This window comes from Taudactylus pleione, unplaced genomic scaffold, assembly GCF_031769625.1.
Source record: "Taudactylus pleione unplaced genomic scaffold, aTauple2 ptg000121l, whole genome shotgun sequence".
Taxonomy (NCBI): domain Eukaryota; kingdom Metazoa; phylum Chordata; class Amphibia; order Anura; family Myobatrachidae; genus Taudactylus; species Taudactylus pleione.
The window spans coordinates 446,995-519,083 of NW_028284523.1; the positions used below are offsets into that span (position 1 = coordinate 446,995).

A 72,089-nucleotide genomic window follows, 5' to 3' on the forward strand; every position below is an offset into this window, starting at 1 on the left:
GACTCTATCTATCTATATATATATATATTTTTTTTTTATTTTTTTTTTACATAGCAGGGGCTCCATGCTTGCCTTTACCCCAGGGCACAGGAGAGATGCATGGGAGAGTCTGACATGCATAAGGAATGTGTAGATTATGAACGTGTTCTGTGATAACCCATACTTACCTTTAATATAAAAAGGAACAAAAAAAAAAAATGTAAAAGTAACTCCTTTTTATCATGCTTTATGACTGTCACCTCTTCTGCACATGTAATACTCCTGTATATAAAGCAGCTATGGAATGAAGGTAAGAGCATGGATAACACCTTTCATTGATCAGGGATATTCACCCAGCGCTACATGTGGCTTCCGCAAGGTGTTGTATAGGGTTGGGTACAGGATGCTGGAGCTCAGAGTCCTGACAGGGTTAGGATACAGACACTTGTTGGTCAGTATTCCTTTACCTTCCCTCTCCCTACCCCTAACCCCTGTACTTGCAGTTGGGATGCTGGCGCCAGGATTCTGACAAGCGCCGGCATCCCGACTGTCTCGCTTTTGACAGAATCCCGTTGTATATGCTTTTTTTGTATCATGTATATAATCAGTGTGTGTTTATAGCAGGGTGTGGTGATATCAAAACAGACATAAAAATCCATGAAAAGGTATAGTTGGAACATGACTGACAGAATAAGGGTTTTTAGTCACCTTTTAACTAGCACCAAGGGTTAAGAGCGGAGTTGTGCTAGCAAGAACCACTAAGGTGCAAAAGGACTAACCCAAAGTGTAATTCCTTCCTTGGCCTCCTGCTTTGCCCAGTCTGAAAACACAGCAGCTAAGTGAAAGACTGCATTACACAGTGCCGGATCAGAATATGTATGGCCTGTGCCTGTGGAGGTTAATGCTGAGCTATAGTCTCTCCTCAAAGCCAGGAGCTGCCAGTGCACTCATTAACATGACAGGACAAAATATACAGCATGTGATTTATAATCTGTAGCACTCAAGGTCATGCCTTCCTTGGAACAAGCAGAGTAAAATGGCAAACAGGACTACACACACTTGCATTGATGAGGCGGCGTTTCTCATGACAAATGAGTTGGTCCTGTACTAATGGGTACACTAAGCAGAACCATTCCCACACTCATACCTGGCCTCTGACCCAGCCGCTAGTCACCTGAAAGGAATGCCAAGCATTGCATTAGTCACTGAGGGTGCACATTAACACAAATAGTGCAACATTAAAATTTTAGATAGCATAAATGACAAAACACCCAACTCATTTGATCTGTTTTTAAACCCTTCTCCCAATATTTATCCTATCACCAACACTCACAAGTTATACTTTTATTTCACATTTTTTTTTTGTACTATTTGTATATTGAAATTTGTATTTCATAGGTTTTGTAAGCAAATGTCAAATGAAGTGGCACAATGACTAGATTGCTTCCTCACAGCACTGAGGTCTTGGGTTCACTTCCCACCAAGCCTGTATATGTGTGGAGTTTGCATGTTCTCATTGTACTTGTGTGGGTTTTCTCCGCGTTTTCTGTTTTCCTCTCACAATTCAAGGAGATACTGGTAGCTTAACTGGCTTCTGACAAAAATGAACCTAGTGTTTGTGTGAGTGTACACATGTGGTAGGGAATAACAGTGGAAAATGCAGGATTTCTCAGTGGGGGTTTCCAAATGCTTGACTTTATGAGTGTGGCCAGTCCACGAAGAGGGCATAATTAACACTTACCCTGCTTTAATGTGCATCATACAAAGTGTTTTGAACTTTTGAGTGTCATAATTCCAGCATATACAGGTTCAGTGATCACACTAAGCCATTAAACGCGGCAGTAGGGCCATCCTGCCAGAGCTGAATGTTTTTGTTCCAGGTGTGGGCACCATTCCAGAGTATGGGAGGAAATCCGGGAGTCTGGGGGAGCAGCAGAAGATCCTAGCACTGCCCTGGACATTTATGTACATATTGGTCTCGTTATGCACTGGATAGTGTATTATATTTTATTGATAATTAACCCTATAAATGGTCTATAGCAGTGCACCCCTAACAGTGCATGTTCTCTAGATCTCCTAGTTGATGTACATTAGCACCACCTGTCGATCTTTAACATGTGTCTAATTGTTTCATTTGTGCTACTCAGAACAACATGCATCATTAGTAATATTCTATTATATTACTACAGGTTGAGTCTCCCATATCCAAAAACCAAAATATTCAAAAAACCGGAATATTTAGGTGCATATGTGACGTCACCTGATGTCATGACGTCACTAGTATCAGCGGCCAATGACTAGCGGTGTGGGCGTGGTCCACACGCCAGGCCACCCCCCGCATCACCCGCCGGACCCCTCGTTGCAGCTGCAGCACCCGCCGGAACCCTCGTGACAGCCGGAGCACCCGCCAGACCCTTCCGCCTCGGTCGCCGGACCCCTCACGACATCCGCCGGATCCCTGTAGCACCTGCCGGACCACCGCAAAAACCCAGCTGGACCCCTGTATCACCCGCCAGACCACTGCAACACATTCCGGACTCACACGCAACACACGCCGGGGCCTCCCGTGACACCTGCCAGCCCCCCCCAGGTATTCCGAAAACCGGAATAATCCAAAATGCTCGTGGTCCCGATATGGGACACTCAACCTGTATTTCTATTGTGGTCATGGTGTGGGGGCTGGGGAGGGGGGGGGGGGGGTTTCCAGGCAGCCGGAAAAACCCCCTGCGTTTGCTTATGAATAAAGTTTGCAAGCTTCATTAGGTCAGTTATAGATGTTAATGACTAAATATTCAATGTACAGCACTGCAACATGTTTACGCTATATACATTTTTTTGTATTTCTCCAATGAAAGTAAAAACACATTCTGTAATTGTGCAAACATTCTTTGGGTCAGTTTCCTAAACTAACAAACAAAACACAAAAAGGTATAAGGCCCCAAAATGTTTAACTGTTACAGTTTTACTCTGAAATACATATTCATGGTTAGCCGAGGGCAAGCACAAAATGGCTTTCCTATAAATATTTTCATGCTTGCCAAAAGCGTCCACCATTTTGTAACTCATCGTTAAACCTTAGAACTCATTCAATTCTTGACCGCTCTCACATCTAAACCTCCATAAACAAAGTCAGGTGCATCAGAATGTATCAGTTTATTTCTCCATTTGTAAAAATATAAGACAGACAAACATAACTGCAGAAGCTATGATTTGATTGTTTAAAAATTAACTTCATTTAGTTATACAAATGTATATATTACATTATCGTATTAAAAATACTGATATTTAAAACATTCTTTTAAAACAGATCACATTTTCTATAGCCATGGAGCATTTTTCACATGTAAGGAGTAAAATGAGCAGTTCCTATATCTATTTGCATGGTAGATAAGATTGCAGATGATGCTCCTACTAGATCATAAAATGACACTGTCCGCTTACAATATATACTTCTGCAAAGTATACCCCCTCTCTGAGACACATTTAAACATAATCTGCTACACATTGCAAGACAATGTATTCATATCTGGCAGCCAGTGAACCATTAATAAATAATCAAATTAATCTAGATCCTTCAAATTTGGTACAAGACAGGAAAGTACCCAATCAGCAATGTTTATGAATGACTGACTTACAAACGAGGAGGCTAACAGATTGAAAACAAGCAGTTGTTGTTGTTTGTACTCTTTCATCCATTGGGTTGTCTGTACATGCACCACTTACACCAATTCAGGAACCAGATCAGATTAAATGTTTAATGCAAAATTAACAAAAAAAAAAAAAAAGTTTGGTGCTCTAGTTTTTTTTTTGTTTAGTTTTTTTGGAGGGGGGGGGGGGGTGTATTTAAATATAGGTTATATACCTGTAATCATATTAAATAAATAAAATGTCAGGTTAATGATTGTCACCCTCTCTTATGGTTAATATACACTTTTTTTTTTTTTAAACACCCACATACAGTAGTGCATTCTGACCCAAGGTAAGTTCGGCTTAGGCGTACTTAAAAATAGGGGTCATTGGCACTAAAACGCAGGCATTTTATTTTTTGCAAGACCAAGGAGGCCATTAAAATCAATTTTAAACGCAAAGACAAATAACTACATCCTTCCTAAATTTTTTGTCATAGAGTCCCTTCAGATATTCATTCACATGGGTTGAATTTGTCAAACCAGCAAAGAAAAAATATTTATGCATGTATAGATATACACCATACGAAAGATAACATTTTAGCTGCTGAATTTGCAAATCATAAATCATTTAATAAATAAATTGGCTGATGAGAAAATGCACAATGTATTACAGTTAGTTACCTAAAATAAGTTTTTTCTCATAATATATCCAGTCTCTAGAAGACTACATTTCAAATATTATCACACTCAATAGTTCAGTTACTGGCAAGAATTAAACGGTGTCTTGGTACTATAGATGGTAATAGAGAAGGTACACAAGTTTGTTAGATTTGTATCTAGCATAGTGCTGTGATCATATAGATGGGGATACGGTTATAATACAGACCGCAGGGATTCAGATGTTCAGAATGCCGGCGCCGGATCCTGAACACCTGTCATAATCCCAGCGCAGAAATCCCGTAGGCAAGTAGTGGGGTTAGCTTTAGGGGGCGGGGAGGGGGAGGATAGGTTTAGGTAGTAGTAGGGAAGGGTTAGGATACCGACCGACAGCTGTCTGTATCCTAACCTTATCAGAATGCAGTCGTCAGGGTTGTTTACGGGATGCCGGCGGTCAGAAACTCATAGATGTGTTAATGAAGTAGAGAAGGGTCAGGGAACTTTACCTTTTACCCCCAAAATATATTTAGATACACCGACGTTACCCCCTTGATTTGAAAGGAAGGAAGTCATATAATGCCCCTGTAGTAGTGCCCCCATATAATACCCCTGTAGTAGTGGCCCCGTAGTTATGCCCCTGTAGTAGTGCCCCTTGTACAAAAAATAAAACACTTACCTTAATCCCCGCTCCCGCCGCCGTCCTGTGCACCCGGCTGCTCCTCGGAACTATGGGGAGAGATGTCATGAAGAGAGCCGGAAGCTGGAGTTCAGAAGAGAATTCCAGCCTCCGGCTAACGCGGCACTGCAGGGAAGGAGCCGTGCGCCCGCTGGCGATATCTCAACGGGCTGGAGGTCACCGACGCCGGGTGCACCACCGCCAGCGACCTCCATTCCTGGGGGTAATGGACGGACAGCCGGGCATGAAATGATTCCTATGCATGCCCGGCTGTCTGTCCATTACCTCCAGGAATTTAATTTTTACCCCATGTGGGGTAATTTACCCCTGTTCCCCGACCACTGAAGTAGAGAGTGTACCAGTATTCAACTCAGACTAATGGGAAAACATGAATTACCCTGCAAATTTAAATTAAATGAAAGCTCAGTTGAGGTCAAGTGTCAAGAATTTACCACAATCACACATTGCTTTCTGTTTTGTTCCTCTATCTTCCTCCTTGATAAAATTATTTTGCCAGAGTTCCTATATCCATTTATATATAAAGCAGAGTGTATGCTTCAAGAAATATTTATATACACAGTAATGTATTAAAAATATATATATCTGTCATTGCAAATGCTCTATGGATTACAACACACATACACTAAAACAAATGCCAGTGTTTATTAAGACAATGCCATTGTTAGTGACCCTGTCATGCTCATTTTATTAGTTTTGCATGACAAATACTTTCTTTGGGAAAGTGGTTCCCTGTACTTGTTTTAAAACACATGTAGAAGAGGAACTGTATCAACTACTGTACCTGGGACAAGCCCACTGACGTAAAGAGTTAATCTAGCATGTGGAATTTCCCAGCATTCTCTCCTCCTGAGAGGAGACAAACCATCACATGGCTGCAGAAATACCTCAATTCACAACACTACACAGAAGCAAGAGAACAAGGCTGACCAGAATTTCTAAAATATAATGATCACAGCTCCAGTGTTTAAGAAAAAAGTAAAAAAAAAGTTTTAAAAGAGGTAATGTGTGTGATGATATAAATATATATATATATATATAATTTTTATTATTACAGCAATTAAGACATGTATAGTCAATAAAAGAGGATTTCAAGCAAAAGGCAAGAAAATGCTATTCATGTTACCCATGATCTTGGTGTTAGGTGCTGCAAAGCCCTTATCAGAACATCATTTGCCTTTCCTGCCAGAAATCTTTGGAACATAGGCTTTTTCTCAGTCAGTGACCCCTTACATAGCGTGTTGGTAACTGAACAACACCAACAGCATACAGAGAATGATAAAGTGGTGACTTACAACTTTCATAACAGCTTTGTTCATAACACAAGTTTTAGCAGCATCAGATTTAAACATATGTACATTTTTAGAATAGTGTTGATTAGACTATTCACAAGTGCCATGCTCATAGTATAGTATAAAATGGACATGTTATACAAAAGATTTACACGTTCTCTCAGAGGAATGAATAAAGGTCTATAGGGGTCTATCCATTAGCAGATAAATTTGAACGATGAACGATTTATCTTATCGTTCAGTCGGTCAATTTATCTGCTAATGGATAGGCTCTGAACCAGAAAAATGCGCAATCCCGTGGCCGACAAATTGGGTCTTTTGTCTCTCCAACATGTTGGTCAATTATCGTTTATTGCTGACAGATATTAGAAATATCTGTCGCGACAAACGATTTTTTTTTTATGAAAATGAATAGAAACAAATAAAAAATACACTCCCAGAATGATGTCATGCAATATCGTTCTTCATTAGTAAAAATCTGTCATGTACATGACAGATATCGGTCACAGCAGCCCCAGGAATTTTCAAAAGATAAATCTTTTGTCTTTCAGAAAGATCTGCTAATGGATAGGCCCCAGATCACAGAACTTTTATGCAAATTAAAAATACTAAACTAAGGGCCCTATGCCTGTTATTTTATTTCAGGTGTTATCCGGTGGGGGGGGGGGGGGGGTAATTTCCAGGTTTTAGTGTATGCGACACAAAAAATTCCCTAAAACACTACCTTATTAGAAAAAGAGATAAAAAGGGGAAAAATAAATACACATAGAAGCCAAGGAAAAAATAGAAATATATATGAAGGCATACACAAATGATTAGAGCATAAAATACATAAATGCAAAAACACATTGCATTACATATATTACTTGATGTATGCATTTACATTGACGCTTTTCATGTAGTCCAAATTACTACTTTCAGGCAATATTGAGACATAGCAGAACAGACCGCTAAATAAAATCCTTCCATATAAAAAGAAACAGTCAAGCCAGTTGCCCATATGTGCAAAACAAATCCAGGTATCTATATACATTAAAATACAGAGGCATACGTAATCAGTGACACCAAAGGGGTGCCGAGGTTTGCCCTTCTCCACATTAGTTATGTGTGCCATTCTTAATATTTTGTGTGCTCATTAAAATCATAAGAGATTGGGAATCATACACGCAAAAAACCATGTGCTTACACAGCAGTAATAGTGTTACAATTATTGTGCAATCTGCAATGCATTTGCCTCAGTCAGTGGCCATTCAACAGCAAGGCAGCAAAGCCTGCTTCAGTCAAAAATAGAATTTAATATTAAACATTTTAAAGAAATAAAATATAAAGGGGCACATTCTAAACACACATAATGGACAACATGTCAGATTAAACATCATGCTAACAACCCACCAATGCAAGTGGAGCTTTTGTTCACCTATGGAATGTAAAACTTAAAACTTTAAAAAAAAACATTTGATTATTTTTTTTTTTTTCCTTCATTTCACAAAAATACAATAGTAAGCTCTGAGGGAAATAAGATTACAGTGGACAAAATAGACTTTACAACAGATTTGCTTTAAAAAAAAAAAAAAAAAAAAAATCATGATATTTGCACACAATTTCACATAGATCAAATGCTAAAAATGTGCAATGAGGCAGACACCAGAATCGGCATTCACAGTGTAATCATGGTACCATCTTCTTCCAAAATGTTTGGTTCATGGCTATTTCCAATTTGGTCCAGACTGCCCCGGCTGGTAGATACGTGCATTCTATAAATGTTTGACTGTATAAAACCATTCTGCGTTGAATCAGGATAGGACTCAAGCTGTGTTAGGGACTCCAGACTCTCAGAGGATGGCACAGCTCTGGGAATCTGCTGTGGCTCCCCTTCCTCCTCTATGATAATGTCCTCCTCATCGCTCTCCGCTTCCTCAGGGTGGTAGTTCTGGAGTATGTGCTGGGTTGGGATATTGCCATACATGCTTGTGCTACTGTCAGTTGACTGCCCTGAGCTGCCCGAGTTTCTACTGTTTCGAACAACATTATTCCGCTGGTTCGCTGGTCTGACAGTTATGATGAGGTTGTGACTATTAGCAATCATCATATCTGTAACCTGGTCGAGGCTCTTACCGGAAACTTCTATACCATTGACTTCAAGAACCTCATCGTTGACTGCTAATAATCCAGTGCTCTGAGCCAGTCCACCAGGAACAAGTCTGGATATGAAAATGCCAGGCACTTTCTCTAAGCCGTGTGGCGTTACACGAACACTGGAGCCATCTCGGATGTAGAAACCAAGAGGTTTTTCCATTCCATGTTTATAGAGACGAACTCGGCGGTGGGTTTCAGGAAGAATATCAACATCAATGATCGATGAAACTGGCCTGAAATCACTAGGCATACCAATAACTAAATGGGGCTTCTTGCGGTTGGTATCTGGGCGCAACACTGTCGAAAGTACAGTCTTCTTTTTGGTTAAAGTGTCTGTGCCAAAGGCACTGTAATCTGCTTCTTCTGTAAAATAAAAAAAAAATAAAAAAAAATTAGAATTCTTCCATAGAGTTAAACAAACACTAGACAACAGAATTAAACAGGGACTATGTTTCTAGGTAAAGAGTCACCAACAAAAATGTTCTCTCAAAACAGTACAAGACATCATTAAGTATAAAATAATCCCCATGTATGGTTGAAGCAGGAATACACCTACCTACACCTTCTCTTTCATGTGAGGTAAAAGCCACCTGAATCAGCTACAACATTTTGCATCAGCAATAGCCGTCAGATGCTTTACGTCACCACAGTATTTTTAATATGACTTATATATGAACTGGAGGATTGTTACCATTATGGATATTAACGTTAAAGTAAATTAAGTTTAAAACAAGTTACCCAATAAAAACAAATATCTGTTTAGCAGCTATACAGGCCCGGCTAACCTATGGTTCTCCAGTTGTTGTGAAATTACACATTCCAGCATGCCCTGCCACAAATTCACTATTAGGAAATGCTGAAACTATTTTCATTGGGGTAATCGCCCGGGTAAATTATTAGCGCATTTGGTGAAATCTGCAACTGCACCTAAGCATATTTCATCCATTCAATTGGATTCGAGTTCAATGGGTTCCACACCAAACCAGATTAGTGAGGCTTTCCTTAGGTACTTTGAATCTTTCTATTTGGAATCTCCTGACCACCCACACAAGGTATGGAATTTCTATATAAGGCCGATCTTCCAACCCTTACGGAGGAAGACAAACATTTTAACAGCCTCATTTGCTGATTTAGAACTTATATCACTTATAAAAGGTTTGCCTACAGGTAAAACACCGGGTCCAGATGGTTGTCAGTGGCTTATTATAAATTACTATTCCCACATCTTGTTCCTAATCTCTAATCTATTTAATTCTACTTTACAAGGTAAACCAGCCCCAAAAGATTTTAATATCGTCGGGTCATCCTATTACCAAAACCAGACAAGGACCCTACGCTAGTTACCTCGTACAGGCAGATTTCTCTTTTGAACCAGGATATTAAACTTTTTACAAAACTATTATCATTAAGACTACAATTGATATTACGTAAAATTCTTCACCCCGCTCAAGCCGGTTTTCTTAAAAATCGTTATTCAATACATAATATAAGAACACTCCTTGCAGTCATGATTAAAACTCACCAGATTCGGGGAAAAGATAGTATAGTTGTCAGCTGTGACGCAGATAAAGATTTTGATCGAGTATCATGGGCACACTTTAATAGAATTTTTTCTCACCAGGGATTTGGGTCGGAGTTTACCCATATCTTTAATGCTTTATATCACATGCCAACAGCTTTTCTGACCATAAATTCACTAAATACAAGATCATTTAATCTTTTTCGTGGAACAAGACAGGGTTGCCCGCTGTCCCAGCTCTTATTTAACTTGGCTCTGGATCCCCTTATCAGGCTTTTTTTTAAAGAAACTAGATGGCGAGGCATTATGGTGGCGCAAACCGAAATAAAATGTTCTGCATTTGCAGAGGATTTATTATATTTTGCTGACCCAAAATTAGCAATGCCTTACATACTAGAATTGTTTGACGCTTTTGAATTAATATCGGGATTCAAAATTAACTACACCAAAACTGTGGTCTTAACCTTTTTTCCTGAGGCCAAATTGGGTTGGCGGGATTCATTCAGTTTAGATGGGCTAACGAGGTTGGCATTACTTATCTGGGTATTAAAATTCCGTCTCATCCGGCTAATCTATGTGATATTAACTATTTCCCTCTCCTGTCAAAGACCATTTCAGATTTTAATAAATGGTCTCATCTTCCCCTATCTTATCTGGGTAGATGTCACCTATATAAGATATGTTTCCCCAGATTCCTTTATATTGCGCAGATGCTTCCAATAATTCCGCCTAAAAGATTTCTGGCAAATTTGACCAAAGCACTGACAAAATTTATATGGCTGGGTAAACGTCTGAGAATATCCCTATTTAAATTGCAGCAAAAAAAGGAGTTAGGAGGTGTTAATTTACCTAGTCTTCGTAATTATACCCTGGCTGCAAATTACAGAGTGGCGCTGGATTGGATCAGGGGATCTAATGTTTATACTAGGGATGTGCAGGCTCGGATAGGTTCGAGTTTGCACGTGGAGTTCGGATTTTTCCCTCCAAAAAAACGGAACTCAGAAAGAGGCAAAATGTCATCTTACATGGACGAACATCATCATTCCTGGACTTTTGTCCAGGAATGATGATGTTCTTCCTGGACTTTTGTCCAGGAATGATGATGTTCGTCCATGTAAGATGACGTTTTGCCTGTTTCTGAGTTCCGTTTTTTTGGAGGGAAAAATCCGAACTCCACGTGCAAACTCGAACCTATCCGAGCCTGCACATCCCTAGTTTATACGCAACGACATATCGAACAATCCTTTACTCCGGACTGGAGTCTGGTTTCCCTATTACACACTCCTCAAACATCTCACCCTGCTTCATTTAAAGACAATATCCTGCTATATTACACATGTATGGCGTGGAGACTGATTAGATCTAGTCTAAAAGTGCTCAAAAATAAATCTTTTGCCATTATGGGGGAACCCATGTTTTCCACCTGGCCAGAATTCGTCTATTTTTAAAACATGGCATGATGCGGGATTATGTTATATTTATCAATTCTTGAATATGGAAGATTTAACTCCAAATACTAGATCGCAATTACAAGACAAATTTCCCTCCCTTTCTATTCCATTATTTCCGTATTTATAAGCTGTCAGCTATGCACAAACCTCCTTAAGGAGTCATAATTACAAGTTGGATCAGCTATGTTCTCTTGATAGGATATTATAAGCCTAAAAGACCCCCTCACCACTTCCACCATATATACACATTCCCGTCCTGAACTTAATTTGGAAACTGGTTCGGTAGGCTTGTTGAAATGGAAGGAGATATTCCCTGATCTAACCATGGCAAACATGCTGGAAGCCTATATGAGACTTAACATTTAGCATCAGCATCATATATGGAAATGCATATAAAAATACTGCATAGGGCTTATTTCACCCCCAAATTAAAATTTGTTATAGGAGAAGCACAAGACTCAAACTGTTACAAATGTGGAACCCCCGATGCAGATATTTTGCACTGTTTGTGGTTTTGTTCTCAAATCCAGTCATTTTGGAAATTTCTCCAAACGTATATTAATAATATCTTGAAAATAGAGTTTACCAATACTAAAGAATGGGTTCTTTGGGGTATATATCCAACCGTTTTGGAAGGTGGATTGACAAAGGGGAATCACGCTATACTGATTAAATTGACAGCTGCTGCCAAAAAAACTATTATCACACTGGATCTAGTCAGAACCTATCCCATACATTTCACACTAAATTCTCCTTTTTATTTTTTATGGACTGGACCGAGACTTCTTTACACAGAGAAAATGACAAAGGTTTTTTGATGTTTGGCTCCATTATGTCCTCACACTTTCTGATGTTATAAAGGATAAATTACGAAAATGTTTTGGCTTAACAACATGGTACAAGTTTTGTCCACAGGTGTGCCATTCTAAAAGAGTTGGATGGTTATTATATGTTTTGCTCTGTATTTGATGGGGTATAATATGGATATATTTTTGTCAATGTCTTATGGTTCTAAAATAAGTATCTTCTAATCTATTCACCATGTTTATTTTACCAGATAGTGTAATATTTATGTATTTTGTCATTTTTGCCAATCTGTCAATAAAAATTTGTTGAAAAAAAAAAAAAAGGAAATGCTGAAACGGTGGCAGGGCATGCTGGGATCTGTAATTTCTTTAGAGCTACGGGTTGGCCAGGCCTGTACTGTACTGTACTGTACTGTACTTCTATCCCTGCACATTGGGGTCCCCTGTATTGCTAATGTGCCAAATTGCTTAGGTCTCACTATAGCTGTAACTGTAGGTGTCCAGCCCCACAGTTGCAGGTAGGCAATCATGGGGCACCAGCACTTCATGTCAGCGAACCTATTACTACAGCACAGGAACTTTAATTGTAAGTTATGGCATTACTGAAAAGAGGTTTATCCTTTCCTGCTGTGAATTCTATTTAAATAGGCAAAAAGATGAAGGTGTTACGTAACAATTATCTGAAAAAATTACTAATTGATGAAGAGGTTATGACCTAGGGATCATAGTAACAATGTTCTATCAAATGTTGGTAGTCTATTGATATAGCTTGTGGATAAAAGTGCTATGTCCAATCTTAAGTCAGTTTTTAGTGGATCATTTATTCATTTTTATTATAAAGGCACCGCTGTATGACTAAAATCTCCCAAAGTGGTCCAAAAAGTTAGTGCATTCCTGTCTCCCAGCAACCTTGAAGAGCAGTGAATGTTACCTGCTAATCTCTCTTTTTTCATTCACTTATTTATCTTGGCTCAGACTACCTACACTATAGACAGGCAGATGTTTTCACGAGACATCTATTGTTTTATATGGGACAAGTGAAAGACAATTGAGACACAAGGAGAAAGACTAAGGAAAGCACTTACAGTGCACCCTGTACCAATCTGTGAACTTTTGTAACTTATGCACCTGCATCAACAGTTCCAACAGCCTTGATAGAACACCCTTTTTACATCATTATAAAGTCTAATTCTACCATTATGGATAGATTACAAAGGGGGGTACCCACAATGTAGGGACCAGGTGCTCAAGGAGTGTACCCAGCCTTTGAACAGTCTTCCACCCTCAGAGTGGCATATACTGTATGTAAAGAACTTCCCTGTAGACAGAACTTAGAGTAAACTTTACAAATACGTTGCCAAAAAATGGCGAGAGGGTACAGCAGTTCGTACAAAAGGAGCCAAAGCACCTATTAAAAAAAAAATATATCTATCTATATATATATATATATATATCTATATATATATATATATATATATATATATATATATATATATATCTCTCTCTCTCTCTCTCTGCTGGCACACAAAGGGAGAGTCTATTCTATTCAGGAGGGATGCACAGCTTTGCTGGCTCGCATTGTACAGAAACACCTTGTCCACACTCTATAGTCACTTGTTCGGGCAGCATTTAGGACGTAAAGCATGTGCAAAAAAATAACCACAGAAATTAACAGTAATGAAGAATCTTGGACTAAAAAACAAATGTGTAGAGTCTCGTATCTAATAATGTCGTATAATCGAATTGCTAGGCATATAGTGCGAACAATAAACAAGGTTCTCCTCGTAATGCCCTAAATTGCCCAGGAATATCTCAGTTATAGGACAATGGGAAATAAAAGTTTGCAGATTGTGGTGTACATAACGATTGATCAGTGGAAGCAGAGGATAAATACACTCTAGCAGTCAAGTTGCGTAAACACCTGCTATTTATTAGACACACCTTTAGCATCAGAAGTGTGCTATTTGTAGAAAATCATATCTTGGTCATGCTTACACAGGGTTTAGTTATATAAATAGCTGGTGAGTCTAGATTTAATCACCACTCACCTTTACCCTACATGACACCAACAAAATGGGAACAGAATAAGAGACATAAAAGGTAATTTCTTGTATTTATTGTAAATGCAAATCACAAATCACCCAGAAGCCAGGGAGGAAAAATGCAGAAAGGGTAGATTACGCTAAAGTAATACTATTGTCTACACAAAGAGAAGACAGAATTTGTGGGCTGAACCTATAGGCAGGAGGATGAAAACAATTAAATCGAAAACTGACATAACCGGTAAATTTTACTAATATTTATGTGTACTGTGCAAGCCAGGTGCAATAAATATGCTTATTGGCCATGAGCATAGTCACAGAAGTAACAAAGACCTGGGTGTTGGCTAAATTACGAATCTACTGGCCATCAGTGGCGTAACTAGGGTATTTGGAGCCCAGGGCAAATTTTAAAATGTAGTATCCCCCCCCAGTAGTGCCCCCCCCCCCCCCCCGAGGCAGTGCCCCAGTAGTATCCCCCCCCAGTAGTTGTATCCAGTAGTGGTCCTCCCCTTCCGAAGCAGTGCCCACAGTAGTATCCCCCCCAGTAGTAGTCCCCTTCTTTGTAATAGAGCACGCCCCCCCCCCCCCCCCGAAATACACTAAAATTGGACAAAAGAAAAATACTTACTTGTATCCACGCTCCGGCCACCGTCCATCTCCCGGGCTGGGCCGCTCTACATTATGGGAGAGAAGTCATGACATCATGACGTTTCTGCCATTACCACTGCAGGAGCCGGACGGAAGCCCGGCTCTTGCAGTGGGCGCACAGCAGTCAATGAGAGTCTGACTCTCATTGGCTGCTGATTCACACACACATCACCGCCAGTGCTGGCAGCAATGTGTGTATTACGCACAGTCTGAGCCTGCCTGCCACCCTCCTCCTGGCGCTATTGGGCAAGCGCTCAGGGGGAGGGAAGGGGCTCAGTTGTGCAGCACAGGACCGATGCTGGAAGCCTAGCGCAGGTACTCACTGCGGTCGGCGCTATACTGGCTAACTAGGGCGGGCCAGTACCGTGGCCGGCAGCGCCCCGCCGGTCCCACGGCGCCCAGGGCACGCACCCCGCTCGCCCTGCCCTAGTTAAGCCACTGCTGGCTATACATCTATCAGCTATACATCTGAGGGGAAAAAAAAGCATAGGGGCCAAAGTATGAAGCTAGATGTAAAAAAAAAAAATGATTAAATTAATTATCGCATGATAAATGCGATAATGTAGTATCAGTCATATAGCTGGAAATTAAAGGGTTTTTTTAAACCTAAAAATGCAATGTAGCATTTGACCATTTATTCAAGTATCACTGCACGTGCATGACCACCATATGTAGCGTCTGAGCCATCGCAGTAACCCTGCTTAGGAATCACAAAACAAACAAATTTACGGAAGAGGGAGAGATGGTTGTTTTAAAACAGGTAAGAGTCATATGGTTATAGCAGACAAAATTCTGTGTAGGAAGGATTTGTTTTTAGCAGTGCAAGACCATTATCCACAGTGCTGCTCGGTGCTAGGTACCAGACATTCCTTAAAGTCTTACATTCACTGCATTAGCTGCCAACCTGACATCACTTACCATGATTCACTAACAGTAACAGATGTGACCAGCTGTTCATTTCCTGGACAGTGCCTCCTCAAAATATATACCTTATGTACATACTGTATATCATACTTTGACCCTACTAATATAAAATTTTCTAAGACAGAAAAACTTAAATTTTTTAAAACCTCCTGGCTCATATAATCTGCCCAATTACTTTTTTTTTTTTTCGCCCCCGTTAACTTTATAATTTCTTCATATAACTACTTTTATCCTTGTTTTCCAGAATGTCACTGTATGATGTACTGTAGCATTAAGAGCTCTTTTCACTAAAAGGGGCTCAGGTAAACTCATGAAAAACAGCCATAAAGCCTTATTCTTCCTCCACTATACTGAGTAGCAAGCGTTGCAGCCAAGGACAGATAATTTTTCTGCTCTAAAATATGTGGTCTAACACTCAACATCCCAGCTCTGCGAGCTTCTGTGGCAATAGCACCTAGATGTCTCCATTTCACAATACTGTAACAGCACTTACAGCTGACTGGGGGCAGCTGTAACCAGACACAATGGCTTCTTGGAAAGGCGACATTTTATGACAGCATCGCTTTGAAAGTAACAGCTTCAGAATGACCCATTCAACCATTATGTGGTGCACATCAAACCTGACGATATCGCATGTGGCGCCAGTTTAATGTCGTTCATTACATTATTCTGATGTGTACCCAGGATCAGATATGTCGACCAGACGTATCGGCTGGCTACACATTGCACGGTGTGTACCCAGCATTAGTATCAGTATTTGTGCTACTTGACTGACTCCATCCTTTATCTATCACTATGGGGCCTATTCAGCAACACTAAAATAACAGTTTTAAAAAGGTCATTTTCCTTACTTACCGATATTTTAGTATTCATTAAAACACTTATCCAGGAGATATCACTGACATCTCCTGGTTAAGTCCATCTGTGATAATTTCCACACTCCCCATACATTAGTATGGGGATGTAGAAATTAGGCTGTTCATCAAATTCTGAAAATGATATATTTTCAGAATTTGATGGTGTTACTATACGCCACTCTCAGGTGGCGTACAGCAGGTTACACTTACCTGCTGTCAGCTGGGCAGGTCCTCCTCTGGCTCCAGCTGCTGCTCTGACACAGACTGTTCACAGAACACAACAACATTTTAAAAAAATAAATAAATAAATCTTCAGACGGGAGGTCTGAGGTCCGCGGCTGCAGCCAGGTAGGTGGGAGAGGGGAGCAGAGGGGGTTGGGGGTGGTGGATGGACACAGACTTACGGCAGCTGTAATCAGTGCTGCTGATGCGCCGCTTTTGTAAATGTAACAGCGCATGCGCAGCACTGATTACAGCTGCGGTAAGTTAGAGTAGGCAGGGAAAAGTATTTTCTGAAAAGCGGTCATCACAAAAATGACAGCTTTTCCTATAGTTATGGGGAGGAGGAATGATGAATTCCTCCAGTAAGTAGGGAGAACTCCATGCGAGTTCTAAACCTAATTACCTGCAGAGAGCTTTTAGTTATGATGAATAGGCCCCTCTGAAGCAAAAATAAGTATTAAGATTTGTTATACCTGGTCTACCTCTAAAAGACTCTCGCTATGTATTTAGTCTTATTATTCATTATTTTGTTTTTCTCTTCTCTTAAACGCTAACCTTTTCCTGTTCTCTGCCATTCTACCCAGGTAAGGACTGCAGAGGTATGAATTCCTGGTATACAAATCGGGAAGCCGGCTGCTTAATACCAGCAGCCAGCTTCACGACTCATATCCCTGCGAAGGTGAAATGCTGGGCGTCTAGATTTAGACGCCTGACATTTCCACGACGCCGGGAGACCGGCATCCCGATCGAAGGGATGCCGGGCGCTGCGAGCGGACAGCCACTGGGGGGGGGGGGGGTAGGTTTAGGGCACCCCTTGGCGGACTTAGGGTTAGGCAGCGGGAAAGTGTGGGGGGGGGGGGGGAAGAGGTTAGGGTTAGGCACCTCTAAGGAGGGTTAGGTTAGTCAATACTTACCTATCGACGATCGGGATTTCCAGCGCTCTCGGGCTTCCGCTGCCAGGAACTCTGCTTTGGTTGGCCAGGCGCTGCCGGGAATCGAACCGCCGGCCATGTGGACGGCGGTATTTCATACAGATTCCGAGCTCCTCCCCTAAGCTGCATCAACCGACCGGGTACGCTGGCCTCATGGCAGCAGAAGCATCTGCTGCCAATCCCCGTGGTCAGACGATAAGGCCCTGGTGGTCTAGTGAGGACACTCCGGGGCCTGACTGCAGCGGATTCAAGTGAGTCTCCTACGCCGGAAGCTAGGACTGCCGCGCGCCATTCCCCGTAAGCAAGGAATCGCCTTACCGGACATCTGTGTGTGTCCGGTTGCAGTCCGGGTTCCAGCATCGCTGAAAGCATGCTCAGCCGAGACCTGCCGGAATCGCCAGCTCTATTACTGGTGTTGCGTCCCGGCGGAGGCAGATGGAGTCGCAGTAGATGTGTCTTAATTCAGACGCTCAGTACTGTCAACCCAAAGACATAGAAAATAAAATACAACATAAAATAAAAATCCTGCCGCACCAACTGAAGCCTGTGGCATGTATTCAGGAGGCCCTGAGGCATCCTGTGAGCTGAAACAGTTGTTTTTATGAGCCAGTTTGTCTTTATAATAAGCGATGATCACTTTCTAGATTCTCAACTACACTTACATCTGATCCTCTAACACCATTTGTAAGTACAGGGCGGAATTCAATTGTTTCCAGCCACCCTCGCGCTCGACGGATCTATTCAATGGTTGCTCCTGTCGGGCGCGATCAGCTGCCAGCGCTCCATTTCAGCTTGCAGCGCCAGAGGGGTGCGAGCTGAAATCAGCAAAAAGTGTGACCTGTTTGGGCACCCAAACGGCACTTTTCGCGATCGCGCCCAGTACTTTTGTCAGGGTTAGCTGATTTACGTGGCTAAACCCTTCCACCATGGGCGCGAGCAGCGTGAAAAGCTGCCCGCGATCTCCCATCACTTTAGACGGGAGATTCGGGCCGCGAAAACAATTGAATTCCGCCCACAGAGTCTATTATTCTTTGTGAGTGTTCTTATTCACAAACTGCTCGATTTTGTCCCTGAAAGAAATCCAGGATGTCCCTACTTGTGGTGGAAATTGCATAAGACCAATTTCAAACCACATATTTTAGATTAGATCAGTGGTTCTCAAACTCGGTCCTCAGGACCCCACACAGTTCACGTTTTGCAGGTCACCCAGCAGCTGCATCCATTACTCACTGATACATTTTAAAAGATCCACAGGTGGAGATAAGGATTTCACTTGTGATTCTGTGAGGAGACATGGAAAACATGCACTATTGGGGGTCCTGAGGACAGAGTTTGAAAACCTGTGGATTACATTAAAGCAGGGTTGCCCCCCGGAAAGGCAGGCAAGCCTCCCGCTGATCCCCAAACCCCCCTCCCCATTACCTGATAAACCCCCGCAGCGGAGGGGGGGCCGCTGACGCGATTCGCGTCATTTTGGCCACGCCCCCTGCTTCACAATGCCTTTTTTCTGCATTGTGTAGCGGGGGCGGGGCTAAAATGACGCGATCACGTGGCCCTGCCCCTGTCAGGCCCGCAAACCGACCTCAGCTCGTTTGGACCGCCCCCTTTTGCCGGCCCCGCCCCCTGTTCTGCCGATCTGGCTGCTCCCTCCCGGAAGGAGCAGCCAGATTGTCGGCAAGTATGCATTAAAGACACCTTTGTTTAGATTAAAGACGCTCTTGTTATACCAATTTCCTCCGTCACTGTCCAATTTCTGTACTGGAGGTATAGATATTACTCCAGGCGAGGAAGGTTTTTCTTTGGCTTCAAGTTAGCAAGAGTACTTTACGGTTTTATTGTAATACTGTAGAGCAGCCTTTAACATTTCCCATACATTTCTACTCCATCTATTCATCACACTCTGTCTTTCCCAAGTAAGATGAACCTGGGTAGTTATGTACAAGTCATAAATTTCATTGTAATAACCACATTGTAATATCCAGGTAATCTATTAGCAAAATTCATACAGGGATGATCCAAGCTGTAAGAATTTGTACATACCTCCAAAACATATAGAATATTAGCGCAAAACTAACATATGACCATCATTTGGCATGAAAATGTGCAAAATGTCTTCATGGATCTCCAAGTCTGAATTAGCTGCGTTTATCACCAGTGACAAAATGAGTGATGCTGTTTGTTCCCCACAAATTATTTCCATCATTTACATAATGCCAACAATTTATATTGCATGTTTAAACACCCATACCAGTACCTGGCCAGTGGTGATCATATTCTACTTTCCCTAATACACAAACAGTCAATATTATTATACTGGCCATTACGTTTCTGGGCTGATAGCACAAACTTGTGCAAACCTTTGCAGGCTCTAAAGCTCATACTGCAGGGCGCCATAAGCTACAGAAATGCTGAATGTCATGGAGCCACCACCACCTGAAGTAGGATTCCAGCCACCTGCTCCACCTCGACCTAGGCCCACCTTCCACTGGAGGCAAGCATTGCAGACTCACAGCCTCCACCTCTCCTACCTCCTGGCTAACTCTCATGCCGCCCAGCTTCACCAAAAAAAATAAAAAATTGTGAGAACACTGTACTGTAGGACATGATTATATATAGTGGTTTGTTTACATGTATTTTAGTAAGCACTAACATTCAGGAACTCAAAGTTACAGACAGACTGGCAAAAACCATATTATTCAGTGCCTCAGGATCGCTTAGGCATAACCTCTATAAAAAAAAAATAATATATATAAAATATATATAATTTATTTTTTCGATATTCAATACATCCAGATACAGCACTTAAGTCTTCTACAGTGAGCACCAATACAGAGCTTCATACATTCCTCCCGAGTCCTTTTGCCACCAGATATCGAACTCAAGGGGGCAGATATTGTTATAAAACGCATTACTTGCTCATAACAGCCTCAGAAGGAACTACATGAGCTGGCATGGGAACCGGACACAGTTGTGGGCTCAGATTAGAGAATGCTCTGAAATTTTATAACTTTGTGCAAATTAAGGAAAAACCTACATATGATTATATTGATGCTACTTTGTTCCCACCAGTCTCTGGGACTTTTTAAATTAGTTTCCTGTGTCTCCCAACAATAGTCATATGCTGAAAGTACCCTGAATGAAATATGGTGGCACTGTCTGAAATTAGACCTTATTAGTTGTAAATCCATAACTGTTTCTAAATTACTGGGTTACAACTTCCTGCTTGTCCATCATACACACTTTTCTTCCCAAATGTTTGAGTATGCGGCGATATTTATCAGCCACATGTTAAATGCCAACTGCTGTATTTCTGGAAAAGAGGGGCCTCCATTGCATGGCGTTACCAGTTGGTGTACAGATCACAGAGTGCTTCATGTTCTCTATAAACACTAGTGTCCGGCCTCCTTGAAGCTCGCATCATGAGGTCTTTAAACATAACTGCTTCAAATTGGTTCTCATTCTGTCCATTCCCTCACTAACAACCCACAAGCACCCGGCAGATACAACCTACTTCCTGTAGGTTAGGGAAGGGTGTTTCCTAACCTACCCTCCATGCTGCCTTTCTTTCCTGTAACCCTGGGCTCCCCTATAATATTATGTTCCTTCTTTTTTTCTCCTACGGGTTAATTTCCCTTAGGCAGTGATTGTGACAAGTCTGTTATGACTGTAGTCTACAGACATCGGCTATGCTTACTGCCTGCTGTCCACCTTTTAATATGATAACAGATTATGGCCTTATGCCGGGCTGAGTACGGGATGCCGGCGCTCGGAATCCCAACGGAGTTAGGACACAGACACCTGTCAATTGGTATCCTAATTGTGGGTACACACTGGCGGATCAATTGATCGGCCAATATATTGTGCCCCCGCCGGCCAGTGTGTACAGACGATATGTATGAACGACATAATTCACAGACATATTGCATTGGCTGTGCTGTACAGCCGATGAACAGATATGCCTGCAGACATATCTGTCCATCGGCAAGTGTGTACGGGCGATCAGCCAATCACCGTACACAGGGGCACTGAGAGGGGAGAGCCGCTCACCACTCCCCAACTCTTAGGTCACAGCAGCCCAGAACACGCTGCTGTGTGCTGGGCTGCACTGGGAGACTGTCCAAGTCTGCTAAAGCAGCAGCCGGAGAGTCTCCTATGCCAAAGGGGAGGAAGGGGCAATCACGCTGACCGTGCCCCACACTGGCTGTGCGCTGGGCTGGGGGGGACAAAGCGCCCCCGCTCCACAGCGACGCAAATGTTTTTTTCTGTGTTTTTTTTAAAGGGGGCGTGGCCACTAGTTCCACAATTAGGCCACACAACCTACCCGCCCCCAGGCCGGCCCGACCCATTGCAGCAAGTAGACCCTGCTACGTGCCTTCGGGATACCTACGGTCGCGACGCCGGCGCCAGGATTCTGACAGGTGTCAGGTTGCCGGCACTCTGAACGCCGGAATCCCTGCGGTCGGTATTATAACCGCATTCCCTCGTAGCTTAGAAACATAGCTTTACATTCTTTACCAGAATCATATGAGCAAAGAAAACAAAACAGTATTAATCTTTGCAAGTGATGAAATACGAATATATAAATAAAAGTTGTAACAGAGAAACAAAACTGAGAAAATGTTGGTGTCGACCATTTCCATGTCGACCTACGTCCATGTCAACCTTTGCCAGGTGCTTATTGTAACTGAACACCATTATTTTTCTTCTTTTCTAACACTAATGTGAAATCCAAGGTAATATAGCGCAATATATGTATTTACTGCATTTGTTAAATACTAAGAAAAAAAAAAAAGTACAATATTCTCCCTCCACCTAGAAACTTAAACACTCAGCACTTATGCTGTATGTGGTAGGACAATGCCCTCTAGAACAACAGCTGCAGTCAATGCTGTGAAATGGCAGCAAGTTAAAGATGAAAAAAAAAAAAAAGCTACTAGTGTTCTTTTCATATGGCAAACTGGAAACGTCAGTATAACAGCACAAAGCAATGACTGTCTCCACATGAATGTCAATTGCTTCCTGGGGCCCTAATTACACAACCTTAAACAATGTACACTTCCGTGTGCTTCATTAAGTTATACTCCAGGTGCACTACTCCAATGCTTCCAAATCCTATCTACAGGTAGTTTTAATGACTATCCCATATCATACACTTTGTTATATTCACACCAGCAAATAGTTAAAAAAAAAAATTTGCAGGAGAATGCTGTACAATACCACTAGTGATTTACCACCATGATACAAGCTGACTCACAAGTAACCTGCCGATTGTCCGTACACACGCTGCAGGGGCCCCGGCAGTGAGCGACAGCTTGGGCAGACACATTGGGCGGATAATTGATAATTGGTAACTTACCAATCGTCAGATAGGTCGGCGGGTCGATCTAGTGTGTACCCAGCATTAGTCGCACAGAGATATACAAGTGTTACATATCAAATTAATCAGCTCAGTCTCCAGGTGTGTTCTAGTATCACATTGCGTCTGGTGCATACACACTAGACGATATGCTCCCTGAGCGATATCGTCTAGTGTGTCCCCGGCAGGCTGTGCTCAATGTCGTTCATGACATTGAGCACAGCCGCTGAACGATATCATTAGCGATATCGTTCAGCGCCGGGCTCTCTCACCCATTCCCTGACATGCAGCAACCTGACGAGGTCGTCAGGTTGGCCTGCATGTCAGCCCGATGAACGAGGATGACGAACGACCCGCGGGAACGCGCGTCGTCGTCATCGTTCATCTTTTTTGTGTTAAAAATGGACGATAAAGTGGACGACTGAACGATAACGATATCGTTATCGTTCAATCGTCCACTTTAATCGCCCAGTGTGTACGCACCATTAGACGCATTTCAGGCAGAAAAAAATAAATAGACAAAAAAGCCGCCCAGTGCTAGCAGAGTCGCATGAGATCTGGCATGCTAAGGAGGGGCTGTTTGGTGGGACTTCAGCAAAGCTGTATGAGAACACATCTGCATCTGCTAAACCTCTAAAAAAAGAAATTACCCAATGTTAGGCAGAGGCAGGTAAATATAAATTTGTATGCACATAATAAATCAGACAAAGCAAAGCCAAAATAAACTGATAACCTGTTTTATTCTGTTTGTCCTTATGTGCCCTTTACCATGAAAAGAAACATTAGTATCTGCTGGGAAGCAGCCAATAACACACCATTAAAATCAATTTCGCTGTACATCCTAGACCTGGAGTTCTAGTGCATTTTCTGGTACAGGAACAATGCATCCTATTATACCCAAGCCACCTTATTAAAAATATATATATACTGACCAAAAGCAAAGGGGAAATCTAGTCCAAACCATTGATGCCCGCATCTCAACGCTTTCACTGACTGATGACAAGTAAACCAAACCACAATCTCTTGTCCAGTAGTATACAGTTTAAACTACGTGTGTCTGGATTTCTTTCTTTCTTGCCACAAACTTTGTACTTCTGTTCATTTACCTTAAACTAAACCAGGGGTGGGAAACCTTTTTTCTGCCGAGGGCCATTTTGATATATATAACATTATCTGCGGGCCCGGTGCAGGCCACGCTCCCTCCAAGTGACGTCACACGGGGCGGGGCCAGAGTCGCCAGCAATTACAGCAATGCCCAGAGCATCCTTCGGAACTGTAAGAGCATCGGTGTGGCCATCTCAAACATCCTAAGGACGCTCATGGCGGCACTGCTGCACAGATTCTGGTTGCTCGGTGCCATTCTAGGCACCCTGCTAGCCAGATGAGGCTAGCAGAGAAAAGCTCAGAGGGCCAGACCAATTGACTCCGCGGGCCTTATATTGCCCCCGGGCCTGAGGTTCCCCATCCCTGAACTAAACCAATCCTTACTGTATCTTCACCAGAACAGCATGAGGCAAATAAGTTTTATGGAATAGCTAATTTGCTTGTTCCGGACTAGGGGCTACAGTCTTAAAATTTCCCTCTACTCATTGTTCTGGTGAAACAGGACAAGAATGAAAATTTAGTGCAACCCCTCTAAATCAAGATCACTAACCATGACAAGATTACACATCACTTGGTTAAACCATGTAAACCGTTCACAATAAATTCACAACAAAAAGATTAAGTATGACAGGTTTCAGTAGGCTAATGTGCAGCAGGAATAAAGCCACTTGTGTCCAGCCTACCATACTAATGATTAAAGGAGTACAGTGTATGAGGGCTACTGGCACAGATCTCGAGGGCAGTCTACAAACAAAAAGGTGAATAACATTATCCTGTACAAGTGGTTAATATTTTATAGACTTTGGAGGCCATCACAGAATTTAAACATGACTTCGAGGGAAGTCAAAGATTAACACAGCAGGGAGTAACAGACAATCTTAATCCGCCTGAAACGTCATGCAGCTCCACAAAATAGTCACATTACTACAGATTAGACTTCACAGTAACATGTACATTACAGCAGCCAGCTACAGTTCAGCAGCTGCAGTTCTACATGAGGTTTCAATAAACATACACTGCGAGGCATGTTAAAAAACTATTCCCAACTACTGTTATATTAGTCTACATACTGCTGATTAATATAACAACCCTAACATTCTGGACCAGTCACCTACTGCCATGTTTGCCCAACACTAAAGGAAGCAGGGAAGGGTAGGGTTTCTGTGATCACTGAGAATATTAGAAACACCCACAGCTCATGGGTCATTACCTAGAACATTAATATTTACACTCTCCTATGCTGTGCCGGCCCTGCTCCCCACGAACATGCGACGTTATGATTTTACAGTGAGGGGACCAGGCCGCCAGGACCACTAAGTTGAGCTCCCAGAGCATCCTAAGGTTGCTCAGGGTGGCTCTGTAGTGGTCAAGTCCACTGGAACTATGCAGAAGCTGTGCACTTGGGAGTGCCCTAAGGACTGCCCAGGAGGTGACTTTCTAGGCTCTTTTCATACAAAATGTAGGTGCAATGGGGAAGCAACAGTGCCGTCCCCTAGACCCTGTGCCCTGGACGGTTACACAACTCGCCCAACCCTAGTTAGGTCCCTGACTTAGTAAACAGTGGCTTGGTTACCAGCTACTCAAGGGCTAATTAAACCACACATAAGAAAAGCAAGGATCATCATTGTTTAATTTCCAAATTATTTTAAAACCTAGCAGTAAATAATATACAGTGGGTCCCACTCCTGTCGGCTTAGGTCAATAAGCTGGGGCTACAATGGGCATGGGTATACAAAATTGGACCGTTGAATATTAGAAAATAGTAGTCAGACCTGACCAATCTCAATTTTTGCTGCAACCTGTAGATGGCTACTTATAGGAGAAAATGCCTGCTGTCAAATGTCAAAGCCCTAGTCATAAGTGTGCTCCAATGTTCTCCCCAGTCACCAGATCTCAATCTAAGAGCATCTTTGGGATGTGGGGGAACGGGAAATACACAGCATGATTGTGCAAATCACAGCATGATTTGCAGCTGGCAAATCTACAGCAACTACGTGATGCTATCATGCCAACATGAACCAGAAATTAAGGAGTGTCTCCAGCACATTGTTGAATCCATGCCTTGTAGACTTCCGGCTATTCTGGGGGCAAACGTGGGACCTTATCCAGTATTAAAAAAGGTGTATCTAATAAAGTGGCCAGAGTGTGTGTATATATAAACCCTGAGGATAGATAAAATCATAATGGACAAACCTTGTGGTGTTTACTTAATGTAAATGCTACTGAAAAACTTAAATAATATGGAATGACTTAAAACTGGGACGCCCCTCATTACGGACATCCCTATTTTCAGCAATAGCGCAAGCATTTCTCTAGGCTCACTTATGTGCAAATATGTCAAAGCTTGAATTTACAGGTTAGTAAAGCTAGTAAAAAGAAATTCTCCAGCAGCTGTTATTTTCAAGGTAAAAGGCTGCCCTTCAAGTTATCTAGGTTGCTCTGCAGGTATAATCTGTTAAAAATATCCCTGAGGGAGAAATGCAAAGGCTGACATGGACAGAGACACAAAATGTCATACCAGGATCTACAGCCAATGAAAATTAAATATACAGTCAGGTGCATAAATATTGGGACATTGACAGAATGTTCATATTTTGGCCTCTATTCACCACCACAATGGTTTTGAAATGAAATAAACAAGATGTGTTTTAACTGCAGACTTCCAGATTTAATTTGAGGGTACCGTATATACTTGAGTATAAGTCGACCCGAATATAAGCCGAGGTACCTAATTTAACCACAAAAACTTAGGAAAACTTATTGACTCGAGTATAAGCCTAGGGTGGGAAATGCCCCAGTAGTGCCCCCAGTAGTATCCCCCGCTCCCCCGCAGTAGAGAGACGTACCGGTGGTAATAAAAAAAAAAAAAAAAACCCCCGCTCCTGGTCCCGACGCTGCTACCGGCTCCTCCGGCCGCTTTGCATTATGGGAGAGAAGTCATGACATCATGACGTCTCTCCCATTACCCACTGCGGGAGCCGGAAGATGGCTCCCGCTGTGGTAGCTGCAGCAGCCGATGAGTGTGTGTCAGACTCTCATCGGCTGCTAATTACAACAAACACCCAGCTGCTGGCGCCTGTGTGTTTGGCACTATACTCGAGTATATACAGTAATTACATCCAAATCAGGTGAACGGTGTAGGAATTACAAAGGTTTCTATATGTGCCTCCCACTTTTTAAGGGGCCAAAAGTAATGGGACAAACTAAACAATCCTAAATCTAACTTTCACTTTAATACTTTGTTGCAAATCCTTTGCAGGCAATTACAGCCTGAAGCAGGGGCTGGCTGGCAACTTTTAGCCTGGGGGGCAAATGCATGCAGGCGGCCCTGGCAGAGGAGTAGCGTGCAGCCAGGGTGCCCGAAAGAACTTGCGTGCTACGGCGCCCCCCTCAGGAGAGGACACCCTTATGCAGGCCTCGAGTAGTGCCCCCAGTAGTGATCCCCCCTATGCAGTGCCCCTTGTGCCGCCAGTAGTAGGCCCCTTATATAGTGTCCCCAGTACTGGTAACCCTTACGCAGTGCCCCTTAAATAGTGGCCCCAGTTGTAGTCTTCCCCCTATGCAGTACCCCCACTATTGCCCTTTATATAGAGCCCCCAGCAGTGGTCACTCGATGCAGTGCCCCCAGTGGTAGTCCCCTCCCCCTATGTAGTGCCCCTAGTAGTAGTCCCCTTGTAGTCCCCCCAGTAGTAGTATCCCCCTTGTAGTCCCCCCCCTGTAGTGCCCCCCCCTTGTAGTGCCCCCAGTAGTAGTAGATCCCCCCCTTGTAGTGCCCCCAGTAGAGTAGTCCCCCCCTCCTTGTAGTGCCCCCAGTAGTAGTAGTCCCCCCCTTGTAGTGCCCCCAGTAGTAGTAGCCCCCCCCCCCTTGCAGCGCCCCCAGTAGTAGTAGTCCCCCCCTTTGTAGTGCCCCCTGTAGTGGTCTCCTCCTTATAGTGCCAGACCCCCCCCGCAGTAGACACACACATTATATATTTAAAAAAAAAAAAAAAAAAAAAAAAAAAAAAAAAACTTACCTGGACACCCGCTCCTGGTCCCGTCGCCGAGATCAGCTCCTCCGTCCGCCGCTTTGCATTATGGGAGTGACGGGTCATGGGAGTGACGCGTCACTCCCATTACCCACTGCGGGAGCCGGAAGATGTCCGGCTCTGGCAGTGGGAGCAGCAGCCGATGAGAGTCTGTCTGACTCTCATCAGCTGCTAAAGCAAACACACAGCTGCCGGCTCCGGCGGCTGTGTGTTTGTGCTGTGTAGCGCTGACCGAACTCCGTCTGGTCAGCGCTACACACGTGGTGCAGTCTGTCACAGTGACACAGACGGCCCGCATGACGCTGCGGCCCGGGGGGCACATGGCACTCTGCCCCCCGGCCCAGCCCGCCACTGGCCTGAAGTCTGGAACACAGACATCACCAGACGCTGGGTTTCAACCCTGGTGATGCTCTGCCAGGCCTCTACTGCAAATGTCTTCAGTTCCTGCTTGTTCTTGGGGCATTTTCCCTTCAGTTTTGTCTTCATCAAGTGAAATGCATGCTCAATCGGATTCAGGTCAGGGGATTGACTTGGCCATTTCATAACATTCCACTTTTTAGCCTTAAAAAACTCTTTGGTTGCTTTTGCAGTATGCTTTGGGTCATTGTCCATCTGCACTGTGAAGCGCCGTCCAATGAGTTCTGAAGCATTTGACTGAATATGAGCATATAATATTGCCCAAAACACTTCAGAATTCATTCTGCTGCTTTTGTCAGCAATCACATCATCAATAAATACAAGGGAACCAGTTCCATTGGCAGCCATACATGCCCACGCCATGACACTACCACCACCATGCTTCACTGATGAGGTGGTATGTTTTGGATCATGAGCAGTTCCTTTCCTTCTCCATACTCTTCTCTTCCCATCACTCTGGTACAAGTTGATCTTTGTCTCATCTGTCCATAGGATGTTGTTCCAGAACTGTAATGACTTTTTTAGATGTTGTTTGGCAAACTCTAATCTGGTCTTCCTGTTTTTGTGGCTCATTAATAGTTTACATCTTGTGGTGAACCCTCTATATTCACTCTTGTGAAGTCTTCTCTTGATTGTTGACTCCATATACACATATACACCTACCTCCTGGAGAGTGTTCTTGATTTGGCCAACTGTTGTGAAGGGGTTTTCTTCACCAGGGAAATAATTCTTCTGTCATCCACCACAGTTGTTATCTGTGGTCTTCCGGGTCTTTTGGTGTTGCTGAGCTCTCCGGTGCGTTCTTTCTTTTTAAGAATGTTCCAAACAGTTGATTTGGCCACACCTAATATTTTTGCTCTCTCTGATGGGTTTGTTTTGATTTTTCAGCCTAATGATGGCTTGCTTCACTGATAGTGACAGCTCTTTGGATCTCATATTGAGAGTCGACGGGAACTGATTCCAAATGCAAATGTCACACCTAGAATCAACTCCAGAACTTTTACCTGCTTAATTGATAATGAAATAATGAGGGAATAGCCCACACCTGTCCATGAAATAGCTTTTGAGTTGATAGTCCCATTACTTTTGGCCCCTTAAAAAGTGTGAGGCACATATAGAAACCGTTGTAATTCCTACACCGTTCACCTGATTTGGATGTAATTACCCTCAAATTAAATCTGAAAGTCTGCAGTTAAATCACATCTTGTTTGTTTCATTTCAAAGCCATTGTGGTGGTGAATAGAGGCCAAAATATGAAAATTCTGTCAATGTCCCAATACTTATGCACCTGACTGTACATACAAACTATAGCATGTAGAGCTCCTAATGTAATAAAACACCTTCATGCATGAGAATTATATTTTGCACACTAAAAGGAATGGTTTCTAAAAAAATCTATATTAAAAATAAAACACAGAAAGCGAGTTCAGATGTTACCCTACAATTAGAGTGCCACATGAGAGACTCCAATCAGACTATGTACCTGCAAATCAAGCAGGCAGGATGGGTGTGATATGTATTACCGCCGGGCGCATGGCCGGCGGTTCAATTCCCGGCTGCCTGACAAAGGAGGAAATCCCGAAGGTCCTAAAGGTAAGTATTTACTAACCTAACCCTCCTTAGGGGTGCCTAACCCTAACCCCCCTCCTTCCCCGGGGGGGGGGGGGGGGCAGCCTAACCCCAAGTCCCCCCCGGGAGCCCTAAACCTAGTACTAACAAACTCAGTGCAAAAACTTTAATCATCAACTATCAGAAAACCATTTACCACACAACTTTTTCACGGAGAAGTTTCACCATCACCATAGTGAACTGTATAGATACTAATCAAGTCATTTGACAAAAAAACAACGTACAACTCTGAATCAGGCCCAATGTCCACAAATACTGCTGTGCTTCCCTATAAATCACCCATTGAGCAGCCAAATATATTTAGTGCAATGTATGTGATTAGAGTTGTAAACAGATGAAGTGTGATGTGCATTGGAGTCATGCCTTCCTCGTGACAATACCATTCTTTCATACAGATCATGTTCTGTGAAGCAATTAAAACATTGGAATGCTATTAGTAGTCCCTTTACAGTTATGTGTAAATTAAAGTACGCCCTCTTCAAATAGATTTTATACATATCAGGATACAGCAATCTTGTCCACACCATGTACTAACATTTTATAAATTTCAGGTAACCAATAAAAACAAAAAAACATGCGTCAACAAGTACAAATGCCCTATGATTTAATAGCTTGAACCACTTATCAGCAATAACTAATAGTTATCTGTATGTATTAATCAGTTTCTTGCATTATACAAGGGTTGTCCAAAAAGTAATGCCTAAATGGTCATAACTGAAATAATAAGCAACATTTATTTGAAACTTTTTTCAGTTTGTAGTTTAATATGTCTGCTAACTATATATGTAGTTTTGTTTAGGTAGTTCAAGAAATACCATGGAATCCAAGATGAAACAAAGAGCAGTCATTGTATTTCTGGAAAAAGAAGGCTGCAGTGCTACCGAAATCCACAGAAGACGACTGAAAAAAAAGTGTATGGTGAGCGTACAAATGACTATAGCAATGTCAGAAGTGGATGAAGAGTTTTCAATCGGGAGAATCGTCCGTGTGCGACAAATCTCGTGGTGGCAGACCATCAAATGCAGTGACAGAGTACCGACACAAAGTCGATGCCATGATTCAGAAAGACCGTCGTGTGACCATCAGAGATATCAGTGATGAATGTAGCCACGGCACTGTAGAAACACTAATCAATGATTTGGGATATCGTAAAGTGTGTGCTAAATGGGTTCCAAAGCAATTAACCAGGGATCATAAAGCCCAGAGGGTGGAGGTGTGCAATGACCTTTTGACCAACTTTGAAGCCAACCCTTAGACAATTTTGGAAAATGTCATTTCAGGAGATGAGACCTGGGTATTCCTTTATGAACCAGAAACAAAGGCCCATTCCAAGCAATGGAAACACCCAAGTTCAGCTAAGCCAAAAAAGTTTAAATCACAGCGATCCGTAAACAACGTCATGGCCACATTCTTGTGGGATTGCTGAGGTGTTATTCTCATCGATTACTTGGAACCAAACCAATCAATCAACAGTGATCGATACATTATTACACTTAAGCCATCCGCAAAAAAAGGTCACCAATTCCACTGTCAAATGTCATCATACACAACAATGCCAGAACCCACACTTCGATAGCAACATCTGTGCCCATTGCCAAAATGGGGTGGGCAATAATGCCACATCACCACACACTCCTGATTTGGCCCCTTCATCTGTTTGGCCCTCTAAAATACTATCTATGGGGTCAACATATTGAAGACAGAGGTTGTTAAAAATGCCATACGTTCCTGGGTCAAACACCAAGCACTGGAATTTTTCCAAAGTGGATTCACAGCTTGGGTTAAGTGGAGAAAATGCTTGAGGGCAGATGGTGAATTTTTTGAGTACAGTCATTCTGTTACTAAGACTTCAAAGTATTTTACTGCAAATTTTCAAATCTGTATCTATAATAAAATTTGAGTTGTGAGCACTCAGGCATTACTTTTTGAACAACCCTTGTATATTAGCCCACCAGTTCTTTACAGCACTGCTTCACTTAATGGCTGTGTGAGGGCAAGGTTCTGCTATATCTCAGAAGGGTTGAGGTCTGGACTGACTTATAAATTTGCTGGTGTACGATTTGGTCTAGCTTTACTTGTCAGAAAGATGAACTCACAAATCCCTCTAGAATGCGATGGAAAAAAGGAGGAAGTTCCTGGTGGACTCAAAGGTCTGGTGACTGCAAAACAACCCTAAATCCTCAGCCCTCCACCACCGTTCTTGATGCTTGCTATGATATTTTTGCGATGATATAATGTCTTGGATTTTTTTTATAACACAGCAAAAATGTGCATTCAAATTTTGAAAGAGGTATTTAGCAAAACAGCAAAGAACCTAAAAGTGACATCCAAAGCATCATATGGTATGAACTTTGGATGAATTCAATGGGATTCCTACTCCTGAAAAGCTTGGCCTTTGTTTGGAAATAGCTTTCTAACCCCTTCGAGGCTAACGGGCAGCAACAAATACTTCTACAAGATCATCACTGGTGTATTTTGTATGGTGTTAACACAGATGTGAATGATTCACAACAAGCTGCTAAAGGTTCTGCTTCTATATAGAGATGGCAGAATTTCTGGATGATGAAATAATAAAGTGCACTTTATTAACAGCATCTGGCTCAAACTACCTTCTGTGTTGATGTGGAAACAGTGAGAGGTACTTCACACATGAAATGTGCATGTTGCCTCCTTTTCCCACAGATATTTGTCAAATTTCAGGACTTGGTAAGGACTAGAGGATTGTAAATTAAGTACAGATTTCACAAAGGAGTACTGCACATTAGTGATTTCCTAGGTAGATTTCAACAACCAGAACCAACAGTTTTCATGCTGGGAGTTTGAGATCCCATTCATATTCAGGACAATGTTGTTTCTGGCGCTGGAGTGTAAATCCTGTCTCTTACAGATCAGATGGTTTCCTATTGTAACTATGTAAATAGTTTGGTAAGAGGAACTGGAAAACACACTATGATGGTGTACTACCAACAATAACGAAGTAGTAAGCTGCTATTTTATATTGCGACACCGCAGTTGTAAGCTTTACAAAGCTTTTTAAAAAAAAAAAAAAAAAAAAAAAAAAGGATGAAAACAAAAATGTTGAGGGCAAATGACTGCTTAAGAGGCAGAAGAGCCTTTAGCTTTTTATTAATAGCGATACCATCTCGGTGAGTCTGCCTTAAGCTGGGTACACTTGGCCAACCAGCCAACCTATCTAACGATTGGTAAGTGCATACACATTAACCATTTGTTCTACCGTTGTGTCTGCGCTGTCATCACAATTGGGCGGGCATTTGAATTTGTCTGCCCAGTTGAGATGCCAATAACCCCCGGGTCCCTGCAGCAAGTGTACAGGTGGTCAACGGACTGCCTAAACACAGCCAAAAGCGCCGCTATATATGAAAATTGCACCAAGCATTAGTCTTTCCTCAGAGCTTAAGCTGGGTACACACCTGTACCATGGGCGTATCTATAATGGGTGCAGGGTGTGCGGGGGAACACAGGCCCAGGGGGGCCCCGCACACCCTACACCCATAATATTACTTACCTCTCCGGAGTCCCACGTCGGCGCGGTGGTCCGGCACTATAAAATGACTTGAAAATGGCCGTGGCAGCCATTTACCCGTCGTTTGCACATGCGCAGTACGGGGAAAATGGCAGCCGCGGCCATTTTCTCGATGACCTGTGCATACACTATAGACTCCGAGCACACTAGTGCCCAGAGTCTATAACTCCGGGGCTGGCCGCGTACAGCTCAGTGCACTGCCGGCCAGAGAGGAGGGAGCCCATGTCTGAGACTGCACACGGGCCCCCTCCTCTCTAGAAACGCCCCTGACCTGTACAATCACACGTTCGACGGAAACAGAAGTTCCGACCTCAGTGTCGATTTGCTCGTACACACCTGTACAATCTAACTTGCGATCTTTGGACACCATCTGTCTAGAAAATCAGTTAAAATGACACTAAGGCAGCAGCAGAATGGTCGGCGGTGCGTATACACACTTCACAATTTGTCCAATATCGCACCATCGAAATGGATGAAAACTAAACAGCTCACATATCCTGATGTTTCGATGCAATCAGTTTTATTATGACAAGACATAATCGAAGGAGTGTACACACTTTTGAGACATCACATGAACAGGTCGAGAATCAAAAGAACGGTCCGACGATTGTATAGATGTGAAGCCATCTTTAGCTGGACTTCCACTTAAGCATGATACTCATTAGTAACTGTGAAGATAAATAAGAGTATCTGGGGATGTAGCATGGAAAGTCTGAATGTAATTCACCTCAGCACTGTTCCCTTACCATAACTAAAACTCCAATGCCATACTGTAGGGAACTCTGCACAGACGCTCAGGGCCTGCTTCAGAGCTGGACGCTCTCAATCAGGGCCGGCCTTCTTGTTTTTTAGAGCGGCCTCCCGGCCGCTCGCATAGCTGTGGGTGGTCCCCCACAGCTATAGTGAGCGGCCATGATGATGGTCGCAATGGTCAAGACCTTCGGGCTTGCAACGAGATCCTTGTGGTAGGGTCTCATTGCCGCAAGCCCCAGAGCGCTTTCGGCGCACTGGCCTACCATCGACTTTGTTGCGAGCGCACAGCGCTTGCGATCAGGTCTGAATCAGGCCCTCAATCTTTCTGCCAGATATCGGCCCTATACCAGAAACATCACCCTCGCTAATAACACGCTAATGTTCCATACAAATAGCTTTGTGTGTTGGATAGTCAACTGTATTTTTCCATTTCTAAAGCTGCATACACACACGATTTTTTTAATGATTATCATTAAACGATATCGTTTAACGATAATAGTTTGCAAAAATTGTTCACTTTCTGAGTCAAACGATGAACGATTATCGTTCATGCGCGTTCACGTTTGTAGTTTGTCGTTTGTAGTTCAGTCAGACTTGTCAACTCAACGATTTTCATTAAGGGAATATGCAAAAATCGTTTGTAGTTCATAAAAATCATTCATGACATTTAGTAAATGAACAACTTTAGTAAACGATTTTAGTTATTTTTTTCAAGGGAAAAAATCGTTTACTAAAATCGTTCATTAAAAAAATCGTTGTGTGTGTATGCAGCTAGACAAATTGCCAATATCATCTTTTCTCTCTTAGAGGCTTCCTTTGTGCTCTTCTCTTCAATTAGACTTGCTCACATTAGATAGAACTACTTTAGGAACATCCACACACAATGATAAACGTAGTCTACCAGAATATACAGAAACAGGGTGGAGACCTTTAAAAACAAGTTGATGGAAAAAAAAAAAAAAAAGGAGAATACTGAAGATAAAGTAACTTATGTTTATACGTCATTCCAAACGCAGCAACCATGTACAATGAAACTGCTTTGGCATGCAGAACAAAATGTGTGGGAGGTATTTTTCTACCAAAGAAACAAAATTAAAAAGAGTTACAAAATATGTCCTAGGAGCAAGATAATAAAACCATGTTTTAAAAGAAGGATATTACAATTGCATCTTTCAAAGAAAGCTGATAATTTTAGAACAACTGACTACAACAGCGTAAAGCCATGCAAACTGAAAAAGTAACAGTGCTGAATCATGTAAAGCAACTTGAAGTTGGCTTTCAAACCACAAGTTTCTCTATCAGATCATACACACTCATTTGCGTAATATTCTGGTCATAAAATACTTATTCTAGATTTAAATTGTTAATTTTTAAAAAAATTTAAAATGTAATCCTGTAATTTTGTTATTTGTCAAGAGCACCAATTGTTCAGTATGATACACACATGTGGTGGGGTCCTGGACAGCTGGGGTCCAGGGAGTCCACATCTGCCAACAATACACTTGGTGGGAGGTTGTTTATTATTAAAAATAAAGAGGAGCGCTGACCCAGTGTTTTGGATCTGGATTCATCTTCGTGTCTTGGTTTTAATTTTTGCAAAACCGCCCTCAAGCGTTTTGCTCTGGGTTTTTTTTTTGTTTTTTTATAAAAAAAAATTAAATTTGCTAAAAAGTTTTTAAAAACAGCTAATTTTTTCAATGCAAAATCCAAAAATTCAGTTAAAAATCAGAATTCCGAACCACAAGAAGATCAGAACCACAAATCTGATTTACCCGGATCTCCTCAGGAGATCAGAATTGTAAATCTGATCTGTCTGGATTCACGAAAATGCCAGTGGATTCGGATTTCTGGAGAACCAAGCCACACATCTCTAATTAAAACTGAGTTTTGGTAGACACTCTAAACTACATTCTCCTGAATCATGCAGTCAGGAAAACTAAATACATTTTGCATGTAGTTTAAAGCAAACATTTTTTTTAATCTATAGATTTACAGAATCATTAACGTAACATGCCATTTTTAAACAGGCTGTCACAAATTATGTGGATAGAATGTAGAATTCATTGTAGTGTACTGTAATCAGCATTACATACATGTCAACTTCTGTTCCACATAGAAATGAACAACTAAAATCAGTAGTCGGCAATAAATTCTAGCTGCCTTAAATTACTAACTACAGGAGGCAACCTAGTACACGTGTATTTAGTGCAATCGCTCTTGGCTACCTCCAATGCAATGTGTAATACACGAAGACTGCATTTATCGTGCAAGCAATACAGCCAAAGCACATTAACACAAGCGCCTTGGACTTACAAACTGTCTGTCTCAAATCCTGCCCATTAGGTTATCCAAAGGTTAATAAGACTTCTTGGTGTAAAAATAAAAAAGCACAGCTGTCAATAAGAGAAGGGGATGAATTAAGTCATTACCTTTTCTTTGTAAAAATATCCGCAGTAAAGGGTTGGCAGTAGTTAACGCTTTGACGTAATTCTCATTATTATTGATGGGAAGTAAGTCACCATGAATGTCTGCATATCCCACCAATACATCCATATCTGGGATTTTATGCACATGCTGCAACAATCCATAGAAGTCTTCAAAGTTTCCTGGCTTTGATCTTTCCAGAGCAAAACGCCGAAATTCTGCCCCAAACTGAAATAAAAAGACAATCATTTTTATTCGGGAAATACAGAACCATAAGCAGTGAGTGTATACAGCAGGGGTAGGCAACACGTGGTACTCTGCATGCTGTAGAACTACACATACCAGCATGCCTTGACACATTTTCAGTATGTCAGTAAAACTGTGCTAGGGTATACTAGGATGTATAGTTCAACGGCAGCTGGAGTGCCAAATGTTGCATATCACTGTTATAGAGTATCCATAGTTAAGTAGAATGACCATAAGGCGCCATCTCCAACACCTATTTTCCCCTTGTTTACAGAAGTAGATTTCTTATTTGTTTATCATTGCAAAAGTAGAGAGGATAGAAGGAAAGGAAACGGTTGATCAATAGTGCTGTCAGGACAACAAATAAGAGGTAAACAGTAACCAGTAAACAACGATTACATCACATTAAAATGAGCTTACCACTTACACTCACTATATTCAATGGTGTATTAAATTGATATGCAAAAGAATACAGGCAGGGGACACACTAGGTACCAGCGACATTACTGATGCATTTAGCAGTAGTTTGTCTCAGAAATGATTTGATCATTCACGGATTTCGAATAATAAATTAGATCCTATCAATTCGCTATTATACAGAAGATGATGTGCCCTTGCTCTTCTAGCCTCAATACGCTACGATTGAGCCTCCAGGACAGGTGAAACCCTGCTAGCATCAGACACTTGTATATCTGTGTACACCTGAGACTGAAAACAGAACTTGGTGTGGAAAAAAGCTGAGGCTCTCTTCACATGCTGATTGAGACTCCGTCGCACACAGTAATACAAGTGTCATATAACAAATTAATCAGCACAGTCTACTGGTGAGTCCTAGTCACATAGTATTGCGACTGATGCATATTCGGCAAAAATAGGCACACAAAAAAACACCCAAGGCTAGCACAGTCTCATGGGATCAGGCGCGCCAAGAGGGGTTGTTTGACGCAACTGCAACAAAGACGGGGACACATCTGTAGCTCTGATCTAGCAAGTAACCTTTCAATAGAGGACTCGAGAAGAGAGTATAGTGGTTCTAGAACAAGTACTTGGGTACAAAAACTATGCAGAGTATTTAACAATGACTGACTCATAAAAGATTCACATGTGCTGCTGGTGTCACTTGCCATCCTGTGGAGGAAGACTCTTACATCTTATAGTAACTGATAATAGGTTTAGAAGTGAGACAAGACAAACTTATTATACTACAGACTACTAGACTATCATTTACTTATATAGTGCCAGTATATTCCCATTGCGCTTTACAATATTTAACAGCTTCAACCTCGTTTTTAAGTTAAAGCAGGTTCCTGGGGGAACAAGATTAATTTATCTAGAGAGACCAGACATAATGAGGTACAGAACAAGATACAGTTTAAACTGGAAAGTCACTCAGAACAGTAGAGGATTAAAGTTTCTGGTATGCTAGATTTTGTCACAGTATGAGAACTTCTACATGTGTACTTGGGACTTAAGGCGCATATCCACTAGACGATAAATTGGACGATTTGAACGATAACGTTATCGTTCATTGTCCACAATATCATCCAGTGGATATGCAGTCAACGACCAGCGATGCGAGCTACCGCTAGTCATTGATTACATCTTTCATCGCCCGTACTTGCAGGGCAACCTAACGATATAGTCAGGTTCTGCAAGTACAGGGATGAGGGAGGGTTACGTCACTGAATGATATCGTTCAGTGTGGGTGCTCAAAGTCGTTAACAACATTGAGCACATCACTGCCGGGAAAACACAAGACAATATCGCTCATGAAGTATACCATCTAGTGCATGGGTTTCAACCTTTGGCCCTCCAGCGGCTGTGGAACTACAGATCCCTGGATGCCCTGTTTTAGCATTCTGTTATATCAAAACAGTGACAGGGCATGCTGAGATGTGTAGTTCCACAGCAGCTGGAGGGCCAAAGGTTGAATACCCCTGATCTAGTGGATACGCAGCTTTACGTTTTCCAAGACTGATTTAACATTTTATGACTAATGCTGAGAAAAAAATACAAAGCACTAAAAAGATGTACACTTTTTTTTTTTTTTTTTTCAAACTGCACTCTAGAGAAATATAGGGGGCTTGTCTTTACTCTTAAGATTTTAGATGTTTCATAGAACTAGGAAGATGACGTCTAGGCCATAATACAGGTTGGATATGGGATGCTGGCAATCAATATCCCGGTGGTCAGAATTCTGACAGGGTTAGGAGACAGACACCTGTCGGTAAGTACCCTAACCCTACCCCTAAACATAACCCTCCATGCCCACAGCCTAAAGCTAACCCTCCCCCCACTACTTACCATCGGAAAGCTGGCGCCGGTATTCTGACTGATTGACCGCATTCTGAGCACCTGCATGCCGACAGCCAGGATTTAAACTACATCCCCATAAGACCTATAACAGATTATAGGTTTTACTAGTGTAGCTTCAAGTGATTGATTTCCCAAATACCTATAAAACTAATTTTATAAATAAATCTCATTCTTGAGAAGGACTGCTGCCAAACACAGACCACTCACAAAATTCAAGTCAATCGCCAAAACAGCACCGATACTGTTGCTTTGGAAGTACTATACATGAAGTGTCTTGTGCTTCCCTGTAATTTAGCCTGCAAAGGACATCTAGTACAAGCGAAAAGGCAATCAGCTATGCATGAAAGCCCTTTTTTATTATTCCCAGCTGAAAGTTACTTATCCTTAATTCCATGGCTCTCATAGGAAATAGTGACTTGAACCTACTAGAGAATTCGGAGAAACTTCTTTCAGGGCTAGACAAAACTAAATAGACACAAGGAGCCAGGTTGCACTAAAGGTGGCAGGGAAGTGGTGCTCTCCTTAAACAGAGAGAGTGACACAGAGATAAGAGAAGGGACAGCTACTATGAACCATTTCTTTAATGAAGAAAATTCTTTCTAAAAGTTCAAATTAATTTGCTCAGCTATTTTTCTTATTCCCTTTACTGGCTTCCCAGAAATACTACAGGGAAGAGCTTTCATTGTTTTTAACCAGTATCCTCTATCTGCAGCCAGAAACTTGGGCTGCAAACTGAAACAGTCTAGATACCTCCCACTGGTGCTTGTTCCACGCACACATTAGACACACCTATTTATGAACACACCTATTTATGACTAAGAGGTCAACACACAGGACTGAGAAACATTCTACATAAAATAGGAAGGACAATACCTACAGCCTGAGTCAGCGAGATAAACATTAAACACATAACTCAGGAGGACTCATTTGTACCTAATTTAGTAGTTTATTGCACAGTCAGTACTGAAGTATGTATGCACCTTATATAATCCACCTATTACTCCTTAAGAATGTATTGTCTCATTTATTAGCGTGCAACAAATACTAGAAGGAAGTTGGATGCTAGTATTTACTGCACATTTACAGCCGTATTCAATTTGGAGCGAAAAATCCATGCTAGACTTTTCGCTCCACATTGGAGCTTTTCTGGGGATAAAGTATCGGGCACGCACCCGCTTTATCCCCGTATTCAATTAAAAAGTTACGAAAACGGGAGTCGGCTACAGGATCGGCGAAAAAAAAAACAAAACGGGATTTATCTGGAATAAATTGTAGGACCCCCCTAAAGCTGTCCAGATATGGGGGATCACTATGGGTACCCCCCGTTTTAGCCTGCAAAAGTCGGGGTTTTAAATAGCTGCAGCAGGTGTTTTTTTCCCAACATTGAAGAAGTGACGCAGAAGAGCACTTAGGTTATTTTTTTTGTTTTTTTAAGTGGTCCCATCAAATTTGGGGTACACAAAAATGGATACTAGCATATTTTTAAGTCCCTAAAGTGTAATTCTGCAAAAATGCACCTGCCGCTAATAATCTATTCTAGAAAACACATGCCGCATATTTGCAGAATAGCCCTGAACCTATTTCCCTATTTTTAAACACTTTTTTTCACCCCAAATTTTTTAATTTTTTGGGGTGTCCCTATTTTTATTTTTTTACTTTTTTTTGACAGTTTCTTTTTAAAATGTCATTCCCAGGGGTGCATATTTTTTTTAAGCCTACACCTCTAAACCCCAATTCTGCACTTTTTTTTCGCCATGTAAAACATGGTGAAAAGGTATCCCTGTTTTTTTCAAAGACTTTTCGCACCTGCGAAAAGTCTGTGAAATTGAATGCGGGGAGAATTGAAAATCGGCGAAAATGACGTCATCGGCTAATTTATCACCGATTCCGAACTTTTCAATCCAAACTGAATACCCCTGTTAGAAGCCTTTAAAAGCAGTTTACACTTAACAGAATGGAAACCTATTTGGGGTCCCAAAAAGAAAAAAAAAAAAAAAAGGAATGTAAATCCCGATCAACATCTGATCTGGAGACGAAAGTATCAGGTAATGACCAAACTGACCGTGTGCGCAGTGGGATTGGCCATTACTGTATGTCCAAGCCATTACTGTATGACCGCCAGCTTTCCGACTGAGATCCCGGCATGGGACTAATGATAGACGTCGAAATCCTGACGTCTATCATTAGCCACCTGCTGAAATACTGACGCCCGGCATACCGAACAAAGGTAAGAGTCACAAGCGGACAGCCGTGGGTTGGATTAAGGGTTAGGCCCCCCCCACCCGGGAAGGTTAGGCACCCCCTCAGAAGGGTTAGATTTAGGATACAGGGAGGGGGGTTTAGGTACCCCTAGGGGGAGGTTAGGGTTAGCGACCCCTAATGGGGGGTTAGAATAGTTAAAATACTTACCCTGTCGGGATATTCAGTCTTCTGCCTTCCGGCGTTGGTATTACATCCGCCGGGCTTATGTCCGGCGGTATGTCATACCGATTCAGTCTAAGCGCCCAGGTACATGTGTTGCCAACGGGCATAAACTATACCAGTCAAAGCATTTGGGACTGTGTGTATTGAAGGAGGAGTACTGTAATCTGTATTTCGAGCCAAGCAATTCAGTTATACACTGCAGCACAATTACAAGTGGCCAAGCGATAACGTCAATGACACCGAAGTGGGGACACAGATTTCAAATGCACTGCTAGATTTTTTAGATTTTTTTTGCACTGGGACATAATGAGCTTTAACAATTACCTGTATAGTTTAATTATTAGCTCAATTGCTTTTAGGCAACCTATACTATATTCTATTAGAAAGTGTCTAACTGTGTGGGAAAAGTAAAAGGTAACACGTTATTGCAGAAAAGCAACTAAATAAAATGAATTTAAAACAAAACAAAAAAAAACAAAAACACTCCTACAGGAAAATACTTGCCACATTGTGGGAAACAACTGTATAAATACTACTGCAGCACTCAAGTGATCAGTTTTACAGCAGGTGTAGAGCTCCACTGCTCACCTGCAGAGACAGGATAGTCCTCAGCAGTTTTTGTAAGGTGGCCTTATAAGTGCAATGTGTGTTAAGGCCGTTTCCATCACATGCATTCCAGTAATGCTCTAATGCTGGCTGATTGCCCAATTTGTGACGCGTCGTACAATGAATCGTGTCGAAATAGTGTATCATATAGGTAGGATACGATCCGATGCATGATCTCAACGCTCTTAACACGTATTGTATGATCAGATTAGCAGCCCATCATACATACCGTAATCGTATGCAGATCATATGTGTTAAAAAGCATCAAATCGTGCCGTTGGGACTGCCGGGCAGTTCAAGGGAAAAACGTACGATGAATCGCATCGTACTACATTGTACTAGTGTATGGCCAACATAAAAGTAGTTTATGTGGTGACATTACCAGGAAGATTTGCATTGGACCTATAAAGTCAGTTAAAACAAAATACAAGTCAAATATTCAATGGAGAGAAAGATTACCTGGCACCACCCTCTTCTGCCACATTCCAGTACAAAACACTCCTTTATTAGCTTGGCAAGATATGTAAGGCTATGATTTAACACAAAGTAATGCGTAATCATGAATGGTATCTTCCCATATGAAAACATTGTTGTAATCTACATTAACAATAGTTTTGATAAGGGTTCATAAATCCCATCTAGAGGGAGTAATTATAGCAGGCAGCATAAACAGTGTCAGAGAACATTAAACAGAAACCCTACAGAAAATTTTGCACAATAATACCCTTTACACCGACCTAAAAATCCCAGGTTGATGCGCATCACGCTGGGATTTTTGTCTGTGTAAATGGATCCATCCGGGTCCTAGGATCCAGCTCGGAAACTTTGCAGGGTTGGCCACCGGTTGTTCCCGTAGCACTCTGCAGTGTAAACGGCGTGATCCAGAACACGATGACCAGGATCGTGCCGCATGCAGTCTGGTGTGCCGGCTTCAGTGGCACTTGGAGATGACATCATCTCCAAGCGTCCACAGCAACGCCGGACGAGCAGGGTCACTGCAGACCAAGCTCCGATGTGAACCGACGCACCCTTGGGAATATCCTGGGTCGGCACTGCAGTATGAAAGGAGTAAGTTCCAGGCCTGATCCGGATTGGAACTCTGTTCCAAACCCTGGGTCAGACCAGGAACTTTGGTATAAATGTGGTATCCGTGTATGAAAACTTTTTGACCATGTAACAAGTAATAGGTGGATAAATAGTGGAATTTAACAACAACAAAAAAAACACAACTAGTATATAACCAGCATTTACACCTGAGGGGAATTAATGCATGTAAAACTGGAATGGTACCTATTGGTTCCAATTATCCTGGCAGGGGAAAAAGCACAGCAGCAGTTTTTGAACTCTATATGCTTAAGTGAAAGTAAGGTGATCAATGGAGTGCCCTCAACTGACCAACTCTGACCACAAGTGTAATTGCTAGTTTCACATAATGTCAAACATGCAGCGTTACCGGAATTTCTTAACACCAATTCCTTTCGGAATTAAGAAAATATGTAGTATTCGGAAGATATCATAATAGTAAATTCTGCCAGTATGCATTTAAATTTTTGTGTTCATAGCAAAACACATTGTAAAATAGTGTTCTGTACCCATGTGGTGAAATGGCTGGAGACTCCCCTTATCAACTAAATAAGACAACACTCTAGTCTCTTATTACAGGTGTGCTCTCAAATCTAAATTTAGCTTTCACAATGAGACCAAAATACACACACCTAAAGCTAAAGGCTTATGTAACATGTGCAAACACATACTGCTGTAAATATTTTTATTTTTTGGTAGACTTAAAAGTAAAACTAAACATCCTTTCATTTACACAGGCAAGTTCAGAGAACAGGTTAGGTACATATAGAAGCGTGTGGGTTTTTTTGTTTAAAGATAAGCAAAAGGTGTTCAATTGTTTTAAAATTAGATTAACAAAGCTGCAAAACAAGTCTTACATTAGAAAGACACAAAAATGTTGCAAATCCATCTCAGCCAATTACCTTCAAGTACTTTTAACACCATATTTACAGTAGCCTTCTACTGGTGTAACCTATAGACCACTAGTTTCTATCTTAAGGCTGAGACATTAGCCATGAGTATGATCTTTAAATCAAAAGTGAGAAGATAATCCTTTTAGATTTAGAATGACTCCCAAATTGTAGGTGCTGAAATGCAGGGTGTATTGAATGAGAAAAAATAAAAACAGAACAGGTTTAAAAAATGATAATAGTTCTAAAACAAGGCAAATTCACCTGTAATGTGGATCCCAGCAAATGTGGTGTGTACTCTACTCAACACATACAACTAGGACTATATAGCATGGATGAAGCAAACGATCAAAGAAACCTGTCTATAGCAGCAGATGCCTACTACACACACTTTATATGGCGTCTCTTAAACTGTATTGCAGAGGGGGAGCACTAGTCCACGGATTACACATATATGGAAGAAACACAGGTACATTATAGAAGGATAGTAACACCAAGGCATCTAGCACAGGGATTCCTAGCCCTACACCAGTATCACAATTCTCCCAGCAGGTGCCTCCCTCCCCTACTCTCTCACCAGCAGGTGCCTCATAATGAGAAAACACAGCTATACATAAATCCCTCCAGAACTTTGTGTCAGTGTGTGACAGGTGCCTGACCCCCCTGACCATGGCTACTGCCCCCATATACACCCTGACCCTCCAACATAATACCCTCTTCTCTTGCGGGTGCCCTCTACATGCACTCTACCCCCTAGCAGGTGCCCCCACCCAGGCGATGATCAGACAGATCCATACCTTGCTTTTAACCTCCACCATGCCCAGCGACCTGCTACTGCTACTTCCCGCCGCCCGGTGACTCCGGTTCATTGTGGCCGCTGACGACACCTTCGCTCGCCGTCCACCTTTCGCCCGGAGCCTGCTGCTTCTGCTCCCTGTGACACGGAGGAGCCCGGCACCGCCGCCTGCGTCACCGCCCCGCCTCCTCCTTCTCTTCCTCCGGCCGCAGCCTCGCACAGGCCCCGCGCGTGCACCTGTACCACGTCTGAGCGTGCAGGTGACGCGCCGCTATCAGCAACCTCCTGAACACAGTGAGCGGACTGCGGAGACTCCGCCCCCCAGCCAGGACACGCCCAGCAAACCCGCCGACCTGGACACCTGGAGAGGAGCGCCGCGTGACGTTGTGACGTCACACGAGACGGCTGCCATGGCAACAGTAACAAATGTGTCAGCCAAGTGCTGCTGCTGCCGCTTACAAGGAGACTACTGCTAATGACGAGCTAAAACAATGCTATGCTACTGCGTACCTTCCAACATGATTCATCCCAGGAGGGACAAAATGCTCTGCTCCTGGACTTCCATCTTAATTTATGATTGCCGTCACCAGTGTTGAACAAGTTTAATGATAAGAAAGGTGTTTCCATAAAGGTGATGGCAACCATAAATAAAGAGGGAAGTCCAGGAACAGAACATTTTGTCCCTCCTGGAATGGGTCATGTTGGGAGGTATGCTACTGCACCTGGTCTTGTCTTGTCCTGTATCATTTTATGTATACACTTTATAAAGTTCCCTAATAATCAGTAAAGCAGTATACACATGTATGGTAGTGACACTCAAATAATGACACAGTAATGTATTGTTTTATATAAAGAGTTATGCCACACACTATAGCCATGTATACATTCACAGTACTATACTGGTTCATACTGAAGTGTAATCATATAAGTATAACCTGCAAAGCTTCTGTACAGCAGCTGGATTCCCATGTGTGTGCGGCCGCTGTGAGGTACAGGGAGCCAGGACAGGATGTGATCATGTGTGCTGTGCTCTGATCATCCCTGGTGTTGCCAGTGGCTGGGTTTTCCTGTAATGAGGGACGGGGCATGCGATCGGTGGCGGAGCGGCAGAGCCTCTGATAGGCATGAGGGGGGGGGGGCTACTACGCTTCTTGACAGTGCCACAGGGGCTTACTGCCAGACACCACTTGTTGGCATCGGGGCTTTCCCCTTTTATATACTGTGCCCTTGTTGCAAGGGCCATGTACCCACCACGAAAGATCGGGTACTGTGGGACCTCCCTCCTCTTCCTGCGGTTCTAGTGTAATGGCCGCCTTTTCTTCATGGGCACCAGAAACCTGAGTCCTTAAAGCTGTGTTTTCCAACCTTGGTCCTCAAGGCACACCAACAGTCCAGGCTTTAGTGATTTCCATGCTTGAGTACAGATGGTTATATCAAAATAACTGAAATACCAATTAAGACACATATGCTCAAGTATGGCTATCCTTGAAACCTGGACTGTTAGTGTGCCTTGAGGACCGTGGTTGGGAACACCTGCATTACAGACTCAGGTCCCGACGTCAAGCAGATAGCCGCACGAACGGAACACAATTGCGTCAAGCTTATGCAAGTATGGGCAAAGTGCTGTAAGTGGGCGTTTGTACATAGGCAATGTTTAGTGACGGCATGTCAACACAACTGAGGCTATATAGAGTTGGACAGAAGTGTATGTACACATCTCCAGACATATCATTTGTACAAAAACTATAGCTTGGTGATTATACTGACAAGTATCAAACCAAGCATACAGCTAGGGATCAGGCATATCATAATATGTATAGAAATCTCAATACAAGCGAATATACGCATTTATTTCCATGCTCGCAATGCAGGAGCATATACGGGAGTTTTGCGTTCAACACTACATCAAACCCATTATGAAAATAGTGGTTGGCAGGTATCACGGATGGACGATGTAGAGCCTACAATTACGTTGGAGTAGTGCCGGAGCAAGGATCTGCGCTGGCCCGCACCCCGAACACATGATGTCCACCAGCACCAGGAAGTAGAACACTGGCTTCAGGGTGTGTTCGTCCAAGGGATGCTCTGAGAATGCTCGGGGCAGCTATGCAGCAGCTCTACTGCCTGCAGGGTGCCATTCCAGGCAACCTGCAATCGAACTATGCTGCCCCCAGAGCCCTAAGACCGGTGTTACCCCCTCCTTCCCCATATGTCCTGGCTGGGACAGAAGCTATAGATTTACTACCAATTTGTAAATATTTATTAAAAGAAATGATATACATATATTTTCCAGAAATGGACCCTGCAGTCTGCACCGGCACAGGACGCAGTGTCGGTCCACTCTCTGCCCCATAGTTGATAATTATACTGCCAGTGTTCCCAGTGCTTCACTAGCCAAGGGGAGGTGGCAGAAAGTGGGGGGGCATCCGCAGGGGGGGGCGGTTGGTTGTTTTCAGGGGAGGGGAGGGATTGGTTGTCTTTTGCAGCACTCACCTGCTCCAGTAGTTGGGTGGAGTGCAGGCCACAGGGGGGGGTATTGTTTGTTTCTAGGGGGGTTGTAGGTCGCGGATCTGGCCACGGGAGGGAGGGGGTGTTTGGTGTTACTAGCACACAACGCCTATAGTCCAGGGGAGGGGGTGGGTCGGCTTCCATATGTTTGGGGGGGGTGATGTGATGTGTACACTATATAAATAGTAATGAACAAATGTGAGGGAGCTGTGGTCCATTCCACCTTATAAATGTACCTTTTAACAGATCAAGGATTCAGAGTGCCAGATTTGAATGACGGTTGTGCTGTCTCTATCAACTCAAAGGGTGCACTGTTTGTGTCATCAAATCCAGGTGAGTGGCTGCTGGAGGCACATGGGGAGCAAGGTGAGAGGCTGGGGAGGAGGGGAGTTGCTGGGGTGAGGAAGGTGAGATGTTAGGGGCGAGGGCATAACGTGCAACGGACATTACTGTGTGGCTTAATGTTATAATGGGCATTACTGTGTGTGGCATATGTATAAGGGGCATTACTGTGTGGCATAATGTGTAAAGGGCATTACTGTGTGGCAATGTTGAAAGGGCATTACTGTGTGGCATAATGTATAAGGGGCACTGTGTGGCGTAACGTGAATGGGCTGTGTGTGACATAATGTGAATGGGCTGTGTGTGGTGTAACCTGAATGGGCACTACTGTGTGGGGTAACATAAATAAGGAGCACTACTGTGCGGTGTAATGTGACTAAGTTACGGCTCTGCTTTGGTGTGCACAGAAGTATCCTCCTCTTTGTTCAGCACCCTCTGCTCTAAAAAAAATCCTACAGTGAACACTATCTAATCCTCTACAACTGCTAAGCTATTTATTTTATTTATTACCAGTTATTTATATAGCGCACACATATTCCGCAGCACTTTACAGAGAATAGTAGGCCATTCACATCAGTCCCTGCCCCAGTGGTGCTAACAATCTATGTTCCCTATCACATGCGCACACACACATACACACTAGTGTTAATTTTTGTTGGGAGCCAATTAACCTATCAGTATAAATTTTTGGGAGTATGGGAGGAAACCAGAGGACCTGGAGGAAACCCACGCAAGCACAGGGAGAATATACAAACTCCGCACAGTTAGGGCCGTGGTGGGAATCAAATCCATGACCTCAGTGCTGTGAGGCAGTAATGCTAACCATTACACCGTCTGTGCTGCCCCAGCTAGGGCTGGTCAATTGGGAAAATGCCTTCCCCTTTCTTTGTGTGTGACCTAAAGTTTTAATAAATCATTTTGTATTAATACTGTGTTTTTATGTTCCTTTTTAATGCTTCTAATGTCAGTAATGTTTAAAGTTTTAAAAAGTTGAACATAATGAGGAAAAACAAATAATGTAAGGGGAATACAGTAAATCAGAAAATAAAATATAGTGTTATGGATTGTTTGAGAAAGGGGGCCCCACATTGGTATCTTGCTTTGGGCCTCTGCCCTAAGGGCATGCCAGCTTATTCAATGTTAACTTGGGAGGGTACAGGAACTTGACACAGAAGGGGTGATTCAATTGTTTTCCCTGGCAGCTGATAGTACCGGGCGCCCAACGTGTGAACGTATATGCTCTGATCAAATGTGCGTACCAAAAGAAAAATCATTAAAGCTTATCTGAGTTCCAAAATGCAGGATTTTCAATCTGTGAAATGAGGTCTAATTTACATCAAGTGGAGAACATTTGAGGGGCTCATATGAGCCCAATAGAAGAGAGAGTAATATGGTGTAATACTTTTCACAAAGATATTGTGGAAAAATGAATAGGACTGCGTAACAGATAGTATAAAGATGATAGCATGTAATAATAAATTCCTGGAAACTCCTTCCATATCCCTCTAGTATAGAAATAGAAGGCTTCAAACCAGACACTAGTCACCCCCCCCCCCCGGCCTATAACCTGGGCGACTAATTCACCATCAGGATCATTGTGGATTTGCACTGACACAACTTTAAAGACAGATAACAGGTGCTGCTAATTAGCCTAGCTTATGGTGTACAACTGATCTCAGGAAAACCTGGACTGTATCTCATTACCATGCTGTTTATTTCTCCGTCTCTGCACAAACCTGCTGCTCCACATTAACCTCATAAAAGCATGCTGTCCCTGTCACACTCCTTCCCCCTTAGCTTCAACCACCCTGGTGAAGCTAAACTTTTTCAAGCGAGCTCTCTGTCTCACCCACCTCTATTTGGGTAATTCGTCCGGGAACACAATCCTCTACCACTTTCCAGAGCTCGCTTGCACGCTCTCTTCCTCCCCTAGCTTCACCATACGGTTGCTCGGAGGTTCAGGACCCACAAACCTTCTGAAAAGGGCATCAGCATTGAGGTGCTGTTTCCCTGGTTGATGCTGTACCTCAAATTTGAATGGCTGTAAAGCCAAAAACCAGTGGGTCACCCGAGCATTCACCTCTTTGTTTGTGTGCATCCACTGTAAGGGAGCATGATCTGTGACTAGCCGGAATTCTCGCCACAACAGATAATAGTTTAGCGACTTTACTGCCCACTTGCATTCTCTGCTAAATAACAAAGAGAACTACCGCACTGGTTTATCTCGATGAACCCCATTAATATCTAAATTTCATAATATATGAGGGGTGTGCTACCTGCTGCCAATTGACAAGATTGAATAGAAAAGAGAGACAAGTGCAGTATTACAGTGTACAAATCGAGAATTAGTAAAGATTAGACTTAAAAATTAACCTTCATTGTATATTCATTAAAAAACTATATCCCCTTCACAGGATAAATAGACTGGTGACATATTAAAAAATTGAGAAGATTGGTAGAAAAATTAATAATAAGTAAAGATTTAAAAAAGTGTACTTGGGGTCTCACCCGTATTCAAATGGACTTACTATTAGGGGTAAATTTACTAAGATGGGAGTTCTATTAAGAAGTGATGTTGCCCATAGCAAAAAATCAGATTCCCGGTATTATCTTCTAGAACACCGGTTCTCAAACTCGGTCCTCAGGACCCCAAACAGTGCATGTTTTGCATGTCTCTTCACATAATTACTAGTGAAACTGTTAGTTGTACCTGTGGATCTTTTAAAACGTGTCAGTGACTAATGAACACACCTGTGCACCTGCTGGGTGATCTGCAAAAAGTGAACTGTGTGGGGTCCTGAGGACCGAGTTTGAGAACCACTGTTCTAGAAGGTGCTAGATAAATGAGAAGTAGACTCTGATTGGTTGCTATGGGCAACATCACTTCTAAATAGAACTCCCATCTTAGTAAATTTACCCCTTAGTGTCTATTAATCACAAGATGTCAATCATGCTTTATACAGTAGCTTGCATAATAGAAGTATGCATGAGGTTATCTATAAGATACTATCACTTGCTTATTATGCCTCTATAGCAGAATTATCGATTTATTCTTCTCCCATTATAATTACCCTGCAAGATGATTCAATTGATGCAGGTTATGCTAGTTCTTATTATCAAATATAAGACTAAAAAACGTGAGGGATCTGAACCTAGGATTGTTATGGGAAGGCTCCCTTCTTAAGCTGATAAAATGGCTGTCAGACCGACAGACATTTTATCTGGCAGCCTGCCAGCCGCAGATGTCCGTGGAATACACTGTGAGATTACTCACAGTGTATTAGCCCGACATCTGCGCTCTGCCCCCAGGGGAGGAGACATTTCCCTGTTCCTTCCATGGGAAGGAACACAGGAAATGTCTGTCTGTCGGCCGTGCCTGGGCATCCACTGGCCGATGCAGCTGACATTGTACTTATAATTATCGCATCGGACGGGCATGCTGGACAACCCGGCATGCCCAACCGAGCAATATTTAACCCTTGGTCGCCCGCGGATATCGGGCGGATAGCCCCGATAATTGTAGCGTGTATGGCCAGCATTAGCTGTAATCAATCAGAGATTCTCCTCCCTGTGATGCAACTTTCTCTGACAAATGTTGCAATAAATTAAAACAATAAATTGTTACATACTGGCAGAATCTTAAGTCTATTTATAAAGCTGCATACACACACAAAGATTTTGTTACCAACGCTTTTATGAACGATTTTATGAACGATTATCTGTCAGATTTTTTTAAAATGTAATGAACGATTTTTTTGAACTACAAACGATTTTTGCATATTCCCTTAATGAAAAACGTTCAGTTGGTCAGTCTGACTGAACTACAAAGTACAAACTACAAATGTGAAAGTGCATGAACGATAATCGTTCATCATTTTAAAGGGGCCTATCCATTAGCAGATCTGAAAGACAAAAGACAAAAGATTTATCTTTTGAAAATTCCTGGGGCTGCTGTGACAGATATCTGTCATGTACATGACCGATTTTTGCAAACGACGAACAATATTGCATGACATCATTCTGGGAGTGGATTTTTTTTATGTTTCTATTCATTTTCATTAAACAATCCTTCGTCGTTTACCGTGACAGATATTTCTAATATCTGTCAGCGATAAACGATAATTGTTGGAGAGACAAAAGACCCAATTTGTCGGCCGCGGGAGTGCGCATTTTTATCGTTCAGAGCCTATCCATTAGCAGATAAATTGAACGACTGAACGATAAATTGTTCATTGTTCAACTGTATCTGCTAATGGATAGGCCCCTCCGAAAGTGAACGATTTTTTCAACGATTGAACGATAAACGATATTGTTATCGATAATCGTTCAAAAAATCATTGTGTGTGTATACATCTTTAGTATTCTGTTTGTACTGACAGAAGTTGTCTCCTTAACTCTATAAACAACTGGGCATTCGTCTATTCTCCTAATTAAGGAGCTCACAATATACTCAGCTGCATAAATGTGTGTAATACACACTATTCACAATAGAATACTTTCTTAAATATGTGGAGAAACATTAATGATTGATTTAGTCATCAATAATTGTATAAGGAGCATCTGAGTCCAACATTAATTTATCATACATTTCCTATAGCCAAGTGTAAAGGCCCTCATACACAGGGCGATTTTTCACACGATATGGCCGTTTTCGACTGATCTTAAAGACCAATCGTGTGAAAAGTAGTGTTTTCATACACGATTACAATGCCGATGCGCGTAACCGGTGTCGTGTTATGGCATCGTAGATCAAATGGTTTTGCAGAAAGATTGTGACCTATCGTGTATGATTTGACACACATCATACGTACTTTTGCTGAAGTACGATGCGATGTACAATGTCCCTGGACACTCCCCTCCTCCCTTTTGTGACAGACTATTGACATTCCAGCAGATGCATCGAGTGTGTATTTGCTACATATGATATATCGTAAATGATTTGTAATAGTTTATGATACATCAGATAGTATGGTCCTTTGTCCAATCGTACCTTTTTTAACACAAATCGGACAGAATGTCAAGGGTAGAATTTTCAAGGGAAATCGTATGTGCCGTCGGATTTGATACAAATCGACCCGTGTACGGGGGCCTTAACTGTTCACTCTCAAAACTTCATGTATACTTCTTTAATTCATCATAGATATATTATGCATATCTTATATCTAATATTTCAGATGAAGTGACACCAATTAGTACATGATGAATGTATAGGGTCCATTTGAAAATGGCTCTGGCTGTGTTTATATAGTCAAGCAGGACAAATAGTAAATGTCCCTGGGTGGTCGTTATAATGCGTTCTCTGGGCAGCAATTTCCGGCTAAGATAGAGTATATGTTTCTCCTCCCAATTTACCTCATGGGAAAGGACTGCTCCTAAGCCTGTCCCAGAGGCATCAGTCTGCAAAACAAACTGCTTCTTAAAGTCAGGAGCTTGCAACACAGGCTCTACACATAAGGCTCGTCTTAAATCCTGCCAAGCAGTCTCTGCTGGCCTAGAACATATTGTCTAGTCTGGGGATTGATTCTTAAGGGACTCAGGGCGTAATTCAGAGACGGACGCTCTGAATCAGGGCGTTTTTGTTTTGTTTTTTGTTCGGCCTCCTGACCGCTCGCATAGCCCCCTTTGGTGCAAGACCCGAGCGACGGAGCACCCATCGCTAGCCGGGTCTCGCGCATGCGCACGACGGCTCCATCGTGCACATGCCCAGTGGACAAACATCGACCCAGTTGCGAGCGCTCAGCGCTTGTGACCGGGTCTGAATCAGGGCCTCAGTCAGTGGAGCCGCCCTAGTGGCAAAATCACGTATGAATCTGTGATAATAACCGACCAGGACACGGAATGTTCTGAGTTGTGATTCACAGTTGGGTTTAGGCAGGGCCGGCCCTAGCCCAAATTTTTTTGGTAAGCGAGTTTATTGCGCATGCCCAAACAAATTAGTATTTGTTCCCCCTGTGCAGTACCCCTTGTTCCCCAGGAATGGTCCCCCTTTTGCAGTCCCCCAGTAGTGCCCCTTATATAGTGCCCACAGAAGTAGTCCTCCCTATGTAGTGCCCCCTGTAGTGGTCCTCCATATGCAGTGCCCCTTGTGCCCCAGGAGAGGTCCCCCTTATGCAGGACTCCAGTAGTGCCCCCAGCAGTGATCCCCCTATGCTGTGCCCCTTATACAGTGCCCCCAATAGTTGCCCCCCTGTTCAGTACCGCTTGTGCCCCAGGAGTGGTCCCCCTTATGCAGTCCCCCAGTAGTAGTCCCCCCTATGCAGTGCCCCTTGTGCCCCAGGAGAGGTCCCCCTTATGCTGGACTTATGCAGTGCCCCCAGTAGTGGTCCCCCCTGTGCAGTGCCCCTTATATAGTCCCCCCATGCAGTGCCACCAATAGTGCTACCCCTTATGCAGTGCCCTTTAAATAGTGGCCCAAATTGTAGTTCCCCCCAGTAGTGGTCCCCTGTAAGTGTGCCCCCAGTAGTAATCCCCCCTCCTAAGTGTGCCCCAGTAGTAATGCCCCTGTTAGTGTGCCCCCAGTAGTAATGCCCACTCCTAAGTGTGCCCCCAGTAGTAATGTCCCCTGTTAGTGTGCCCCCAGTAGTAATGCCCCCTGTTAGTGTGCCCCCAGTAGTAATGCCCCCTGTTAGTGTGCCCCCAGTAGTAATGCCTCCTGTTAGTGTGCCCCCAGTAGCAATGCCCCCGTTAGTGTGCCCTAAGTAGGAATGCCCCTTGTTAGTGTGTCCCCAGTAGTAATGCCCCTGTTAGTGTGCCCCAGTAGTAATGTCCCTGTTAGTGTGCCCCCAGTAGTAATGCCCCTATTAGTGTTCCCCCAGTAGTAATGCCCGTTAGTATGCCCCCAGTAGTAATGCCACCTGTTAGTGTGCCCCCAGTAGTAATGCCCCGTTAGTGTGCCCCAGTAGTAATGCCCCTGTTAGTGTGCCCTAAGTAGGAATGCCCCTTGTTAGTGTGTCCCCAGTAGTAATGCCCCTGTTAGTGTGCCCCAGTAGTAATGTCCCTGTTAGTGTGCCCCCAGTAGTAATGCCCCTATTAGTGTTCCCCCAGTAGTAATGCCCGTTAGTGTGCCCCCAGTAGTAATGCCACCTGTTAGTGTGCCCCCAGTAGTAATGCCCCGTTAGTGTGCCCCAGTAGTAATGCCCCTGTTAGTGTACCCCAGTATTAATGCCCCCGTTGGTGTGCCCCCAGTAGTAATGCCCCGTTAGTGTGACCCCCATTAGTAATGCCCCGTTAGTATGCCACGCCCACACACACAAAAAACCCAACACAATACTTACCTTTAGCCTTGATCCTATGTCCACTGCTGTCCGCCGCTCCTCGGAACTATGGGAGAGACGTCATGACTTCTCTCCCATAGTGCCCACGGGGGGAGCCGGACGCTGGAGGTCAGGTGTGAGCTCCAGCATCCGCTGCTCATCGGAACTATGGGAGAGACGTCATGACATCTCTCCCATAGTGCCCGTGGGGGGTGAGCCGGAGCTCAGGAGTGAGCTCCGGCTGTTGCGGCCGGGGGGTTGGGGGGAGTGTGGCGGCAGCTGTGAAAGGGGGGTAGGGAGAGGAGGAGTGTGGCGGTGGCAGCGCTAAGGTTCGGGAAGGACTGTGGCGCTGGGGACCACCGCCCACAGCGCCCTCTGCTGGCTATCGCTCTACGCAGCTGCATAGTTCGGGTGAGCGGGCCCTGGGTTTAGGCCAGGTGAGGACTTCTTCCACTTTACTCTGCTAAGGTTTAACCTGCCCTCTGCCCCTCTGCCTACGACATATCCCAAGTATTTTGCCTCCACCATTCCAATGGCACATTTCTCAGGGTTAGCGGTAAACCCATGTGCCCTTAAAGACTGTAACACTGCTACCCTTGGAAGGTGTGACTCCCCGTCAGAGCTAAAGATGATGATCTCGTCTAAGTATGCAGCTGCATACTCCCTGTGGGGCCGAAACAACTTATTCATAGCCCTCTGGAAAGTTGCTGGGGCCCCATGCAAACCAAAAGGCAGCATTTTGTACTGGAAAAGTCATATTGGGTAGAGAAGGTTGTTTTTGCTTTAGCAGCTTCAGTCAAAGGAATCTGCCAATACCCTTTTGTCAAATCAAGAGTGTGAGATACTGGCTTTTTGCTAGATTCTCCACCAGCTCGTCAACCCGGGGCATAGGGTAGGAATCAAATTGAGAAACTTTAACTTTCGAAAGTCATTGCAGAATCTTAAAGCCCCCGAAGGCTTAGGCACTAAGACATGGGGTTATTCCATTCACTGTTTGACTCCTCTATGACCCCCTAAATGCAGCATCTCCTCCACCTTTCCTCCACTGCTGTCCGTTTTGCCTCAGATATGTGATAGGGTCTCTGCTTTATTATCACTCCGGGAGGAGTAACAATATCATGCTGTATGATTTGGGTCTTTCCTGGAATAGCAGAGAATACATCTTGGTTTCATGCCACTAAGCTCACCACTTCCTGTTTTTGATTAAGACTGAGGGAGATCTCAATGGGTACCTGAAAGTCAAGGGTTTGTATTTGCCACTAAAGAGGGCTGACTGGCACTTTCTTTCCAAGGTTTTAATAGATTTACATGGTAAATTTGTGCCTCATTTCTTCTACCCTCATGTCATACTCTGTAGTTTACAGGTCCCACCACTTCTATGATCTCATAAGGGCCTCGCCATTGAGCATACAATTTGCTTTCAGTAGTAGGCACAAGCAAGAGTACCTTGTCTCTCGGTTTGAAAGACCAGTTGACTGTGGTAACTTTGTAATTGCATTTCTGATGCTGTTGAGCTCTGTCCATATGTTCGTTCAGTAGGGGCACAGTGTGCCTTAGTCTGCCTTAACCAGCCATACAATTCGGACACAAACTGAATGATATTAGGATTTTGGCATGACTGTTGCTCCCACCCTTCCTTTAACACATCTAAAATCCCTCTAGGTTGCCTACCATAGAGGAGTTCGAAGGGATTGAACCCCGTGGAGGATTGGGGCACCTCTCGAACTGCAAACATCCAATTGTCACAACCGGGCACTAGGGACACCTCTATTGAGGCCAAGAACCGGGGGTTAGGGTGGTATAGCAGTAACTGACGGGGATGACAGTGAAAATGTCTTCGTATTGCAGCAAAACCCAGGTTTGGCTAGACCTGCCCAGAAGCGCAGAGTCTAACCCACTTGGTGGTCTTCACCAGTGATTTGGATTTGGGTTTCGCCGCACCAAGTGAGCAGATCGCGGCCCTCTGGACAGATACCAGGGAGTGGCAAAAGACAGGAATATAATACTGGAAAATAGCTTTGAGAATTTAAAAATTTAATAACACTGGAAGTTACTGAAAGCTGTGTTAACACTGGAGATTACTAGCAATGAGATAAACTGGAGATTAGTAGTAAATAGAATGGCAATGGGAAACACTGGAAATGGAATGGTACTGGAAATGCTGTAAATGAACCAGATGCAGGCTTGCTCTGGGAGACATGGCAGATCCTGAAACTGACTTGCTGTAAGGAACACAGGGAATGTAGTTACAGGAGTGTACTGAGAGTTGCTAGAGATCCACATGCAGGCTTGCTCTGAGAAAGACAGGGGATGCAGACACAGGGATGCACTGAGAATTGATAGAGATCCAATCGCAGGCTTGCTCTGTAACTATGTGAGAGGTGAACATGTAACTCAGGAAAATCAGCATGAGAAGGGAAACTGAATACTGTTAATTAGCCTAACAGGTGAAACATGTTACACAGGGAGAGAGCTGGACAGCACACCTGAATTCAGCATGATAGCAAATACATTTAACACAGGGATTCAGCAAGAAAAGCTGAACTGCACACTGGAGAGAGAATCACTGGAATTCACTGGAAGTTAAAAACAACAGTGAGCCTGGAGTGAAGTAAAAGTACTCAATCACTGGACCACTGAAGACCTGAAGTAAATGAGGAAATTAAGTTGATCAGGCAACTTCCTGTTTCTGGAGTCAGGCCTAAATACCCCTAGGCAGTTGGTAATTGGATCAGATGATCAGCTGAGTGACCGCAGGACTACCATTGGGAGAGACTAGTCAGATGATATGGACCAACATGGCTGCGCCCATGCCAACTACCATGGGAAGCAGGACGTACGCAAGGAAGCCCTAGCGGACTCTGGGGAGACTATTCAGTCACCACTCACCTCCACTGCCAGCGACTGAACACCTAAGCCCAAGGATGCCAGCGTGGAGGTGAGTAGCGGCCGATCCCAGGCCACATCCTGACACCAATAAGGCAGGAGTAAATCCCCATCTCACTTTTCTTGTGACACCACCCTCTTTACCATCTGTTTAAAGGTCTGGTTAAAGCGTTCTACTAGGCCATCTGTTTGCGGGTGATATACTGAGTTGGTAATCCTATCTATCCTTTAAGGTGCCTACACACTATGCAATGTGGTCAAGATGCGATATCGTGTCCGATTTCCCTTGAACTCTCCCCGGCAGCTCCCCAGCAGTTGTGGGCCCGATTTGCTGTAAAAACTGTCCAAATTAACCCATGATCTCACGATCTATCATGTGTCGTGTCCGATGACCAAATCGTGAGATTGTACACGATAAATCGTTAGCTTACCAAACACATCATGATCATTGGCCAGATTTCAAATAAATTTAAATAATGGGCGGGTTTAAGTAGGGGGTATATAAAGCAGGTACCATTTTAGGACTATGCACTTCTGCTCTGTGACTAGTGAGACTTGGTGTATACCTGCTGAACGCTGTGCTATTGTGCTCTGCTTTGTTTTGCCTGGCTCAACAAAGTGTGTTTTTGCTGCATTCTATCCTGTATTCTGTGCTGATGGATCCCTATCGGTATACAGTTATGGTTGCCCATGCTGGGGTTAAGGTGATGAAGGAGAGGGCCCAGCTAAGGAGGAGACCATGCTGTACCAAGGAGTGGCTGCTGCAGAGGGAGAGTCGCTCTCACATGGTCCTGCTGATGGAGATTCAGGAAAAAAAAATGGATGACTATCGAAACTTCCTGCGCATGGATGACGCCACATTCCAGGAGTTGCTGCGTCTGGTGACCCCGTTTATCCATCAGCAGGATACTAAGCTACGGAGGGCTATCCCTGTTGAGGAGAGGCTGGTGACTACCCTGAGGTACCTCGCTACAGGAATGTCACTGGAAGATCTGAAGTTTGGGGCCCTCATATCCCCTCAGGCTTTGGCGTCATCATTCCGGAGACCTGCACGGCTATTGTCAAAGTGCTGCAGTACCAGTATTGCAAGGTAAGGAAAAAAAAATACACATTTGTTTCTGAAATAATTTTTTTTTTGTACTATTTATTTTTTCTTGGAAATGTAGAAAAGTACTGTATAAACAGGTTAAAACAGTGTAACATTTTTTGCCAATATGGCTTCGAGTGATAAAACTGTCTTTATGACAACAGTGCAAACATTTGCATTCCAAACATGGAATAAATAACTTAGCAATTTTGTTGTTTAAAGAAAGCTCCTTTATGTCTTTATAATGTAATACTGCATTATCACCAAATTTTATCAGTCCCAATACCTAACCTGTTCTATGGTATACGGTGGTCAGATTCCGGATTGAATAGGCCAATACACACATGGCGCAAGGACAGATTGTGGCCCCGGCTTCCAACAATATGTCCTTGTGTGTATTGACCGTGTCCAATCAGCATCATTACCACCGTGCACCATATGGGAGGTAGGGAGTGATAAAATTTGGTGATACTGTAGGCAACAATAAAAGTTTAGATTTGGGAAAACCCTGGAATTTCCTCCTCAGCATCTAAAGGGGCACAATATATAGCCTGGCTTGTGGTGGGAGGGTTAGTGGATGGGGGAGTAGGCTGCGACTAGGATGGGGGCATCACAGAGGCAGTTGGGGCAGGTGGCCAGGGCACAGGATCACCAATATAGGTCGCTGAATACAAATTGTTACGCAGCACCCTTATGAGCAACTCATAGACCAGACGCTGGAATTCGCTTTGTGTTTCAGCACTCATTTGCCACATGGTGCTGTTCATATGAGTGGTGAAGTTATCTAGGTGGCCTGGGGGCCTTTTTAAAAGCTCTTCTGCCTGTTGTAAAAATGTGTCTGCTGGCACCCTGCTTTGCATTTCTTTCCCAGGTCGCTTTCTCTTTTACTGGGAAGGTGCGGTAGGCGCTGGGGATGGTGTGCTTAGTGGTGGGCATTGGGGATAACGACACATCCCCCTCACTGTCAGCAATGCTGGTTAAGTCAGGCGTAGATGCCAATGCCAGATCTTGTGTCCGAGTCTATATTGAAAGAAAAGAATAAAAAAATAATGTTCATGTTTTAACCATTTTTTTTTTTCTAATTTCCTAATACTGTTGATGAGTGGAAAACCATTGCTGAAGACTTTGAATGGTATTGGAATTTCCCTAATGCGGAGGAGCCATTGATGGGAAACATATACGCATTACCCCACCTGCCAACAACGGGTAGTACTATAATAATCACAAAGGGTACTCCAGTATCATTCTCATGGCGGTGGTGAATGCCAAATATGAGTTTGTCTTTGTGGATGTTGGCAAGAATGGCCATGCTTCGGATGGTGGGTTGTTCAAACAGATGGCATTCTACAAGAGGCTCACCTCCAAAACCCTCAACTTGCCGTCAGTGGAGGAGACGAAGCACGGTCTAAACTTCGTTTTTGTGGCTGATGAGGCTTTTGCGTTACATAAAAATGTGATGAAGCCATTTGCTCAAAGGTCCTTGATAAGAGAAAAGTGAATCTACAACTATCGGCTTTCTCGGGCACGCCGGATTGTGGAAAATGCCTTTGGAATCCTCAGGTCGTGATGTCGTGCTGTGTTCTGCATAAATTTTACCGCACAAAACAACCCTACAAAGGGCATCAGTCACAGCTATGCCAGAAGACCCAGACCATCTAGAGGAGATTGCCCAGATAACATCAGTGGCAGCACCATCAATGCAAGCAACAGGCACTGCATGGGCCAAACAGGTGAAGGAGGAGTATATGGCCTATTTTAATGGTCCGGATGCAGTGCCATGGCAGGAGGCCTGTCTAAGATAATTGACAAAATGGACAATTATGGGAGGTTAAAAAAAGGTGTTTTTGTTTAAAAAAAACTAAAAACATGGTGTGATGCACTGTGTCTCTACTTACCAAACCTGCTTCGGAAGGTCCACTGTGACCTTCAGCCGTCTCCTCTTTACTCTCTTGCTCGGCCATAAGCACAAGAGACTGACGCTGTGGTTCTTATGCCATGATAAAAGACATTAGCGGGTAGTAAAAAAAGGGTGGGCGATACACATCATGAGCGGACACTCCAGAACGCTTTGACTCCTCCAGCTTCTTTCGTTCTTTCAAAAACACTGTATAGAGGTTTTGTATTTTGAGGCGCACCCATTTCACAGATTCATCATGGCAGTATTGTCGGCTGTATTCCAACAATTCCTCTAAGGCCAGAAGTTTCTTGGACTTCTGTCATTTATGTTATTCTATTCCAAATATAATGTAAATATATAATATATACATATAGGTAGTTAGTGGGTGATGCATTATACACATGGTGGTCAGTGGGTGGGTGGATGATTCATTATACACGTAGGTGGTCAGTGGACAATGCATTATACACATAGTGGTCAGTGTGTGGGTGGGCGATGCATTATACACATAGGTGGTCAGTGGGTGATGCCTTATACACATAGGTGGTCAGTGGGTGATGCATTATACACATGGTGGTCAGTGGGTGGGTTACATTGGTGGACAGTGGGTCAGGCATATTCATTGGTAGACAGGGTTTGCATATATAATGCTGCTCAGCAGCATTAGTACAAATATACTCCCCAAATTAGGGCAGGTTGCGTGATCAGGTGTGGAGAACAGGGAATCGCGTCCATCTCATCCAAGTCATGATGCTGTACAAAATGGAGACTGGGCGTGTACAGGGGTATGTCAGTCAGGTGACGGAATAGACGATAGCTCGTGCGATAGATTGTGAGTACAAACACACGTACGATCCGCACCACGTAGTAACCAAGATTGGCAAAGCTTGCCTGTAGCAGGCAAGATCTCAAGATGCGATGTATGACCAGTGGGTACGCGCATCGGAATCATGATCATGAGTGGGCACTCACGATTTGTACATATTTTACACAAATTGTCGTCCCCAGGCGGCGAAATCGGCAGAATCATGTAAAAAATTGCCTAGTGTGCAGGCGCCTTAACAGTTGGCACAAATATTTCATTAATTTAGATACAAAAGGGGTGCCTTGATCCATCAGGACCTCTTTTGGTATTCCCAGATGGATAAATAGCATCAATAACTCCGGGGCAATAGTGCTAGATTTCATGTTATGTAGCGGTATGGCCTCCGGGTACATTGTGACATAATCTACTACCACTAATATGTATTGATGCCCATGAGCAGAATTTGCCACCGGCCCTATCAGATCCATACCAATTTTCTCAAAAGGTACAGGAATGACAGGGAGGGGAACCAAGGGTGCCCAAAACCATGGCCGGGGTGCTGTCTTCTAACACACTAGACTGTTGTGAATCCCAATGCCTACTCCATGTGAGACCACAAGAACTCGGCTAGCGAGATCTTCACCAATAACAACCGCCCGTTGTTCCCTTAGAACTTGGATAAGTTCACTGGTACTTAGGTGGCTGCCTGGACTTATGCTCGGGGTAGTAGTGGCTCACATGGAGGTACAAGGGAATTCAATAGATGAAATGTACAGTTGGAACAGATGCAGGTGATGGTAAGGCTTTGAGGAAAAGAAGAGTGGATATTTGACCAATGGTATGACTTGAAGTGGTTTAAAGTAGCACAGCAGCCGATGATGTGGCAATAGTATCGATGGTGCATCAATAGCCATTAGTAAACAGTCTAGTCTTTGGAAATGGCTTTGAAAGCCGATGATGCGGCGAATGTGCCGATGGTGCGGCAATTGTACCAATGGTGCGGCAATAGTGCAGATGGTGCAGCAGTTGTGCCGATGGTGTGGCAATAGCCGTTAGTAAACAGTCTAGGTTTTGGCAATGACTTTGGGAGCCGATGATGCGGCAAATGTATCGATGGTGCTACAGTTGTACCGATGGTGTGGCAATAGTGCAGATGGTGCGGCAATTTTGCTGATGGTGTGGCAATAGCCGTTAGTAAACAGTCTATGTTTTGGCAATGGCTTTGGGAGTCCATGATGCGGCTATAGTGCTGATGATGCGGCAATAGTGCCGATGGTGCAGCAATAGCCAGTAGAAAACAATGTAGGTTATGACTGTGGCTTGGGAGCTGTATGAAGGCTGATGAGCTGATGACAGCACGGGGGCTGCTTGGTGCGGCTAGGAAGCCATATGGAAGCTGATGAGCCGATGGCAGCATGGGGGCTGCTTGGTGTGGCTGGAAAGCTGTATGGAAGTTGATGAGCTGTATCACGAGGAGAAACAAACAAACTGACCATACAGCAAAGCTGATGAAACTCACAGACACGCTATAGTCGACACAGCTGCAATTGTCCAGTGAGTATAAATAGACTGAAGTCCCAATCAGGTTTGCACTTGTGGAATACATCACTTCCTGAGCTGTGCCGATCGCCTAGCAACAGGAACAACTGAAGTAACCCCATCCTGTCTGTTAGAAGGATTCAGGTTGTGACCGCGACTTGTAACAGTACCCCCCCTTGACGCGGGTTGGAGAATCTCCAGAACCTGGTTTGTCCCTGAAAGAAACATCTTCTCAACCTGGGAGCATGTAATGCAAAATCAGGAACCCAGGAATGTTCCTCTGGACCATAGCCCTTCCAGTGGACTAAGAACTGCAGACGACCCCTGGAAATTCTAGAGTCCAAGATTCTCTCCACTATGAACACGTGCTGACCGCGGACCATAACCGAAGCAGGCCTGGATGAAAACCTGGGTTTGAACTTGAATGAAGAGAAGACCGGTTTGAGCAAGGAGCAATGGAAGGTATTATTGATACGGAGAGAGTTGGGTAATTGAAGTTTGAAGGCTACCGGGTTCACCTGTGAAATAATTCGTAATGGGCCAATAAACCTGGGACTCAACTTCTGTGTGGGTTGACAGAGCTTGATGTTTTTGGTGGAGAGCCAAGCCAAATCACCCTTCTTAAAACCACACGATCTCTGATGTTTGTCAATAGACCCTTTTGAGCGGAGAGATACCTTCCGGAGGTTCTGATGAACCTTACTCCAAATATGTCAGAGCCGAGAGACAGAAGAAGCGGCTGATGATCCAGAGTCGAATGCATTAGACCTCAAATGTTGCCCTGTAACACAGAAAAATGGGGATACTGAAGACGCAGAATGGCATGAATTATTAAAGATGAACTCAGCAAGCAGCAGATGAGATACCCAGTCATTATGACACTTGGAAACAACTCTCCAGAACTGTGCCACAAATTGTGATCCTCGATCCGAAACGATATCCATCGGTAAGCCGTGTACCCGAAAAATGTGTTGAAGAAACAGGCTGGAAAGTTCCTTAGCAGAAGGAAGTTTTTGTAATGGTATGAAGCGTGCCATTTTACTAAACCGGTCCACCACTGTCCAGATAATGGAACATCGAGCAGATATTGGGAGGTCAACGATGAAATCCATGGCGATATGGGTCCAGGGTCTCCTAGGTATGGAAAGTGGAAGTAACAGACCAGAAGGAGCTGTCCAAGGTGTCTTATTACAGGCACATACCTCACATGCCAAGACAATTTCACGGACATCTTTGGTCAAAGATGGCCACCAAACAGAGCGGGAGAGTAATTCTAAGGTCTTACTGATGCCTGGATGACCAGAAACTCAACAAGCGTGAAAATCCAAAAGAACTGCTCTTCTAAACGTCTCTGGAACAAACAATGGACCAGAAGGCTTCTCCGGAGGGGATTCTGATTCTCATGCCCAAATAAGATTTGCTAGATTTCAGGTGAGGGCACAATGGAGAAAAGAGTCAGGAATTATAGCTACCTCTGACCTGGATGTCTGTTGAATTGGTCCAAAACTCCTGGATAGGGCGTCAGCCTTGATGTTCTTGGAACCAGGATGGAAAGAGATGAGGAAGTTGAACCGGGTAAAAAATAATGCCCAACGTGCTTGTCGGGAATTCAACCTCTTTGCAGACTGAATGTAGGTTCTTGTGGTCAGTAAGAACCAATATTCGGTGTTTGGCCCCTTCCAGCCAGTGTCTCCATTCCTCAAAAGCCCATTTAATAGCTAGTAATTCTCGATTTCCCACATCATAATTGGATTCAGCGGAGGAGAATTTCCGAGAAAAGAATGCACACAGGTGCAACTTACTATCTGCCGGGTCATTCTGTGACAAAATGGCTCCAGCTCCTACTTCAGAAGCATCTACCTCTAGGATAAAAGGAAGGTCAGGATCAGGATGTCAAAGGACAGATGCTTGAGTGAAAGCGACTTTGAGAGTTTTAAAAGACTGGATTGCCTCGATTGGCCAATTTAAAGTATCCGCTCCTTTTTTGGTCAGATTTACAATGGATGCCACAATGCGGGAAAAGGATTTAATGAATCGGCGATAGTAATTTGAAAAGCCGAGGAACCGCTGGATGGCTTTAAGGGAAGTTGCTTGGTCCCACTTAAGTATAGCCTCGACTTTTCCATGATCCATTGAAAATCCCTGGGACGAGATGGTATATCCCAGAAAAGAAACCTGAATGATGTCAAAGTCACATTTCTCCAACTTGGCGTACAGATGGTTCTCCCGCAATTTTTGAAGAACTTGACGTACATGCTAATGATGTTGATTCAGCGATTGGGAAAAAATTAGAATGTCGTCCAGATATACGACCATGAATACTCCCAAAAACTCACATAGAATGTCATTAATCAGGTCCTGGAAAACAGCTGGGGCATTAGGTAAGCCAAAAGGCATGACTAGATACTCATAGTGTCCGGAATGGGTACTGAAGACTGTTTTCCACTCGTCCCCACTCTTGATTTGAATCAGGTTGTATGTCCCTCGGAGGTCAATTTTGGAGAAGATATTAGCCTGACGCAGCTGATCAAACAGTACCGGAATGAGAGGTAATGGATATTAATTTTTTACTGTAATGTTGTTGAGTCCTCAGTAATCTCTACAGGGATGAAGAGACCCATCCTTTTTTCCCATCAAGATAAAAACAGCTCCCAGTGGTGATTTTGTGGGACGGATGAATCCTTTAGCCAAGGCATCCTCGATGTACTCTCATAGATTTTTCCTCCGGTACTGAAAGGGAATACAACTGGCCTTTGGGTAATTTGGCATCTGGAATCAAATTGATGGCACAATCGTAAGATCTTTGTGGAGGAAGAACATCCGCAAGTGTTTTGGAGAAAACATTAGCGTAATCCCGGTACTGAAGCGGAATAGTTGGAAGCGTCTCAGCAACCGTAGATAATAAAGACCGAATAGGCATGGTCAAGCAACGATTCTGACAGGTCTGACTCCATCTGATTATATCACCAAATTGCCAATCAATCCCGAGATTATGGTCTCTAAGCCATGGAAAACCAAGAACGACTGGAGCCAAGGCACAATGGAGGAGATAAAAAGACAATATTTCTGAGTGTAAAACCCACCAATAACCGGAGAGGAGGTGTCTTAAACTTCACATGACCTGATGAAATCAAACCTCCGTCTAGACCACAGATAGGAATTTCTTGTTAAAGGGGACAGCTGGTACACTCCCAGAGTGCCGAAAGAAAAGAAAATCCATGAAGTTAACTGCTGCCCCACTATCAATGAAGGCTGAAATAGTCAAAGTGAAATTGGTGAGTTGTATGGCTGCTGGGACTAAAAGAGAATTCTTGGAGGAAATGGATGCCAGGCCTAAGTGTACATACAGAGGCTAAGAGACCATCTTCTGCGTTTCTCTTCTGATGATAGGCGAGAGGCACCAATCTGCATTGGTTCCTCTGTGACTGAAGATGGAACCCAAGCGAGAGAACAAGGCGGTTTGATGAGAAGATTTTGTTCACGACTACGTTCCCGTAGCCGCCGGACAATCCTAATGGCTTGTTGCATAAGATCTTCCAAGGATTCAAAAGATGAATGTTGAACAAGGATGTCCTTGATGGCCTCAGAAAGACTGAGACTATATTGGCTACGTAAAGCCAGATCGTTCCAACCTGAGTCAGTTGCCCATCTGTGGAACTCTGACGAGTAATCCTCTGCTGCCTTCTGACCCTGTTTGAGGGCACGCAATTTGGACTCAGCCAAAGCAGCACAGTCCGGGTCGTCATACAATAGCCCAAGGCCGTAAAGAAAGCCTCAACAGTCTGTAATGCTGCATGGGTTGAAGGCAGTCCGAAGGCCCAAGTGTGTGGATCCCCCTGAAGGAGAGAGATTACCATTCCTACTTGTTGTAACTGTGTCCCTGAAGAGCCCGGACAAAGTTGGAAATAGAGCTTGCAAGTTTAACGAAATTTTAAAAACTGTCTGCGATCCCCAGAAAACCGATCTGGTAAATTAATCTTTGGTTCAAGATGATGAGCTGCATGCACCGGAGAACGGTTCTCTTCAACTCGTATAGTGAGTTCCTGGACTTTCTGAGTGAGAATTTGGATCTGGGCTGCAATCACCTGGGCAAGATTCTGTCCCTGCTCCACGATAGCAGAAGCTATAAGTCCGACACGACTCTTTCTGTATCTATATCCAAGTGTACCTGTGTAAGCTGGCCGACTATAATGTTATGAATCCCAATGCCTACTCCATGTGAGACCACAAGAACCCGGCTAGTGAGATCTTTCCCAATAACAACCGCCCGTTGTTCCCTTAGAACTTGGATAAGTTCACTGGTACTTAGGTGGCTGCCTGGACTTATGCTCGGGGTAGTAGTGGCTCACATGGAGGTACAAGGGAATTCAATAGATGAAATGTACAGTTGGAACAGATGCAGGTGATGGTAAGGCTTTGAGGAAAAGAGAGTGGATATTTGACCAATGGTATGACTTGAAGTGGTTTAAAGTAGCACAGCAGCCGATGATGCGGCAATAGTTCAGATGGTGCAGCAATTGTATTGATGGTGCTGCAATAGCCGTTAGTAAACAGTCTAGTCTTTGGAAATGGCTTTGGAAGCCGATGATGCGGCGAATGTGCCGATGGTGAGGCAACTGTACCAATGGTGTGGCAATAGTGCAGATGGGGCGGCAAATGTATTGATGGTGCAGCAATTGTACTGATGGTGCGGCAATAGTGCCGATGGTGCAGCAGTTGTACCGATGGTGCGGCAATAACCGTTAGTAGACAGTCTAGGTTTTGGAAATGGCTTTGGGAGCTGATGATGTGGCTATAGTGTCAATGGTGCAGCAATAGCCGCTAGAAAATAATTTAGGATATGACTGTGGCTTGGGAGCCGTATGAAGGCTGATCAGCTGATGACAGCCCGGGGGCTGCTTGGTGCGGCTGGGAAGCTGTATGGAAGCTGATGAGCTGATTCCAGCACAGGGGCTGCTTGGTGCGGCTAGGAAGCCGCATGGAAGCTGATGAGCAGATGGCAGCACAGGGGCTGCTTGGTGCGGCTGGAAAGCCGCATGGAAGTTGATGAGTTGATGACAGCACAGGGGCTGCTTGGTGCAGCTGGGAAGCTGTATGGAAGCTGATGCGCCGATGGCAGCACGGGGCTGCTTGGTGCGGCTGGAAAGCCGTATGGAAGTTGATGAGCCGATGGCAGCATGGGGGCTGCTTGGTGCGGCTAGGAAGCCGCATGGAAGCTGATGAGCCAATGGCAGCACGGGGGCTGCTTGGTGCGGCTGGAAAGCCGTATGGAAGTTGATGAGCTGTATCACGAGGAGAAACAAACAAACTGACCATGCAGCAAAGCCAATAAAACTCACAGACATGCTATAGTCAGCACAGCTGCAATAGTTCAGTGAGTATAAATAGGCTGAAGTCCCAATTAGGTTTGCACTTATGGAATACATCACTTCCTGAGGCATGTCGATCGCCTAGCAACAGGAACAACTGAAGGTAACCTGTTAGACATTCCTGACAATACTTTTTGACAGTACTTTTTTACTGCTGCATGAATGCCTGTCCAAAAGAATCTTAACTGAATATGCTAGACAGTTTTCTCCTCCCCTAAATGGCCACCCCACAGGGGATTATGAGATGCCCGTAACACCGACTGCTCGGTTTTCCGTGGAAACAACAATTGGTCTACTCTGTTTACCCTGCAAATAGGTTACACAATATAACAAATAATTTTTAAATGCAAAGTATGGCACATCTTCTGTTGGTAAAGCCGTAATATCTTTACCATTTACATCTACAACATTTTCAAATGCGCTTATCAAGTTCCCATCATTCTGTTGGTCTTGGCCAAAGTCCTGTAAAAACACTTCCTTGCCGATTGGAATCCACTGTGCCTCGGTCTCACTCCCCTCCTGTTGCTCACTGATCAAAGCCAGCCATTTATACCTGTACTTTAGTTATTACCTAAAGTACATAAATGTAGTAAAAAACCTCCAAGCTGCCCAATACTAGGGGGCGTTAATTCGGTAACATCCAATCTTTTGTACTATCTTGACCATCATATCCACATGTTAGTGATTAAAATCTGCTCCTATCTAAAAGATACTTTTTCTATTATCAATAAGTTAACAAAAATACCATGGGAACCAGGGTAATTTTTGATAACCGCCGATGTGACGTACCTGTACACAATAATTAGGCATGAGTTGGGCCTTGAAGGAGTAGAACATCATTATATGTATTTTGTATGTATGGATCATATACTTTGGGGGTTTTAGTGTTTCCCATTCGTCTGTGATTTATTTATGCAAATTATTATGGTTCTTCAATTTTTGCCTATTATATAAGAGTTTAGAGTAAAATGAGACACTTATGTATAATGTATCAATTTGGATTGTATTTCTGTAAATTTGTCTCCTTTTGTATTTTGATACTACCTATAATATACATATCTGTACCATCTGTAACACTTTTTATGATATTTGGTTTAATGCCAGTATTTTAAAAATGCTACTGTATATGCCACATTAATGATATAGAAACCTAAATGATTACATCGGTGAGTGTGATCCCTGTTTGGGTGGAATACATCACGTGATTTAGGACCCGGCTGTTTAAAAATCAGGAAGGAGAAAGCATACAGCACATCTTGAAAAAGGAGACAGACGGTTTCCGAAACACGTAGATGCTGTGCTGATAACGGAGAGACCTTTGTGCTGGCGCAGGCGAGGACGAGATCACTGCGGGCTTCTACATCTACTCCAAGACCCGGGTTCCTCACACAGAGCTGCTCGTGGTTCTTTCCGTGCACCTCACCCGCCAGGTACGAGATTCACCATATCTATTGCATCCCCCAGAAGGCAAGCCCGGAACTCCAAGTGAGGTAAACTTGTGTGCTTCATATATTGGAACAATTGAGGCCAGAGCCGTAACTATTCTTTTTGATGCCCTGTGCCAGAAAGAGCATTGGCGCCCCCTCATTTTTCAAAGGGACATAATTCACCCAAAAAAGGGCCATGGCTTCATGGGGAAGGGCCAGGGAAGAAATAGGAGAGGCCAGGAGATGCTGGGGATGAAATAAGAGGAAGCTACAAGTGAGAATGATAATAAACAGAAATTTGACAAGCCCAAACAGCGCCCCCTGACCTGTGGTGCCCTGTGCCATGGCACCGGCCGCACTACCCTAGCTACGGCCCTGACTGAGGCTGCTGGTTTGGAGGACCTTGGGGTAGAGCATAGCACCTAAGGGTGTCTCCCCCATCACTTTACACGGATTATTGTGTACTTTCATTCAGTATACACTGTGATTATTGACTGCTTCCAGTTTTACTACTGTCAACGGTTTCACTCTGCAGAAGTATTTTTAACCATAGGTGCAGCAAGTAATCCGCTCCATAACGTTTTTCTGCACATTGAATCTATAAATTTTTAAATATTCTTTGTAGTATTTTGTCATGTTTTATGTTGTTTTACATGTTGTTTATATGTAGTATACCGGTATTAGGAACTATACTTGTGTATGCCATTGACTTGTCATTTTTAGAAATAATTGTTTTCATTTACTTTCACCTTTGTGCACTATATACAAATAAATATATATCTTTTCTTTATACCATCTACTCTCATTCCATATCTACACTTTTTCTGCGCTGAAAGTACCTTCCCCTCTTTTTTGTATTACGTATATGCACTGAGGGTAGAGTGGAGTGTACCCTCTCACTTCCTAGCAGCAGTATAAGTATTAGGAGATCTATATTGATCATAGCGCGGTATTCACTCCCCGTTTTTTTCACGAGACTCACCATTGTTTTTATATGACAGTGAACTATGGCCCTCATTCAGAGCCGTACGCTCTGAGCAGAGCGCACGCTCTGCATGAGGGCCGGGCTCCATTTTCATGGAGCGTCCTCCTGGACACTCGTATAGCTGTGGGTCACCACCCACAGGCTATACCAGCGTGCATTTTGATGGCCGCGATGGTCGTGACCATCACGACCATCGAATTTGCGAGCCGGAGCCTGCGGTTGAGGTTTTCAACCGCAAGCTCCGGAGTGATTTTGGCTCTATCAGAGCCAAAATCACTCCCACTGACATCACTAGTGATGTCAGTGGGCCGGCTTCTGACGGGAGGCGTTCCCGTGGGAACGCCCCCGTCAGGGAGGCACGCCCCCGGCACGCCCACCAAAGGGGGCGTGCTGTCAATCAACATTGACAGCACGCCCCCTTTGATCGGACACAACGAGCGAAGGAAAGTCCTTCGCTCGTCGTGTCTGGCGCATGCGCACGACGGAGCTCCCTCCGTCGTGCGCATGCTCAGTGCAGACCATCGACCCACTTGCGAGCGGACAGCCGCTCGCGAGTGGGTCTGAATCAGGCCCTATATTTTAGCATTATC

The 72,089-nt window shown here is 43.5% G+C and overlaps 1 protein-coding gene across 1 annotated transcript; it reads right to left on the reverse strand.

Moving 5' to 3' along the window:
* Window positions 1–3,144: 3,144 nt before the first annotated feature.
* On the reverse strand, window positions 3,145–45,568 carry PARD6B (par-6 family cell polarity regulator beta). Its single transcript, XM_088472127.1, has 3 exons — window positions 45,403–45,568; window positions 37,046–37,268; window positions 3,145–8,750 (listed from the first exon to the last, which is right to left on the reverse strand). Exons 1-3 carry the CDS (start codon window positions 45,472–45,474, stop codon window positions 7,909–7,911), a joined length of 1,137 nt encoding a protein of 378 aa, XP_088328253.1. The 5' UTR covers window positions 45,475–45,568; the 3' UTR covers window positions 3,145–7,908.
* Window positions 45,569–72,089: the final 26,521 nt, after the last annotated feature.

Coding starts and splice junctions, on each gene's coding strand:
- PARD6B (XM_088472127.1), bottom strand. CDS start 45,474: ATGAACCGGAGTCACCGGGCGGCGGGAAGTAGCAGTAGCAGGTCGCTG. Junction 37,269..45,402: donor TGGTGGAGGTTAAAAGCAAG/GTATGGATCTGT, acceptor TTTTTATTTCAG/TTTGGGGCAGAATTTCGGCG. Junction 8,751..37,045: donor GATATTTTTACAAAGAAAAG/GTAATGACTTAA, acceptor TTTATTTTACAG/AAGAAGCAGATTACAGTGCC.